Here is a 70,996-nt window from a genome sequence, read left to right on the forward strand (position 1 = left end):
GCTTGTTGACTCAGTTGTCTCCCGTCCCTTCTCTGGGAGACTGCACGTCACCAGTTATCCCCCCATTGCTGGTCGTGAGGTGCCGTTGTTGGGGTCAGTGGGATTGATGTCGGTTATGGATAATCTGACTGGTTTGTACCCCCAGCGCTCACCCATGTGCTGACCCTTGTGTATCAAATACAATTTGGTTTTTGGTTCATCTTTATCCTGGCCATGTCCTTCATGCTAGGCCTGATAATTGGCAAAACAGGGTGTCAGTGGCTCCCCCCTCTCCCTGGAGCTCCTGAGGGGTCCGGCTTCCCTGCAGATGAGGGGACAAGAGCAGAGGCAGCACCACTCTGAAATTTCTTCCCCAGGGAGACTCATTTCCATTTCCAACTTTCCTGTGTACAGTGAAGCAACAACAACAAAAAAGTATTTGAGGATTTTTTTTCCAGTTCAGTTCTGAGCAATGAACCCCTCCTTCCCCCTTTGCCTCCCATGGTTAAAGGCAGAACTGGCCCGAATCTTCTACATTTGCAGAGGGAGACAGTGGTTAATATTTTTCTCTTAGACTGGAAAAATCTCATTAGTAGGTTCCATTTTCATCCACTTTCACATAAAATAAATGCCTAAGGATCTTTTGGTTTTCACTCGAGTGATTTAATAATTGACTTAATACGACCACAATACAAATATTTAATAAGGCTGTTGCTTGTCTTTGGAAAAGAATCAGTTTCAGAAAACAGTCAGATCTGCTCAAAATCCTGTCTTCCTTTAGCTAAAAGAACGCTCTTTCTTTTCATTCTGAATAATAAAACATCCTCAGTTCAGCTTTACAATTGAGCTTTTCCCTTCCAATCTTATTCCAAAGCAAAGTGCCATATGTTTTATACTCACGATTTCAAAATTTTCTCGTGCTTGAAAGCCATTTGGCATTTGAGCATCTGCAGTGGCCTGAATTTCATTTTTTCCAGAGTAAAGGAAAATAGTCTATTTTCTGGAAACTTACCGAAAAGCAGCAACCCCCTCCCAAAACCCCCAACCCCAACAATTTCAGTTAGAAATCAGCCTAGAGGGAAATGCAAATATTTTTCTTGCAGATTTAGCTGGAAGTGTCTCCTATGCTTTCTTGGAACATTAATGCAAAATCAGGCAGTCTGTTTGACTGATGGGTCCACTGAATCAAACAGCTTTAAAAAAAAAAAATAAATCCCAAGTTAACCAAAATGTCTGATCACTTCATCTATGGGCAGATGCGTTGCGTTGTGTGTCACCTAATCCTATGTGGTCTCACTGGAAATAGTTCTGTGAAATATTGTTATATGATATGATATTATATTCTTCTCATCAAAGCCATGGGAGGGGTCTAACCATGCGGCTCAGCTTGGAACTGGGTTTAAGAGCTTGGGATGACCAGGGGGAGAGTGATTAAGCCACCCTGACAGAGCTGTTTGCACCACACCTCTGTTTTAAGGCGCCTCCAGTAAAACCTCGCGGAGCTCATTACCTGGAGTCAAGGAGGTGGGCAGACGTTCAGCATCAGCAAAATTCAAACCTGATTTATCCCAAGCTGGAAGGAATAAGATGTGACACTTGGAATTAAGGAATGAGCTGGAAATTGGAAAATAGGGCTGGTGACTAACAGCTAGAAGCTACACACCAAACCCAGACCGAACCCCTGCGAGCCCTGGTTCCCACAGCGGCACATCAATGCCTCCCGCCTTCCCCTGGCTGTCAGGAAATCTTCCAATTATTCGAAACAGCAATAAGCCTCAGCTACAGCCTGTCCTCATGGAGTAATTGTACAGGTCACTAGAGTTACCCTTCTGTCCTAGATTTGTAGAATTTTACACCAAGAATTATTTTGCCTCTGCAGCTAGTCCTACCCTGAAATCATTAGGTGCGAGGGATGGTGCTGGTCCCTGTGAGCACGGGGGCCAGGATCTGGCCCTGGGGATTTCACATAGTGCAAATCCACGCTGGATCCAGCCCTGGGACTTAGTGGAGATTCATGACCAGGCTGTTTCTCATCCTGTTCTTTTGCCGAGGTGGTTGCAATCAGTATTGAATACAGACGCTGAAATAATCGTGGTGATACAATCAACAAACAAAAGCCCTAAAGCCATGAAACACTCACTCTGCACTGTCACTACAACTTTTCCGGTGGCTACAGGAGGATGAGTGCTGTCCAGACCAGCCTGAAACACAGCAAAAACACCTCGGTGCATTGTGCCCCATGGGTGCAGACATGAAAAAATATAGGATAACCTAGCACGCTTTGAAAAGCGATGGGGAATGATTTAAGAGAGAGAACATGGCTGGTTATTATAGCAGGGTAGAACATGGGGTTGTGATGAGATTTGGAGAAGGGCGAACAAGATCCTACTCATGGTTGAGTGCTCCTGGGGCTAAGGCTCTGACTTTATGCTGCCTGTTGACAGCTCCTGTCCGGTGAGATCCTGGAACTTACCTGAGAAGCCCAGGTCTTGCTGCAATAAATGTACTAAGTGATGAAATGATTATTCAACCTGGAGAGAGGGATTTAAAAAAACAAGGTAAAAGCAGAGAAATTTCATAGCCTGTCAGGAAATGAAACCAAACCTGAAAGCAAGGCTTGATGAATCTAGGGTTGGACTAGTTACAAGGTCAGAGCCAGGAGACTGTTCCTGTGAAGGACCTGGTGTGGTGGCTGGCTCTGAGAACCAGAACAGAACAGCTTATACAGACACATCTTGAACTCGGAGGTGAGGGACGCAGTCAAAAAAAAGAGAACATATAACCTTGGCTACGCAAGGACTCCGGCAGTGTTGTCTACCGCCTTCAAAAGGGTGAGGACCTCCTTTGGGTGACATCTTCTGCCTGCGCAGCCTGTGCTTCTTGTGGTGACAAGGCTCTGCAGCCACCCGCTGCATGGCGCTGGCAGGGGACAGGGCTGCCGTCTGCCTCCTGGAGCCACGGGGTTCACCTCTGAGCCTGGGGAGCACCCGGCGGTGGAGCGGGGGTTAGAGCAATGCGGAGGCTGCTCTGCCCTACACGGGGGTGCAGGGCTGTTCCATGCCTGCTCGGGAAGGCAGGTGAAGGTGAACGTTACCTTCCCGCCCTTCCCAGGGGAGGCCGCAAGCTCCTGTGCAGCTGGGCTGTGGCAGTGCCCAGGGCGGGTGCCACCCCCCCCCCCCGGCGGTCACCCCACACTGGGCTTCAGTGGGGGGGAAGGAGGGGTGGAGGTGCTTCAGGTCCAGGTCGCGGTGTTAGCTTCACCAGCTGGTCACAGCCCTTGACTAACTCCTGTGAATCTTTGTTGGGTGCTGCCAACAAACCACCAGAGACGACGGAAAGAAACCCCCCCCGTGCCAGTTCCTGCGGCCCCTCCTGCAGCTCCTCAACCCTGCTGCTGCTTTGGCTCCGGCTCCCGGGTGCCGTTATCCTGACACGTGGCTCCTGGAAACAGTCCCCCCTCCCTTGTCTCTGTCTTCCTAGCTCAAGGTCCCCCTGCCTGATGTCCTTGCCGGCAGGGAGATGGAGGCAGGCCAAGGGACAATCTGTTCCTCATTGAGGTCATCCTGCAGTTTGCTGCTGATGTGGCGTTTGGGGGATGAAGCGAAGGAAAAAAAAAAAAAAAAAAAAAATCTCTTCCTCGCCTGGTCTCAGTTCCAGCGCTGCTGGAGGACTGATAAAACGTGAGGAGCACAAGGCCAGCAAAGGAAACCAAACTCTTCCAGGTGACCCTTTACACGCCCCATCCTGCTCCCAGTCCAGTGGCTAAAAAACACGGCAACTCACTGGCTTGGCACTGTACCAGGACTTTAGAGGAATATTTTCTCTGTCCCTTGTCAATCTTTTGGTTTTGTCTCTCCTCCAGTTATTTCAGAGAAGGGGCTTCCCCCACCCCTGCTCCCCAAGGCCCCCGTGCTGGGACGCTCTCCTTCCCCACAGCCCAGCCGAGCTGCTGTCTCATCTGAATGACCCGGCTCTGAGTGCAGCAGCAGAGCTCAGACAGTTTCTCAGAATCTGGTGAAAAATCACAGCTGCCTGAGAGCTTCCTGTTTCTTTGCCTCCCCCCGTTCAGGAGGTGGGGAAAGCAGGAATGCAAAATCTGAGAAGCATTCAGAGCTGGGAAGTTTTTTCTTCCCTCCAGTGCATCAAAGGCAAGATGCTTCTGCCTTCCCTTTCTGTGGCATGTGGGAGAAAGCAGCAGCATCTTTTGAGAAGCTACCTGCTCCCAAATCCCAGAGCTCCCAACCCTCCCTCATGAAAGAACTGGGCTCTGCATTTCAAAATACCCCAAAGTCTGAAGAGTTTTGGCTCAGGCTGTTACTCTGGAGCTCAGGACGTGTCTTTCAGTCATGCTGTGGAGTAAAACCAGAGTCCACTATCAGATAGCGATCCATGGAAGCAGAGAAGCGTGAAAGAAAACAGAAAGGGGGCACGAGAGCTGGAGTAAGAGCTGCTGCTGGGCAGCCTGGGAAGTCCCCTTTGTGTGCCCAAAGCACTGTGGCATGAAGCTCAGATCTTGGCTAAGGACAAAACAAGATGCTCCTGCTTGCAGCTGCCCTGCCAACCACCTCCAGGCTGGGCAGCCCGCGAGCCACCGAGTGCCAGGCCTGGGAGCGCACATCCCGCCGGCTGTGGGGCACCGCTGCGAGGACGTCTGCAGCCCACAGTTAACCGAGCAGCTCGGCGCTGCAGGAGAAATCACCTTATATTCCCTTCGCAGCTCATGGGGCAGGATTGCAAGAGAACAAGAATCCCTGGCTGGGATGGAGCCACAAAAGGGTCAGGGCACTTTCGTCTGTATTAGGGAGAAAAGAGAGAGCTTTTGCTTGAGATGAAGCACTAATTAGAGCAGGAGGGGGCAGAGCCCGGCGCTTTCACGCTGTTGAGAGCAGAAAGTCATGAAGCCCGTGTTGTACCCTGACAGGAGGCACAGAGGGGACCCGCTCCCGGCAAGCGTGCTCAGAAAACGCTTTGGCAATGGGGCAGGGGGGGCGGGATTAGTGGGGAAAGCTGCACCCCTGGTAGCGCCAAGCAGGTTTGTGGCACTACTGGCAGCAAAGCCCAGGTTGTGGAAAAGAAACCTCCCCTCCCTTCTCAGGGACTAGCTGGGGGTCTGCCGCAGCTGACCGACACTGGGGGTTTCCCTGGCCCTGACCAGAAACTGGTCCCGTGGGAGAAGAGGCCAGTCCAGCTGTACCAGGGGGTGAGGGGTGACCCCTTCTCCCCAGCTCCAAGAAACTGTCCCACTGGTTTATGATTCACGGTTACAGGAGTGTGGAGGCTGGTACGTGCATGTAGCCTCTTGCGTGCTAATCACAGCTGAGGATGGAGGTGGGGGAGGTGGGAAGTGTAGGGGGATGAATTCCCATCCCCTGGTATGAAGAGATCCAGACAGCCCGCTGAGTCAGCGTGGGGTCAGCAGGGTGAGGCCGAACAGGCTCCGATTCCCCCAGCAACTGGCTTTCAGCTGATGCCTTCCCAGCCCAGCCCTGGCATACAAACCACACGTACAAGGACAGCTAGCTTATCCCTTCGCCTCTCTTCCTCGCTGTAACCTTAGCTGGAGCCCTTCCCCGCAATCACGTGGCGAACATGGCTCTGTTTCAAGGGACAAAGTGCAGGAGTTTCTCATTAACGGAGAACGAAAAACTGCCTGCTGTGATCCAGCTGCAGGAACTCTGTTGGAGGAGGGAGAAAAAGCGCTGTGGGGGAAGGAGGAGGTAGAAAAGGAAATCAAACAAGCACCACTGCCTCGCAAAACCAAGAGCTCTGAGCCTTGCAGTGCTGTCCCTGCACTCCTTTCCTCATGCACCCCGCTGAAGCCCCACTGACCCCAGCACGTCACGCTGGAGAGGACCTTGTTCTGCTCCCTGAGCCTCTTGGGGGATCACAGCGGCAATGACCTTGGCTTCAGTGTAACACCCAGCAAAGCCTGTCTGGGCACACAACATCCATCAGGGGCTTTCCTGTCTTGCCCAGACACCTGCAGCCCATCCCGGGATGTCGGGAGCAGGGAGAGCATGGCCTTCCCAGGATATTTAGGAGCGGGGAACTGAACAGAGGAGGAGCAAGAGAAGGGGAAGTGGTCGCTGCAGTGTTTACATCTCCCCTTGTTCTGTCCCCCAAAACAAACTGAGATTTGATTTCCCTGAGGCAGCTCCCAAAGAATTTACCCGGCATTCAAAGGAAAAGGCCTCTTTTTTTTTTCCCACCTACAGACTTGGCTGCAAAACCAGCCTCTCATTCTACAAGAGGAAAAAAACCCATATTGTTAGTGAGAGCCCACTACTGCCAAACAGACCGACCCACGTGGGCCAGGGCTGGGAGTAGGAGTGAGACAGGGAGGGAATAAAGTGGCCTTTTATCTGGTGCCTGGGTTGGGGGTGATACATAGTTAGCATAACTGGAAAGGTCAAGTTTCATAACAGCCTGAAGAGGGGGATCTTTCTTCTAGGAGAACGAGGGGAGGAATAAGGAGAAGTGTCCGATGAGCGAAGAGCCAGATAGTCGTTGACTTGCATGTGGCTATTTCATACTCCAGGGGCAAGGAGGCGTTGTGGTAGGAAGCGCTACGTGCACCGCGTAACCTGGCGAGAGGATGGGGGAGAGACCCAGCCGACCTCCCTTGGCAGCAGCGGATGCCCAAGCCGTGGAGATGAAGGCGCAGACAGGGCAGAGATGGAGGTGGGCAGCCGGGTGGCTGTGGGAGAGGTGGGGTGCCAGCAAGGGGCAGAAGGGAAAACGCTGAGTTTGGATGAAGTGGGAGTGCTGTTTTCCTTTCACTGCATTGGCTCGGCACCAGAGAAATCCAGTCCCAGGGGAACTGTGTTTGTTTGTGAGTGTTTATGGTGAAATGAAACAAGCTGCTTCCCTTTTACCCCCAACACACACATTCACTTGCTGGCACTTTATGCAGCAAGCTAATCTCAACTGAGCGAGGACCTGCCAGCATCTGCTGCAGCTTTCCCGATCCTCCCCTCCCCAAGGGAAGTTACAAACAGTAGAATCATCCTTGTGTTGTCCTCCCAGCGAACGCCTCTGCTTTTCTCCAGGAAGAGGTGGTGGCATTGGCCCGGGTGGCACGCTGTTCCCTTCCCACCTCCCGCTAGAACCTCTTGTTGAGGGTGAAGGGCAGGTTGCAAGAGACAAAGCCCTGATCCTATTGCCATGACGATGTTAATTCAAGCTGAGTTCAAAGGAAATTGTTCCTGCTAAAGCTAACAAGCCTGGCAGGAAAGCCTTGCTGTCAGTTGAAAGAGGCCAGCTTCTCGTAAAAGGGGAAAGGAGGTGGGGTCAGAAAGAGGGGCCCCCGTTCAGAACACAAGCTCCAAGCAGAGCTATTCCCTGCCTTTGAGCAAAGCCTCCCCCTGCTCAAAGCCACCAGCTGTGAAGCAAGACAGCAGAAGATGCCAGGCACTCTTCCCATGCCCGGACCCTTCCAGGACAGTGCAGGGGATGGAGGAGCTAGGGGAGCTGCCTCTCCCACCCTGGGCAGTCGTGGCGGGCACATGCTCGCCGCTCTGCCACCAGCCCTCCTCGCTCAGGTCCATAAAAAGCCCAGGTGCCAAGCGAGCCCAGCTGCCTCCTGCCACACACCAGCAAACACAGGAGGGGGGGGGCAGAAGGAACCCCTGAGACCCACGGCGGAGCGCCCGCCTTGCTGCCACGCCAGCACCCTTCTCGTGAGGCTGCGAGGGACTGCTTGAGGGCAGGACAGGGAAGGGCACGACAGCTCTTGCTTAGCTTGCCACTGAAGTCACTCATATAGCCAAGGCACTTTCGGGTTTTAGGGAAGTACATTCGGTGTAATGATTAATCCCGGCAGGTGAGACTTGTCGGCCGGTATAATACCTTGTGTTTGTGCCTGGTGTTTAGGGAAAGCTTTGTCTCAGAGCTGGGGGTGAATATTCACAGCCCCTCTGAGGGAGAGCAGGACTGACCTGGTCATTACTGGCCACTGCCGGAGGGTGTAAGGGTCCATACAGGGCGAGGAGGCAGCGGTGCTCTCCCACACAAAACAGGCTTAAACTGACACTGAGGAAGCAGCTCATGGGGGGGCAAGAAAGGCAGAGGCCATAGTCTGGGGTGCACAGAGAGCGCAGAGCTGCAAGGTCAATAAACAGCTTTGAAAGAGATGATGAAGTAACCGGCTGCCAAACCCCCTCCCCTGCCCTGCAGGAGCACTTTGAACATCTCCTGCCCTGAGCTGGAGCAGGAGCAGGCCTGCTTAGTGCAGGATTTGGAGGAGAATTATGAGCAGCCCAGCTTAGTATTAGAGACATTAACTGTGGTTTAGAAAAAAAAGAAAAAAAAAAAGAAAAAAGAACAAAACCCCCAAACTCAGAACAGACTTTTACAACTGAGCTAGAATATCTTCCCATCTGCTCCTCCAGTGCCAAGAGACGAAGTAGGCACCGGAGTCAAGCTGCTCCCTGCCAGCCAGGGCAGCAAGAAAAGGAGAGGAAGCTTTTATCTGTACCGGGCAGCCCTGGAGAAACTCCCGACTGGGGAAGACAGGTCCTGAGGGAGTCCTCTACAGTCCCTGGTCACTGCTGGACCCTGAGGTACCTGCAGGAAGCTGCTCGGAGCACAGTTGCCCTCCCATGCCCCCAATCTCCCTTGCCCTCTTTGCTGCTTCTCTGCGGCCCCTTCCTTCTCCCGCAAGCTCACCCTGCTGCTGGGCTCAGAACTGCTGCCAGGAAAGTGGCAGGGAGCAGTAAGAAAGCGCTGACAGCCAGTTAGTACTGCGGGTTTCACATCCCGCTGGTTTAGCAAGACTTGGGCCCTCTCCCACCTCTTCCTTTCTTTCATCTTCCCCTGCTTCCAGGCTGTAGCTTGAGGCTGCAGCTGCTACAAAACCAGGAGAAATTTGCTAATGGACAGCAGAGAGACTTCCCACAAATCACAGCAAGAAATGTTTTCTCTTCTCTTCTTAACTTTTTCTCTCCTCCTCTCATCATGCCTTCTCCCTTCTCCTGCCACCTCCCCGTCTCTGGGGCTCCTTTCCTTGCCAGCTGGCTCCTCTGTGCCCGTGTCACTGCTGAGAGCACACGGGGCTCCCTCCTAAAGTAACATTGACTTTTGGCCGGCTCAGCAACGTGCCTGAGCAAGAGGAGAGAAAGTAAGGAAAAGGGGAAGGACAGACTCAGGTTACTGCGAGCTATTAGGGCAGCAAGAGAGAGAATGTGTGTGCATGTGCAGTGAAACGGAGGAGGAGACCTGAATATGCTACAGTCGGAAATAACAACAGCGATACTTGGCATCGCTCTAGCCTTGCCTGTCTCTGCACCGTAATCTCAGGGCCCGGGTCACAGCACCCAGTGAGGGGAGAGCCAAGAGGAGGACCCAGACGCCGGACTCGGGTCTGCCCTGCCTCCTCGCTGTGCGGTTCGGAAATCTCCAGCCACCGAAGGGCATTGCTGCCTCTGGTGAGCCCGAGCCCCCCACCCTGCCGGGGCACCGCGGAAGGAACCGGCAGCGCAACGAATTCCCCAGGAACTCAGCTGGGAACCCGCACAATTAAACTGGAGGGTAGAGCACCTCTGTGGCTGCTGCCCCCAGCACAGGCCTATGTGCAAGCTGACCAGCAGCAGTGCTTCTCAGAAGCCCCGTCTCCTCCTTCAGGAACGGGCAAGGATCTACTGGATTAGTATGAGGAGAAACCGTATCACACACTCCCTTCCTTGAAATAGCTCAAGCTTCACCCTAAAGCAAGCTGGAGAGGTGTTTTCCCCAGGCTCTATCTACAAATGGAATTATTTTAGAAAAGAAAACCAACTAGTCCCTCCTAGGGGGCCACAATTAATTTCATTTTCCGTTTATACGTAGCCTTAACGCTTCTCTCCTGCAAAATTTGCACTGACATCCTGCTGAGAAGCGAGGCAGTGTTTTTGTAATCGTCTACAACAACCTCTCCCAACCCCATCCCCTTTTTAATAGTGGGTGTTAAATGGGGTGCTCTGGCCCTGTGATAATGCTTAGATGACACAAAAAAACTTGTTAAAAACCCCAGGGAAGGATCTGTGATTTACCAGAAAGAAAAACTAAATTTTGTTTCTAGCAGGAACTTGGCAATTTCCCTTTGGATACCTTTGCCTTCACTTGCCCCACATTTAGCCCTTTTTTCCCCACTGATGATTAAGTCCCTCTGAGGCAATATTTAGACCCGCCTTAATCTCTACCCGATGCTGATTGCAGAGCATCACCATTTCTGCCTCCCTTCCTTGCTCTTTTTGTTCTGCACCCAAAGAACTTAAGGCTGGTTATTTGAACGCCCGCTGCAAGGTTAGTCAGCTGGGCTTTTGACAGATCTCATCGATTCCTACACATGTGGACCTTTAAGCTGCTGATTCGGCCTCTTTTTGAGGCTTTCTGAGGCTTTCTGAGGCTTTCTGACCCTTTCTGCATTCCTTGCAGGCATTCTGATTACCGTTAGCATCCTTTTGAGGTGGTTATTTCATCTGGCTAGAACTGGAAACCTCCCTTGGAAGGTGTCCCCACCCCCCCCCCAAACATTTTGAACTTTGTTTTTTTGACTTAGAAAAATCACAAGCGTCCTCTGAGCCCCGGAGGCAAATTTTCATTCCTGTGGATTTCTCTTAGCCAACAAGGATTTGCCTATTTGAAATCAAGAACCTTGTTTGCAGGCTTTGTCTGTCTTTCCATTTTAATCAAATCGGCAGTTAATCTCTGAATCCGAGGTTAGTTTCTCAGTTCGGCGCCCTCATCACTTACCAAAACCCAGGGCAACACCTTTCCTCACTGGTTCAGTGAACGCAGGTGAAGGAAATTTCACCCCCTATCACACGGGTAGGGGTGCAACCCCTCCTCTCTTGGGCTGCTCAGTGCAACTCCCCGCCCCGGGCCACCTGTCAGCCCAAGATGGATTGGGAAGGGCAGTGGACCGGAGCACTAAGGCACCCCCGTAGCACACCTGGTTTCTGCCTCCCCCCCTCTCTTATTGCTTAAGAACAATAATGACAGCCAGCACCTCCTGACAGCCCAGTGCATCTGTACTTGGGTTGTGGCCCAAAGTGGGGTGATAACCACATCTGCAAGACCTAGCACGTTCTGGGCCTGCACAATTGGTAGAAAGTACCAAAATATTCCATCATCTGAGTTGGGCTGAAATGGAAAAGTACCTGACGGAAGTCAATTATCTCAGACCCTACAACCAGCGGGACCCTTTGAGCTCTCCCGGGTTGCGCGGGCTGTGACCAGCATCTCCCCTGAGCTGGGATGTCTCTCAGGCTCAGACTCCTCAAAGTTTGAGGATTGTCTGCCCACAAAGCCAACGGAAGGCCAGGGTGAAGTCGGACTTCTCAAGGCTCAGTTAGAGCCCACTGAGGAATGCTGATGCACTGTATTTGCTCCAAACTGGAGAAGAGGGAAATTTTAACTCTGGCCAGTCTCTTCCATCCACCTCTCTACCTATCTGTGTGCTTGAACATGCATGTTTGCCTTCACGAATGTGGACGTCTACACATTCCACCGGATATCCAAATACTTCTCTGTGTGTATGTTTCGTGTACACATATATATATACATCCACTTCGATATGAAATACCTTGTAGTAAGTTAGTGTGAATCTCATCACTCTCAAATCTGTAATTAAATTGCTGTTTTAATTATAACATATTCTGCCAAATCACTTTGTTAATCTTTAAACTGGTCGATCATTAAGTGCTGCTAATATTTAACCTTTTGATCTACCTCACACGATTAATAAACCTTAAAACTCTTATTTTTCAGTTTCAAGTGGCAAGTATTTTCATCTGCACCACACGTGCCAGAGTATATTCCCTACTGTTATTAGCGACATTGATTTTTCATGCTAAATAAGAGACTTTCACTTCCTGAAATAAGAACACACTTTCTCAGCCTGTATCAGGTGAATAATTATGCAGGACTCTGCCCATGTCCTTGCCTGACCCTGGAAATCTGCGCAGCCCCCTCACAATGCCAGGACCAGCCCATCTTTCTTTCCCCACCGATCTTAAATCTAATAGATTCCGTTTATGGCATGTCAAGACTTGGAGGTTTCTCACTATAAAGCTCTGTATTGCCCCTTGTACCATATATACCCTCGGGGAATTGGCGATTGTTTCAGATCTCATCTCTAGCCTGCTGTTTCTGCACCTCATCAGACAGATGTTGCCTTGCGTGGTGCAATACATCCTCTGCCTGGAAAGCAGGGCACGCTGCAAACGGCGATGAAATGCAGCTTCTGATCTAGGGATCCACTGGAACTGGGATGCAGCACACAACGGGCGAGGCTTTACCTTCTCTCTCTTTTCTAATCCCCCCAGCTCTGAAAAGGCAAGCTGAAAACCAAGGGTCTGTGCTTAGGTCTTAGTTTCTGTTAAATTTTCTCAGTCACCGTAACGGCAGCTGCTAGATACGTAAGTGCAAAGAGCTAATGCGGGCACGGGGCAATAGCGTGAGGCATGCTGTGCACCAGCACCTTGCTCCAACACGTGCCAGGAGTGGTGAAGTGGGACAGAAATTTGCTTCAGTGTCATTCTTATTACATGACTGCAAGAAACAAACCAAAGCGATCAATGCGGAATGCCAAGGGGATGTTCTTTTTTCTCTCTTTAATCCGTATTTGAGTTCCTCTCTAAAAAAAATCTTCCCTTTTACCTCCCGATGTTTCTGCCCCCTCCCTGATCTTTAAAGCATTACTTCAGCCTGCTGAGGTGGGCATCAGGCCAGGCTGCTGAAGGATACTGTTTGCTTAGTTTTAGCACTGGCTCCCGTCAGGAGGAGCCCTGCTGGCTGAATACGCTGTTTGTGGCCATATGTGGTGTTATTTACATGGGGAAAGGAAGAAAAAAAATAAATCTTTGTGAAATATGAGTTGAGAGAAAAGACAGACCCGAGGCAGAGCGGGGTGGGAATGTACCCATCTGAGAAAGCCAGCCCAGCCCAGTCCAGGGGAGGAATTAGCACATTGGTCACGGAGAGGAGCGCTGCTCTTAAAGCAAGCTGCGAGGGTCTGCAACAAAGCCTCGTCATGGGAGAAGTAATTGGACAGACTTCTGGAATCGCTGCACGGAAGCTCTGCTACCAGCTGGGAGACTAATTTAGTTTCTGTTTTTCTTCCCCTTCTCCCCATCCTCCCTCTTTCTCTCTTTGAATAGGAGAGCGACGCGGCCAAGGGCTCAGCTCCAGCCAGATTGTACGGGGCTCTGATGGGGCAGGCCGGGTCATTCAGTGGAGGAATAAACACCAGGGAAAGCTGAAAGGGCTTTCTTAGGCTGTGCTCGAGCTAAAATGCTGCAGAAGAGCACAGGGAGCACTTGAAATCCCCAACAGGTCCCAGCCTGTCTGCATCCAGCTGCACTACCTGTTGCGAAGCAGAGCACTGCCGAGGACTGCTCCCACTCCCCCAGCAGCCGGGGAAGGGGATGAAAGCAGAAACAGGCAGGGGCTGAAGGTGCCAAGTGCTCTGTCGTCTTCCTGCCGCTTAGCACAGCAGCACTCCGCGCTCTGACTGGTGCCCAGCGGCAGCTCTGCAGTTTTGTCATCCCCAGTACAACCAATCTCTCCCAGTGTCGGCACCCTGACGCACCCGATGAGAGATGCTGTGCCAGCGGCGGTGCCATCGTTTGGAATAAGATGTAAAACCAACTGTCTGACAACCTGGACTATAAAAGTTCCCTTGGCAGCTTCTGCCTGTGTTATCTTCCTCCCTCAGCCAAATTCCAGGTTAGAAACTGAACAAAGCAGTGGGGATGAGCTGCCAGTATTTTAATGAGCAGTTCCCACAGACACCTTCCCACCTCTGCCTGTGATGAACCTCTGCAGAGCAGGTGCACGTGTGTGCTCCCACAAAGGGAGCTGTATTTACTTCGCACTTGTTCAAACAGCAGCAGTTAACAAAAAAAAAAATCTTCTCTCATAACCATCACTCAAGCAGGGAAGTGGCTTATTTGGCAAGGAAATTGTCATCAAGAGCAGTTTGCTGGAGATGTTTACACTGTTTCTGAGGGTATAATGAGTGTGCCGATAAGATAGTGCAGGAACTAGCTGACTCGAGTGAGGTGGGAATATGCTGATGGAGAAGCTGCTAGCTGTATTCGGCAAGGTGTTTGGGAAATACCCTGCTGGCACCCTACAGAGGTAATGGCATTTAACTCTTGAGCATTTATTTCAGGCCGCTTAGGGTCTTTCTTTTAAGGTCCTTCTAGGATAGAAAAGCAGGACTGGGAGAGCTGGGATTTCCAGGATCATGTTTTTCTCCCCCGGGAAGGAATCTAGGGTGTTTTCCTTGCTGTAGACCCAATTATCCCTTCCCAGCATCTGGGGCATTCCAGCAGGGAGGAGGTGGGGAAGAGGTACTATCAACACCCCAAGGAGCCCCTGGTACCTGCTGAGAATTAATCCTGAAGGCACTCGCCCTGCTAGGGACCGCGCGGGACAGGCATGGACCGGGGAGCAGTGCACGGCAGGGCTGGCTCCAACAAGGCAGGTTGGCATTGCTGCTTCTGCACGGCTCTCGTCCTCCCCAGTGTTTCAGTGGCAGCGGATTTACCTTTCTGGCAGAGTGCAGAAAAGCCAGGAAGATTATACCTAGAAAAGCTCCAGTCCTGTCCTCTGCCCCCTGACCTCAGCATGGGCACAGGGAAGGCCCTTCCTCCTCCCTCCCACCAACACCTCCCGGGACACCGGTGATGATGGCAGGTCCAGGCATCCACCTTATCACCAAAGACTTGAGCTAACACCCACCACCCCTCGCTCCAGGCCCTACTGGGAATGTGTTGTGCCAGGACAGGCAGGTGGAGGGGGCCTGGCCCCTACTCTCCTGAAGAGATTCTTTTCCAGCATGCCCAAGTTTTTGGAGGCCCCTTTCCCCACTGGGTTCCTGATACCCGTGTGTGGGCCACGGAGGACACCTAGTGGTTAGTAAGCTGTGCCTGGGTGCCCTCACCCCACAGCACCCCACAGCACCCCACAGCACCCCAACTCCTGGGAACGGGGTGGGCAGGCTGCCCTAAAGATGCTCGCCCCGCCGCTCGCCCAGGGTGGGAGCAGCAGGGCAGAGAGCTGCTGGGAGCTTCTCTCTCCCACATCTCTCCCTGAACTCCCCTCCTCATCTTCAGCGCTCGCACACAAGCCCCGGGCCCAGGGAAATCACACAGACCCATAGCATGGTGGGGGAAAGTGGGGCTCGGCACCTCTGGCATCCTCCCAGCCCGCGTCCTCGTATGGGCAGGCTGCGCGGGAGGTTTTTGACTGCTGCACGGTGTGAGTATGTGGGTGCAGATCAGTGAGGAGGAATAAGCATCTCTAAGCTGGGCTTCCATGTCTCCCCAGTGTGGTGCAGGGCACAGGGCTGGGCAGGATAAGGGGAGCTGAGATGGGCCAGAGGATGCTGCGGGAGGACTGCAGATGTGGCATAGGGGAGGGGGGATTTGGGTGGCCAGTACAGCTGCATTAGCTAGCCTGGGGGTCTTCCCCCTGCCCTGCGGGATGCTCTGAGAGCCCTGCTCTATAAAAAAGTCACTAAAGCTGCACAGGGAGGGACCTCTCTGGTCACTGTTTCAGTTTCCCTTGCTGCAGGGGCAAGATCACAGAATGGTTTGTGTTGGAAGGCACCTTAAAGATCACCCAGTTCACCCCCCTGCCACGGGCAGGGCCACCTTCCACCAGCCCGGGTTGCCCAAAGCCCCGTCCAACCTGGCCTTGAACCCTTCCAGGGAGGGGGCAAACAAAACTGCTCTGGGCAGCCTGTGCCAGGGCCTCACCACCCTCACAGTAAATATTTTCTTCCTAATATCTAATCTGAATCTACTCTTTGTCAGTTTAAACCTGTCACCCCTCATCGTATCCCCACCCCCCCTGATCCAGAGCCCCTTTCCTGCAGCCCCTTTCAGCCCTGGGGGGCCGCTCTAAGGTCTCCCCGGAGCCTTCTCTCCTCCAGCTGAACCCCCCAACTCTCCCAGCCTGCCCTCACAGGGGGGGCTCCAGCCCCCCGAGTATCCTCGTGGCCTCCTCTGGCCCCGCTCGAGCAGGTCCGTGTCTTTCTGCTGTTGGTGCCCCCAGAGCTGGACCCAGCCCTGCAGGGGGGTCTCACAGAGCGGAGCAGAGGGGGACAATCCCCCCCTCGCCCTGCTGCCCACCCTGCTCTGGGTGCAGCCCAGCACACGGGGGGCTTTCTGCGCTGTGAGTGCACATTGCTGGCTCACAGTCAGTTTTCCATCCGCCAACACCCCCAAGTCCTTCTCCTCGGGGCTGCTCTCCATCCCCTCCTCGCCCAGCCTGTGTCTGTGCTGGGATTGCCCCGACCCACGGGCAGGACCTTGCCCTTGGCCTTGCTGAACTCCATGAGGTTTGCCCAGTCCCACCTCTCCAGCCTGTCCAGGTCCCTGAGGATGGCCCATCCCTCCCCTCGGCGTGTCGGCCCCACCACACAGCTCGGTGTCGCTGGTGAACTTGCAGATGTAAACACTGAGTCCAGGAAAGGCTGAGCAGTATAGCCCACCAGGTGAGATGTGGGAACCTTCCAGAAACGACCAACAGACCTTCATCCATCAGAAATGCCCTTTTACAGATCAGCTGCTCTCGATCTGGGTGTGGCGTGGCGTGAGGTGTGTGCTCTCCTCAGAGTGAAGGTGTCCGCGTGTGTCCCTCTCCCCTTCCTGCGGCCACGGGGCCAGGAGCTCCACAAGTACGAGTAGGTGGGCGAGGGCAGCCCCCTGATGCCCCCTCCCTCTCCTGTAGCGGCAGAGGGGGCTCTGGCTGGCAATGTGTCCCCCTGACATGGGGAGCTCTCCCCGAAAGGCTGTCCCAGCCAGCCCGCAGGGTCATTGCTGCCAGGGCCCAGGGAGGCAGGCAGGGAGCGTGAGGCAAGGGCAAGCGCGCCCTTCCCTGCACCAGAGGAGAGCTGCAGCTCCCCCAGGCCTGCAGCTTTCTCACCCCATCTTCCTCCACCCCCTTGGCTTTCCTTCCTGGGTGCCAGCCAGCCCCATGACGCTACGTTAGGCTGCGTTTGGACTTGATGGAGCCTCAAACTGAAATGCAATTAATGTAATAAAGGCCAGCAGCTAATGCATGCGGGGAGCCAACCGAAGCAGCAGGGACGGCTCCCTGAGTTGCCCAAGCTCCAGGTGTTCCCTGCCCGTGCACAACAAGCAACATCCCTTCTCCAGTCCCTGGCACTCCAGCGGCCCATGCAGCTGCCGTGCCTGCACACAGCTCAGAGCTGCCTGGGAATCTTCCCCATTATTTTACCCTCTTTCACAACTATACCACCAACGAGGAGGCCAAATCCTGCCTCGCTGCCAGAAGCTTGCTGCTGCAGAAGCAGGCTCTGCCAGGAGGTAGCGAGGTGGGGAGGCAGGAACACATGAGCTTTTGGGCCCTCTGGGTGCTGGGCACTTTCCAAAGCTGACATGCAGCTGTAAGAGAGTCCTTCATCCGACCGGCCATCCTGCTCTGCGGGGCCATCAGGCAGTCGTAGTGACAGTGCTGGCTGGCATGCAGGAGTGTGGCAAATGCCTGGCCTAAGGCTCTGCCCCTTGCTGCCGCTGCTGCCAGTGTCCAGTCTACTACCCTGCACCTTATTATGGGCACTTAAATCACCACACGCAGCAGCTACCACAGTGACAGAGATGCCACCAAGTCCGGAGGAGAGCTACACATGCTAGCCACGCAGAAAGCCCAGGGGAGGTAGAGGAGAGGATGGGATGGACAGGCGGACATCCATGGGCAGGGATGCAGCGGGTGGCCATGCCTGTGCCACCGAGAAGCCCATTATCTCCCCTGACTTTGACTTAAGTCCTGCTGCAGGCGTTTTGTGAGCTGGAGGAACCTTCAGAGATCTGTTTTGATGGGTGGGGATGGAGAGGGGAACAGCTTTTTCTACCACCAGACCACGTAGGAGTGAAGCAAAGAGGCCCCAGTGCAGTTGGTTGGAAGATGGAGGCTGGTTACAGGGGGGCTGGGAGGGGGATTCCGGGTGCAGGTGACCCTCTGGGCTCTCCAAAGCAGTGAGGATGCATCTGGGAAGAGGCAGGAGCCAGGACAGAGAGCTGGGATAGCAGGATGAGAGGTGAAGTTTGAGCTCCTGCCACTTAACAGTGGGGCTTGGAAGAAGGTATAAACAGGTGCTGAAGGACTGTGAGCTCAGTGCCAGTGACGTAAGCGCTACCATGATCAGCCTGTCCCCAGATCCTTTCCAAGGCAAACATCACACATTTTCCATCAGACGCTGCTCTCCTTGGATGCCAAATTTCACTCCCATTTGTGCAAGCCCGGGCCAGTGTCCACATGCTCCCAGCGAATCGCAGATCCTTTCCCAAGCCCCAAACGCTGAGCAGCCCCTGACGGGAGCAGAGAAGGGACCTGGGAAGACAAGATGGCATCAGGGACTGCCTGCCCCCTGCTCCCATCCCGACGGTCTCTGCGCTGCTGCCTGGAGAAGAGCAGCCTTGCTGGCCTTGCCTGCAGCTTGCTGATCCTGCTGTTTTCACTTGGAGAAGGGGATGGCATGACACAGTTGTTTCCCAGGCAGTTGCCACCACCCTAAAACCAGAGGGTGGGATTCGGCTGCAGAGGGATAATGCTGACCAAGGACAAGCAAGTCCAGGCAAGGCACGCAGCACGGCGCAGCTCCTGATGAGTAAGAGTGGTGGATGCTAACTCTCCTCGAGGTCTGGTCCTCACCCTCACCCCGCTAGGCTTCTATCAACTTATCCTGTATTTATGGCAGTGAGTAAGGGAGGCTCAGGCCCCGAGTTCACTCTCTTATCTAAGGTTTATATTTCTCTTCCAGAATCGTTCTGGTTTTCTTCTCCTGCCCCCTTATTTTTCCAGTGTTTTCCCTCTTCTTTGTCTCTCCCCTTTCACCTCTGTCTCATTTTTCTTTTGCTGTCCTACTTTTTACTTCTGTATTTATAGAGGAAGGAAAGAGGGGAGTAAATCAAGAGACACATGCACGCACACACGCTGGATATTTGTCTTGCTCAGTCACAGAGTGAATAAGCGTCCTTGTTTCAACATGTTTTCCCATTTAACTTCCCAGGGGCTTTTCAAAATGAGAATTCCTCTGAACAACAAGACACCAGGGCTGAGCTCACAGTCATTTGCTGTGTGTGGTGGCCTCATTCCTCAGGCTTCGCCCCCCCCATCCTGTGCTCCCGATTTCCAGGAACCCAACAATGACACAGAACGGGGCCCACCCACCGCCTCCCCTAAAGCCTTCCCGGTGGGCAGGGAAGCCCAGCAAGGTCAGGCTGCAGCTCCCCAGGTGCTGAGCTGTCTCCTGGCAGAGCAGAGGAGCTGCAGCCCTTGCACAGGCAAAGGATGGAGGTTTCTGCGCAGGGCACAAGCCACGGGCAGCTGGCACCCTGCTGGGGGGGCACCAGTGGGACCGCTCAGAGCCGCCCTGCTGCCATCCTGCGTGGGTGATGGCTCACTGTCCCTCTAAGCAACTCACCTGTGGGGGGGCCCATCTCAGGAGGCTGAGCCCCCTGCAGAGATCTGACTCCAGACACTGAGGCTCTTGCAAGGGGCGAAGAAAGATTTGGGGGCAATGGCACTTGCTCGTAACCAGGAAAAGCGGGGCTAAAGGTGATCCCACAAGCCCGTGAGCTTGCCGTCACCCCCAGCCCCCCACCACCACCTGGACCGTGGACAAGCACAGCCTAAGGGGAGGAAGCAGCTACCCCCTCCTCAGCCCCCCCGCAGCGCTCTCTCGGGGCAGAGGTTGCCCTGTCCTGCTCCCCCTCCCACCACGCTGGGCTGCTCGGTGGCCACAGGGCTTGGATGCTCGGGAGGGACAGAGCCACAGTTTCTGTCTCCAGGGTAGGCCAGGGCAAGGACAGCTTCTCCATGCACAGCTCTCCGTGCTACCCTTGCTGGAAACAGCTGCTGCCTGGAGGGAAGCTTGGCTTGCTATTGCCAAATACAGAGGATTTCAGAGTAGTTTGTGTCTAAGGGAGACTCTATTAATAGCTCTCTGTCCTTTTGCTTCTTTCCCTGCTTGTCCTGGTTCTGCTCTTCTTTATCCATTTCCCCTCTTTCTGTCCACTTGCAGAGAATCTGCTCCGAGAGGGAAGCTGGGGAACAGCTGCTGGCTTGGGACAGCACAGATGCTTGGAGATGAGGAATGGGGAGCCACGGGATTACAGAGAAGGGGACGACCTTTAGAAAAAGACGAAGGACGAGCAAGTAGTGATGTTCCTTATAACCACTTTTTATCACCCATCACCAGTGAAGAGCTTCTTCCAGCTCCGTTAGCGCAGAGCCTCTGACTATCTAAAGCCTGCCCACAGCACATGATGGGGACTTGTCAAGTCTCTCCCATCACAAATAAAACTCTCACCTGTGGTACCCTCAACCCTTTCCCAGCCTGGGCTCCACCCCACAGCACCTCTCTCCCAGTCTAGGACCCCAGATATAGCTGTATGAGATGCTTAATCAGCACAACTCTTCAGAGCAAAAACTGTCCCTCTGCTCAGGGAGGAAAGGACCAGACAGGAGCTCTGCCCCACATATGCCCTGGTAGCCTTTCCCGTCTGCTGACACACTGTACCAGAAACGTCTTCAGTGATTCAGTAAAATAAGCTCTAGAAAGTAAAAAAAAAAAAGTTTTTAAGCAGTGGGAAAAGAACAAAAAGGTCTCCGTTTGAGGGTTTTCCAGTCTCTGGCTTGCTGGAAAACCAATGTTTTTCAACTTTAGCAGGCCTGAATTTTCCTGAGGCATGAGGTGGAGATGGCATTCCCTTGCTTTGCAGAGTTTGATGCAGGGCATATTTTTTGCTGACATGCAAACTCCTAGGTAACTAGACCTAACAAAGTAATTCCTGCTGCTGGGAACAACAGCAAATTGTGCTAAAAGTTATCATTTCCAAGCATCAGAGAAAAAAGAGCATCCTCACAGAAGACTACACAAAGATGGGGGCTATAGACCCATGCCAGTGCCTATATCTCAGGGCCAAATCTTTTTCTGGAAGCAATAAAACCTGTTGCAGTTGTCCAGATATCAAAAAATTCCAGTTCTGCCAGCTGCAAATCAGGGAATGGTTTATTACCTCGGCAGCCCCCAAACCCATAAGATTAGATAAACTGTCAATTTTACATGAATAATATCTATCTCTTGTCGTATGCTTTTCTCCCAAATATCCCAGAGCACTTTAGAAGATTATAAACAGAATCACTGTCTCCCAAGTTCACATGAAATCCCATCTGCATGGCCACTGAGGCTGGCTTGAAGACTGACCGTGACCGTGCTCCCAAGAAGCCAGAAGAGACTAAGCCATCTTACAGCAGAAGGTAAAAAAGCTCCCGTGGTCCTTGCTAATACAGCGAAGGAATATTCCCTTCCTGATCCCAAATTTGGAGATTGTGCTTTAGTGCTGAGCAGACACCTAAGAGGTGCAACCAGCTCCACCCAACTTCCTCACCTCAGGTGGTGCCAATCTCCAGTGCATGAAAAGGAGGTGGAAAAGAAAACAAAAACTGAAAACCAATGACACAGAAACCAAGTTAATCATCAAAGACGGGGGAAAAAAAAAAACCTCCTTCCTGGCCTCTACAGGCAACCAGCAGAAGCCTTGAAACACAGGTTTAATTAATTAATTAAAAACAATATGAACATGGTGCAACAAGTCTTGTAAGTACACTGAAGGCATGCAGTATCATCCATACAGTTATGCAATGTGCTGGTGACTGTAGCAAGCTCATCTTGAATCCAGTTCGGATCCTGGTGCCCAAGACTCTCTTTCAAAGGCCACCCCTGAACTCTGCTCCTGTGATGTCTAGAAATGGTCTTCTAATTTCTAGCCTATATTGTTTTTAATGAACAAATTTACCTTATTTGATCTTACACTAGCACTGTCCTTTAATTCAAATAGACTTCCTTCTTCAGCCGGTATTCCCTTTCCTGTCCTCCGCATGAATTTAATGCTGACTAGTCATTTTTCCCCTTCAGCCTTTTCAAAGTTGAAGACTCAGCATAACCACTAGAAAGGGGTCCTCCCCCAGGCAGCACATATCCTCCAGTTAATGCCCTTGTCCCGTCACACACCCTCTCACTCCTTCAGTGAATCACCCTCCTTCTGCACGCTCGCCGAGTATCGTTGTTACACAACGGGCGTTTTTATCCTGCCTGCAACTTGTTCCAATAATTAAGATTCCCCATGGTCCAGCTCATAGCCTGCAGGCCTGATTTAAGCCCTGGGAAGTTTGTGTTTGGCCTGCCATGGTACCCTGGAGGAGCTGTTCTGATGCTCACACTACCCTAAAAATCCTTGTATCTGAAGCCAGGTCCTGACCATCTCCACTGAGCTCTCAATTCAGTGTGCTCCCCGACACGAAAATGCATCCCCCAAGTAGCTGGATCCTCCTGGTTCAGTTTTACCTCCCTTCATCACCTACTCCGAGACACACGGCTGATCATCACATGGAGGCGGTGAGGCCAAATTGCCACAAATAATCTGAACTCGTTTATGCCGTATAAATTGAGTCTATCTTCTCTAAATCACAGCTCTGAGAGTATCTGTAGATCTACTTCAAGCACACCTGCAGCACTGTTGTTTTGTTTTTTTTTTTTTCCCCATGTGTTCCACACCAGGCTAGCTCCGCCGATCCATCTGCATGCATTGCTGACTGAATCTGATACGTGTGAAAGCAACATGAAGCCCTGAACTCGTTCTGCCTGCTCTGCTGTCACACTGGGAGCTGGTTAATGCCTGGTCATTGCTCAATGATGTCTACATACTTGATGGATTGATTTCCTCGTGCTTTCTTGTAGCAGGAGCAGCCTGCACGCGTTTCAGCGTATCATTTTCTGCGCCGCGGATTTGTTTTCGATGAAGGTGTAAGAAATGAGAAAGGACTGTAAATATGTAGGATGTGAAAGGGAGTGTGGATTAGTGGGTAGAGCACAGAGTAGGCAATTAGCAGACAGGTTCCCCGCTCCTAGTTTGGTTGGAGTTGTTGTGAGAACCGGGGCCAGTGAATCATGGGCTGGTTGATCTAATTCTCTATGACTCTCCATGACTTCATCAATCATTGGTGTTTGAAACTTTGCTCCGGAGCCTGTCTAAAGGAGTGCCCCGGGGTTGGCTTAACTGTTTCTATTCTATTTAGTTTGAAATGGACCCAATTTTTCCACTTTTTCCATCCTGGGGAAATCGTTCTTCTTTAGGTATCTACCCATGGAGATTTTTGTGCAGCACGTTGCACAGTGGAAACACTTTCTTACAAGCAAATAAACTACTCAAACTTACTGGTGCATATACAATGAAAAGATGATGTTCAAAACAAGAGCAAAAGCATCATGGGATATTTAGAAAAAGTCAAGGATTTAGAGGGGTCACAATCATGGAAAGTAAGAGAATGAGCAAGCAAAAAGGCTGCATAGCAAATTCAGAAAAGAAAAAAAATATTTCATTTTTGCTGAAAAATTTAACTCAGTTCCAGGGTACATGCCTCAGTTTCTCTAATTGCTACATGGGGTTAGCAACCCAGACCTATTTTGCAAAGGTGTTGTCAAGTTTAATTTGTGAACCTTTGAAAAACGCTCCGAGTTTTTCAGATGAAAGGCGCTGCAGATGCCAAACGTGGGTGTATCCTCTGAGTCAGAGGCATAGACATGGGCATATTGTGTGATGGGCTTGACGCAGTGCACTAGATAGGAGACAGTTGTCCTCTGCAGAAAGTGTAGGGATAGCTGGTGCAAAAATCACAGATGATGCTTACACAAGTGTGAACTCATGCTACAGAAATCAGGAGCCACCCTCTGGGAGGCACAAAGATAAAACCTGCAATAGAGAGACGTCCGGTCTGTACTTTATTTTGGCTTCTAAATTGCCTGAAATACGTGTGTGCGCACAAGCCTTTTAAACATGGCGAGGAACCGAAGCACCAATTGTCTGATAAACTACCCTTTAACTCCAGTTAGTCCTCCTGTGATTCCCAGGCAGGATCCGCCAGCATTGGCCGTGGTTATGAGCACCAGTAAGACCACGCGGGCAGAATCACAGAATCATCTAGGTTGGAAAAGACCTTGAGGATCACCCAGTCCAACCGTTACCACGCACCTCAAGTTTCAGACAGGTATGAACAGTAGATTTCCCAGGAAAGGCCAGAAATAACAAGAGAGAGTTTTTCCCTGTCTGCAAACAATTTTTTTGGCATAAAAAAGACACGACGAGGTGTGATAAGGTGCAGAGAGGTAATGGGGAAAAGAGTGGGCTTGGCCTTTGGTTACGAAGCAAAGCCGCAGTCCCAGGATGTGTGGCAGCAGGGGTGATGCATTTAGCTCTCGCTGGTCACCCGTGGGCCTGCCACAGTTCCACAGGAATGTGCAAGCAGGACGCGCCCGAGGTGCGAGTGCTGGGCATGTGAGATGCTACGAGAGGGAGCTTGAAAGGGAACCGGTGAAAGTGGCCCCGTGCAGAGGTGACTGGCCACAGCAGGGAATGTTCCTTATGCACACGAGTGACATCCTTCCTTTCCGCAGTCTCAAGGGAGGTTCAGCCCAGATTACTGGCAAACCTATTCTTCTTCAAGAAGTCCAGTTTGCCCTTGGCTCCGTGATATACGCACGTGACCTCCTCTTTCTGTCTGACAGGGTATTTAAGCTGAGGATTCTCCGAAATGAAGCAGCAAGGACAAATGTCACCCAAGCTGATCAGAAGCCAAATCAGAACCTGCAGCTTTACGTAACATACCGGCCGTCATGAGGGCTGACAACAGCCCAGCTGAGTCTTACTGGAGCTGCAGTAGATGATAGACGTGGCCATGTCATATCTCAAGTATGGCCACACTCCACCAGTACTGCAACAAACGGAGGAGCTAAAGCCATGCTCGGCATCAGGGTAGGTCAGGCAAAGCACACCCGTAACCTGACTTACCGGAGGGACAGAAGAATCACTAATAAACTAAATAATCACTAATAAAACTCCTCCTGAGCCCAGTTCCTCTCAAATCTGCCTGGAGTAACTGGATTAAACCCATACACTCTGGATTTGCGACGATAAAACCAAGATGAAAAAATTCACTCCTTAATCTTTTGATTGCCTTACCGACCCCAAAATCTTAACAGTGTCAGGAAAACAAGAGAAACCAAGGCCACCATCTTCCGAGTGAGACCTCTTCACATAAATGTTTTTTGTTTCTTAAGTATCAATGCTAGCTTGGAAAAACTCTGCTGAGTCTTTTCTGTACACATGAGAACAGGCGCCTCCACCCTCCAGTATTTTTAATTACTTGGAGTTCTATAGGACTGTTGATGTTATAAAGATCAGGAAGCCGGGGGAAAGAAATACATATATGTCAGCCAATCTCTTTCTTTTATGAAATTTGTTTTTAAAAAATAGCATTGCCCTTTCCTATGCCAGAGAATGACTTCTGACTCATGAAAGACTATGGTCCTATTAAAAAAAAAAAAACATGTCCATTAGAAATGACTGCAAAAGGCACAGCCTTTCCCAACAACTATTATAAAAAAAAAAAAAACAACAAAACCAACCCTCTATACTGAATGATTTCTCATATATAGAGAGCCAAAACAACATACAAGCAGTAAGAGGGATTGGATCTATGAGCCAGGGGTCCCAACTACATTTCAGTTGAAGAGAAAAAAAAAAAAAAAAAAAAAAAAAAAAAATTCTCTTTCCTTTTCTCTCATTTTGCACAGACAAAGCCCTTCGTAAGACAGGCTCTTCCTGGCTATCTCATTCTCATATCAGATCCAAATGTATGCTGTTCCTGTTTTGGGCTGCACTTGTATTTCCTCCACACCTAAAAAAGGGCTGGAAAATGCAGACTTGGATTTTTTCCTCCACTACTTAAGACACTTCCAACTGGGGGGTTGTTACAGATTTCTGATGAGGTATTATTACAGGCTAAAAATCCCATTCTCCACCAACACCACCGTTGCATTCTGCAGAAATGAAATTAGGCACAGATTTTAGGCATCGTTAATTTACACCCTAGGTGTTAATCTGAGGGTAATCTCACTGAAATTCAGGGCATAACCTACGCTTATTGATACGATATTGATACGATACGAGTGGAAGATCGACCTTTTGAAGCTGATGAAATTCACCAGGGCTTAATGCAAAGCCTTTTTCTTCTGAAATTGTCTGTGATTCCAACAAGTTGAACATTTCCCCGGAATACAGCTAGCGGAGACAGATCTATTTTTAAAACTCTTTGTTTTCTTTTTTCTCGCAAGAAATATTTTGGCCATCGAGCTGTAAAATATTTCCTCTTCTAGGTATGTCACCGATGTGTGTCCCAGTTTATTGGACATTTATGGGAAGAGCTACATAAGATACACTTGAATCCTTATCTTAAGTGAGAACATGCAAGGAAATAGGCAAGGGGGGGGTTTGATTCTAGTAGTCACATTAGTGAAGATTGCATGGCCTGTAGGAAAAACAGGACTAGCCAAGTTTTAGTTCAGGTCAGCTGTGTTCTTCTGGTACATGGTTGGGCTACTTCCAGGTCTAGATGGATGGAACTTCCACAAACCCAACATCAAAATCAAAATAAAGATAAAAGGGTCTTTTAAACCCAGTATTATCCATACGTTTCCCCTCCCTGTCCTTCTGAATACAGTAAGCCCTCAGGGCAACCCAGTTTAAGAATGCTTTATTCTAGGCGTTCATTTTAATTACAACCATAATTATTTTTGTGCATGTGTATGACCCAGTTAACAAACCCATCTTCAGCATCTCATGGTCTCTCCAACCCTGCCCATCTCTGCAAGGAGGTAACCTCAGCTCCTGGCAACAACGAGGAAAATTATTTTTGAAACAAGCAGTCGAACTGGTTGCTACATCTTAATGAAAATTATTTAAAAAAAAAAAAAAACAACCAACCAACAACATTTCTATGTATATAAACAGCCCTTCCTCCCAAACCTGGTTAGACAAGAATGTTCCTGGGTGTGGACTGCCTTGTATAATTAACTGCACAGCTGTAGCTTCTGATCCCTGGTAACGTCTGTTTCTTTTCTTTCTCCCTGCATCTACCCAGCATAATCCAGGCGTTCTCCTCCTCCTTGCAGGAGCGCCAGGTGCGTCACTTGGGCAGAACTTTCCTGCATTCCAGCGTCATTCCTTGCTGAGACAACAACCGGGCAGACGTACCCGCTTTGTAGAGGGTTGGGAGACAGGAACTGGACAAAAGACTGAGCAGCGAAGCCGATTCGCCCTGTTCAGACGATGGAAACGGGGAGTGCAGCAAGGACGAACGGTACCACTGGGAAGCCAGAGGATGTGAAGAGTCCATCTGCCCCCAAAAAAGAAGAAGAAGTGAAGAAGACCACAAACCCTGGTGGAGGTGAGAAGGAAGCCATGAAGGGCACTGGCAGTGCTTCTTTGGAGACAGGGCAAATCAAAAGCTCCCTCTTCTCTGGGAGCGACTGGAAGAGGCCCATCATTCAGTTTGTGGAGTCGTCTGATGAGAAGAGATCCTATTTCAGCATGGATTCGGCTGATTCAAAGAAGATGCAATATGCCAGCGGACAGATAGGAGACATGAGGAGACCCCCCCTCTCCTTTGCAGAGAAAGGCGATCTCAGGAAGCCCCTCTTCTCCTTGGATTCCAAAAAGAGCTTCCTGCCTAGTGAAGGGGAAGCGAGGAAGTCGTTATTCTCTGGGGGGCAGATGGGGGACCTGAAGAAATCTTCCCTTCCTCTGGTGGAGACAGGGGACCTGAGAAGATCCACCTTCAATAAGCCTGACAGAGCAGCTGGGTCACGGCCCAGAGTGAAGCTCGAGGATGTTCTGTGTGATTCCTGCATCGATAACAAGCAGAAGGCTGTGAAGTCCTGCTTGGTGTGCCAGGCTTCCTTCTGTGAGCTGCACCTCAAACCCCATCTGGAGGGAGCAGCTTTCCGGGACCACCAACTCCTGGACCCCATCAGGGACTTTGAAGCAAGAAAATGCCCTGTGCACGGGAAGACCATGGAGCTGTTCTGTCAGACGGACCAGATGTGCATCTGCTACCTCTGCATGTTCCAAGAGCACAAGAACCACAGCACAGTGACAGTGGAGATTGAGAAAGCGGGAAAAGAGGTAATGCTCTTTTTATTACACGTTCCCATCAGTCCTTCCAACGGATCTCGATATTACACCACAGCTTTCGCTCTCCTCGAACCGTGTCTGCAGTGTAATTCTGGGATGCAGGGGTGGTGGATGGGAGGTATGTAGTAGGGAACTGGGTTCTGCTGCAACGGGACTGTCGTTCTCCTTGTGGCTGGTTACAGCAGCAGAGAGAGCACTCGGTGTCGTGTAGCAGACTGCATTGGGGCGGGTGGAGAACCTGGTTTCCACCCCTGATTGCACCACAGACTTTCTGAATCAAAGCCCTACATGTTAAGTTTTTGTTTTTTGTTTTTTGGTTTTTTGTTTTTTTTTTTAAAAAAAAGGCTCAAAATTTGACGGTGTTTGTGCAGCGCTACCCACAGCCAGAAAGGTGAGGCAGTGCTCAGGCTCAGGACCTCCAGAACAGAGGGAGTCAGATCAGTGGTTGCTCAAGCTGCTAGTGGCTGCCAGGTTACCATTGAAAATTGCCATCTCAGCTCCTTAAGAGATTATGGCTTTTTGTTTTTCTTTTCTATCCTGGTTATAATAGTGTCAAGCCACACCTATGGGAAGAGTATTTTGAAGGTTTTAGACGAAGAAAAAAAACCCTGGTGTAAACACAAAGCTACGATTTCCCCTGAAGTGTTACTACAGGAGGTTTAGAGAATGGACATCTAAGGAGATGAGGCTGGTAGGGGCAACAGTGCTCACTAGTGAAAAGTCTTTCATCTTTGCTTCAAGTCCTGCTGTTTGCTTTCTGGGTGGGTGTATGGTTATTCCACTAGCTCTGGTAAAGACCAGGGTTTCACGTATTTGGTGCTGTACATCCCCACTGTCAAAGCACGTTCTGGATTAGAGACCTTCAGATCTAAGCAGACGGGACAGGAGAGATTACAGAAGGGAGATCCATGAAACAATAATGAAAAAAAATAAATTTGCCTCGAGTCACACAGCCAGTCCAGTGCAGAAACTGGAAGGGCGCTGAGATCCTCTTAGGCACAGCCCAAGCCGGCGCTCTGATGGGGTGAACAGGCAAATACCAAGTACCTGTTGCTGGAAATTCTTGAGTTACCCTTAACCTGGAAGAACACTTTAACTCTTTCTAAGGTGCTATGAAAATTTCCCTCACGAGGCTGAGAGAGCATCTTACCTAGAGCTTATCTCCATCTTCCTGCGCAAGTTTTCGGTCTTTTCTTGCAATGTCATCTCCGACTGGCAGCCTTGCTGAAACCAGACAAAGTTTCTTCCATGTCTCAGCCGGTCTTTCTTAAAGAAACTCCCGCAAGGATTGCCAGCCTGCTGTTTGGTCCATAATTGCTTGTTCTTGTGGTTTTGATGTCAGCTCCGCAGCATATGCCTAACTCCCTGAGGAACCAAAGCGAGTCAGAGCTTTCTCCCTATGGCTGGACAGACCTAGAACACCTTAAAGAGGTGACCATAGCTGGGCAGAGAAGACTGTATGTAAGATTTAAGTGATGCTTGATTTCTTTCTCAGAGTCCATGTCCCACTCTTGTTAGCTTCCATGCTTTAGTTCCTGCACTGTCCTGTGCTGTTTCTGCTGCTGCTAAGCCTAAAGAATTCAGGGCTTTATCAATATGAATCATACACATGTGCAAGTTTCTCCTGACAACGAGTTTTGATCATGCTGTAACTTGAGCGAGTATTCACTCAGACAAAAACAATTAACAGGATAGCTGTTGCTTACAAATGTTTATTCCTAGCCCTGATTTATTCACCATAGGTGGAGCCTTAGCAAGAACCACAAAGAGGAATGAACATTTCCAAGTCCCTTGTGTGCACCACCTATTCTTTTCAAGTCTTGCAAATGAGCCGAGCCGGAATGTGACCACAAATTGAAAGAATGGCAAAGTGTGGCCGGTGCTGCTGGCCTCTGTGGAAAGACTAAGCAAAAAACCCACATCAGGTCATCCCAATCCCTGCCCCGTTTTCACGGCTTGGCATCCAAGCAGCTCCAGGGTAGCTTTACTCCCCTCCAGATTTGCTAACTATGCCACTGGAGTAGCGACCAGAATACAGCTGTGTCCAGACGGTGTCGGCTGTCAAGGAACAGTTGGTTTATCCACAAGGATTTCCCAGTCCCTGGCTGTACTGCGGCTCCAAGTGAGGAGAGGATTCCAGCAGGATTAGGCGGGGTTCTATGCTGTCATGCAGTTAAGCCTGACTGTTACTCTAGGTGCTCAGCACTTTAGGTGGCACAGAACTGTCACATAATAAGGTGGAATACACTTGTTTTAGGTACATCTGTTCCTTTCGTGTTTCAGAATTCTTGCAGGTTATAGTCCTTTCCTGAGTTTCTCTTTGCTGTAGGCCTGGCAGGGGAGAGAGGTGCTGTACTTGAGTGTTGGGAAAGCAAGGGATAGCTTAAGATGCTTCTGCAGAATTAGGTAACTCTGCTTGCTCCACAGTGCAGACAGAGACTGTACAACTCAAGAGGAGAGGAATGCAAACAAGCCAGTATACAGACACCCACTGGTTAGAGCATTTAGGCGAGCAGTGAAAAGCCTGTTATCTCTCTGTCTGCGAGACCGAGGGAGAACACAGCGGCATCCTCCACTTCTCAGGAGCCTGGGGTGAGAGTCACTCATCCCCCCTTTCCTGGTGTGCTGCTGAGCAGACAAGAAAGGCACAGGGGGTCAGAGACAACTTGGCAGGGAAGACAGAGACATTTTTTTTCTGAGTTTCCACCCAGCAGTATTTGCATGTTTTACCCAACCAACCTTTAATGCCTTCCCCAGATCCACTTTGCCTTGGTTTCCTGTTACGGATTTAAAGGAAAAGTAACACCCCCACACGAATCTGTACAAGAAACAACCAAGAGGAAGGCTGTGAGTCTGGGTAACAACCACACACAGTTGAAAAGTGAGAATTGTCAACGGGAGCTTGTACACTCAAATAAAACCCTCCGGCCAGCTTGATTTATCAGCAGGACTAGAGCCCCCCTTTCAGAGAGCATCCTTCATTTTGAAAGGGGATCCTTCATTCAAAACCTGTTTTACAGGCCTGTTCTCAAAACGAGACGACTTCACATATGCCTGCCAGTCACAGAGCTGTAAATAACCTGGTGTTACCATCCAGCGCCAGCCTTAGTACTCAGCACGTCAGGTCAGTTCTAGTGGAAAGCACTTTGATTTTTTTATTTTTTTTTTCCCCCTTTAATTCTTTACCTTTAAAGAAAAGTTCACATTGGTTCACGCAGGTTTAAAGAGGCAGCAGAGAAGCGCAGAAAGGGGAGATGGGTGTTCCTTGCTTCAACAAAGCAACTTTTAAAAGGGGAGACTTCACAGAGCCCGAACTCGGCTTTGAAGTCAACCGTTCACAGAGATGGATCCAGAGGGATTTCCGTCTCTCTATGTGCTTTCGCTGTCTGAATAGAGAGCAAACACGGGTGTATCGATACGGCGGTGGAAGGATTTTCGGCCTTTCTCACTGGCGCAAGGTTGGGGCACGATGTGGCTGGAAGAGCTTATCTACACCAGTTGTGGTTGCTCTGTGGACGCGGCTTAAAATAGATGCTCTTTCCACAGAGACGGTGAAGTTCCCTGCAGGATGTTCTTCCTAGCCAGAAGGCTGGGGAAGCCGACCTGCTGCAAATCGCGATTTAGAGGAGATTTGCCCGTTTGCCTGCATTCTGCATTAATGCTTCTAAGTAAGGGCAGAACCCAGGGGAAATCCACCCGTTGGCAAGTAAGGAATTCTCTTCAAACTGTGCAAAACAGGGAGACTTTTCTGGCCGCACAGTGCCTTAGTGGCATTTTTGCAGGATTCTGGCAGAGTCTCCGGGGATTGCAGCCCACTGACACCCACCTCTGCTTAACAAAAGCTTAGACAGAAAATATAATGGTAAAACCAGGAGAAATAACGTCTCAATTTACTGATTTCTCAGCCACGTCATTTCCAATACAGGACAAGTAGTTTGAACACTTCTTCTCCAGGTTCATTACTGCATTTGGTTGTTGCTGTCGGGTAATTAGCATAGCTCTCCCAGGCGGGTGACACAGGGGTGTTCCCTGATTCAGGGACTGGGTTCCCAGAGCATTAAGACATGATGATGCTTGCATTGCTGCCTTGCAAAAATGAGTTGCATCATGATGCAAGACTCATAATCTGACATCTCCAGGTCCTTTACAGCTCAAGGGCTGGGCTCAGCTGTGGATGTTTAGGTGTACACTCTGAACTTTCACTTGGGCCTCTTGACTGCCCTAATTAACTCTAACGCAGGATCCTCTCTTAGCTCAAAGACTCTCGGTGCCATTATTCCTCAACTGGCTATGGTCAAACCGAATGGTCTGAACTTATATTTCCTAGATCTTCTTCACTGTTATTGTTATTTCTGCACTGCGGGGACTCCCCCCACAACGGGTGGAGCTGCTCTATGATCTTTCACCAGCACCTTCTAAACTCCCAAGTCTCACCCAATGGGTTTGTTCTGGGTGGTCCATCGCATACAGAGATCAGGGATTGCTGACCTTGGAAAAACCTGAGAAATACGAAGAGAGGTAGGAGAGAAGTTTCATCACAGGGAATGAAGCTGAGGAGTTGGCTGTCCCTAGTACCTGTAAACACCCTGCTCTAAGTGTAACACAGGATGGATGTGGACAGCTAAAGAAATCTTCCAGCCAATCCCAGATTGATTTTCTATGGGAAGACTAGTTTTAATGTTTGTACTATCACGCAATGAAGCACCTCCCTTCACCTCCCTTGCCCTTGCTGGTGCCTGTGCTAGTGTTTCCCTTTGCCCTCAGTATGGGTGCTTTAACCCAAGCCAAACCTGGATGACTGTGGTATTTGCTTTCTGGCTATTCAGACTATCTCTGTAATTTCCATTTGCAAATCATAATTCTCATTCTAAATTGTAGTGTGAGTCCGCTCTTAAATAGTTGTTACATCCCATCCCAGAGGCACCCAAACTACCTTTCTGGGTGAAGAGATATTATAACTGCAACAAGTTGGTAAGAGTTAGCTATCACTTTTGAGCAAGTAGTAGTTTTCAAAATTCCTTTGAGACTTAATTAAAAAGCCCTATAAAAGTATAATATTGTTATCACCACCTTCCAGCCATCACCTGACATTTTTTCCTGTTACCTTTCTTTTCATATCCCTTGTGTCTGGGAATGTCTACGTGGCTGTGGTAGGTCTGCTCTTCTCGGAGAAATCCCTCCAGTCTTTCTCTGTGTGATTTCACTCGCATTCTTGTCCTAAGAATGTTCTGATACTTAGGGATGAGGAAGGAAACAAGACCTCCCATTACTCAGATGTGCTTTTTACTTTGCTAACAACTAATGCCATCTGGATGTAGCTCTGTGACTCAAGGAAGCGACTTGCTCTGTAGTGTAATTTCTCACACTGGTTACTGCTGTGCGATGGATATCTGGTCCTCAAATGCTTTTACCTCATTGCACTTCCCCGCTATGCAAAGGTGGTTTGTGTCTTGATGAAGAGGACATCTCATGATGCACATGAGAATGGAAAAAAAGTATGCATTCCTCCAAGTCAGTGTCTTGAAAATGTGAAAACTATAGGAACAAGCTCGTGCCTTTAGTGTCTTGATCAGTAGTAGAGCAAATTTTCTCATCTTGATTCCTATATGTTTCCCTGGTGACCCTGAGGGCAAAGCCCTTCCAAGCCCCCAGAATATGAGCTTTAGCTCATGACAGCATTCAGCTCAGCCGACTATTGAAGGTTGTCAGGGTGTATGAATAATATTTAGAGGGCCAGTGCTCTCCTAACTCTCAACAGAAAAGGACAATTACAGTGACAATGTGAGGATGGAGCTCATCTGGCACTGAGATATCTTTGAGTACATTTGCCTTTTTTGTTCCATCTTTCTTCTGTTTTATAAGAACTATCAGATTGCTTTCCCTCTATAAATTGAGATTTTCTAAATTGAACAGCTAGAGTCAATGGCTCTCAGATGCAGCCGTGCTTGATTCGAAGCTCAAGAAGGTGTTCAGCCACGACGGTGACTGTCACTAAGACAAGAGCCCTGATGGGCTGATTTCCTTAGTCTGAGCTGGTTGACAGCTTGCTGCCTGCTCTTCATCATGTCATGCTGTTTCCTGCTCCTTGAATGGAGAGTTGAAAACTTTGAAACTCCCACCCTGAGGGCAACCATGATCACAAGAGAAGTCCCAGGTTTTCATGTTGTGTCGTGTTCTTGGATGGGCAGTAAAGCAGGGGGAGCTACACCTCATATTTTAACAGCAGGGAGACCTCACGGCGTTAGCTGCTGTGGAAGTGGATTTATCCATCCCTCAGCTCCTCCGCCTCTAACTGTTGGCCTAAATGTAGGAGCTGTTGGGTAACACAACTATTTGCCAAAGGATTCCACACGAACAGTGGGTTTCCAGAACCTTTCTAGCGCGACATAGCTTGTGGAATACAGGTAATTTCTGCCAACTGAGTAGTTCTTAAAGAGCTCTGGGGATCAGTGTCCCATAGAGAGATTGCTGGTAGTTATAGCCGTCCTGTGACCAACCTGTACACACATGAAACACCCAAAGATCTTGAAATGCGTCAACAAAGGTTTTGTCATGATCTGTCGGGCAGGGACGTGGTGAATACGAACGACCGAGGGAGGGGTTGCCCAGAGTTAACGGCGCAGGGCATTGCTAAACAGCCAGGTCCTGGTCTGGTCCAGAGACACGGTGTGCACACCAACTGGTGCGTTACACCAGTGCATGGCTGCCCGGCCCTCCGCCGGCTCCAGTTCTATGCAATTGTCTGGTCTGAGATTCTCTGGGAAGCCAGTGCAAAACGAAATGCAAATGAATCCCAGTGAAGTTGCTGATCTAAGCCAAGCACGGTTGACTACACCTCCTGCCTCCTCCTTTTGTGTTTTTTCTTTTTATTTTTTTATTTTTTTCCAATCATTCCCCAGCTTCATCATAACATGAAAGCTCTCAATTCAGAGCAAATTAATCCACGATCCTGTCTAAACAGAATTCCTGCCGGAGGCATCGTCCTCTTGTTGCAACACTCGTCAAACGTCATTCCGTAATTACATGAAAACTGTTATTGCTGCAGAGGCACACCCTGGGATGGGCCCTGCACTGCATACACAGCTGAATTTTGAAACAGGCCTCTTCCCCCTCCAGCTAATGACTCTAATGTGATTAAAAGCGGCACCATGACGGTAGCCTAGTAGGTGGGTGCTGCTGCTGCTGTCTTTGCTGAGGGAGTTGAATCTCTTGACCCAGCCAGAAGCTCTGGGATCTTGTCCAGTGTCAGCACATGTTCTCCATTTCAAGCAGTGCCAGGAACCTGTACCTCCCAGCTATCGTTGTTCAGGGCCAAATGCATAAGTGGAAGCACAGCACCTCTTTGAAGTAGGCCACCCTCAGCCCCAGTTGATGAGACTCCCCTCTTCTCACAGGCCGAGCTGTCACTGCAGAAGGAGCAGCTGCAGCTGAAGATCATTGAGGTAGAAGATGAAATGGATAAGTGGCAGAAGGAGAGGGACCGTATCAAGGTGCGTATGGGATATTCTTTTCAGTCCACTTCTCTGTTTCTCCTGTACTTGTCCCTTTCTTTTCCATTCTCTCAAATCCCTCTCCTCCTTTCCTCAATTTCCCCGATATATCCAGCTCTTACTCACTCCATCCCTTAGCCAGTCTCCATCTCATCACTCTCCAAAACTCACTCATGCCAGGTCTTGGAAACAACAACTCCTCCTGAAGTCATCTTGCAACATACCCTGCAGGAGATCAAGAAGAGGCAGCACAGCCTTGTTACAAAACGATCCAAGGCACCTCCCTGCTTTGGATCCCTTAGAGTCCTTCAGCCACCAGTAGCCGGGTTGATTTGGAAACAAAGGTGTGATGGTTTTTTTCCTGCTAGACCACACACAAAAATGAACTCCAGGAGGGCTCTGGATTGCCCAAACAGAGATAAAGCAACAGGAACAGATGGAGTTCCACCAACAAACATCTTATTTACAGTGGAACAGCTTATTTCCACACTGATACAGGGCTCCTTTATAATTCTTTCACCATGCTAAGGGTTGGAGTATAGTAATGGTGTTAATTGTTTTCATTTATACCCTAACTGAATAGAGCAGTGAAAACACTATTTGGAGACACCCCAGAAAATTTGAATAATATTAATAGGCAAAGCCATTCTTCTCCCTTTTATGTGGTACACGCACATTGGCTTGCCAGTTCTGCTTTTTGTCTGCTTTATTATTACTATTATTATTATTATTATTATTACTATTATTGAAAATCTGACCTAGAAATTTTAACTCTGAATATGGTTACATCCACAGTCCTTTTGAGGAGTATTTCAGAAGGGCCTAGAGGTCGGGTTTGTAAAAAGTTTTTCAGCACCTTTCATCCTCTGAAATGGTGGGAATTTGGACCTCAAATTCTTGAGGAGCCACAACCATGATTTAGAAGGTTAAAGAGGGTTTTTAAATATCACCTAAGAGTGCAGCTCATGAACTGAGATAAAAGATATGCTCTTATAATCAGGGAGACGGTATGCCCTTTAGATTACAGGCACGTAATTATTGCAAGAACAAGTATTACTTCTCTTGGCACAACTTCTCTGCTGCTAAGACTTATGTACCTAGAGTCTCCATAGTCACAGTCTGAATGCTTGGACGTATCCCCCTCTATATCCCTCTATTAGCAAATGAATTCCTGAGAAGTTTAATATTTTATTTCTCCTGCCTCCTTTCCTGCTGCCTCCTTTCTCTGCCCCTCCCCTCCGCAGAACTACACCACCAACGAGAAAGCCACGGTGGACCAGCATTTCAAAGAGCTGATCCGTGACCTGGAGAGGCAGAGGGATGAAGTGAAGGCTGCCCTGGACCAGAGGGAAAAGATTGCATCAGAGAACGTGAAAGAAATCGTGGATGAACTGGAAGAGAGGGCAAAGCTTCTGCGGGAGGACAAGGAGAACAGGGAGCAGATCCACCAGATCAGTGATTCTGTGCTCTTCCTGCAGGTTACTGAGATCCCATTTTCCTTTTATCTTTCCCAATAAGGAAGGATTTGTCCCAGAGACAAATCCTAAGTTGGTGTAAGATGCTTTAATCTTCCCCAGTTCGGTGCATATATATGACAGGAGCAGACCCTGACATTTGAAGCTGTCTCTGCTCCGGTAGGTGAAGAATTAACTTAGGTGTGCCAACGCCTGCTTTTTCTGTAGGTGGCTACAGCTCACAGGCAGAACATTTGTCTGCCCCTTCCATCTTCACCGTTCTCCTTTATGCTTCATACTATTTGGAGTCTAACATTAGACAGTTCCTTAGGATCTAGCCTGTCACTTATTTTTCTCTTGGTAACCTCTCCTCCCTTCTTTTTGGCAGGAGTTTGGGGCTTTGATGCGGAATTATGTCCCCCCTCCATCTCTCCCAACATACAGTGTGCTGCTTGAAGGGGAGAGCATGAGCCCGTCCATGGGACTCCTCAGAGATGACCTCCTAAATGTCTGCATGAGGCACGTGGAGAAGATCTGCAAGGCAGACCTTGGCCGCAACTTCATAGAGAGGAACCACATGGAGAATGGTAGAGTATCTGAGACCTGCCCCTTCCCTCTCTTCCTCCCTCCCTCCCTCCCTCAGCAAAGCCTAGCACGAAGTCGGAGGAGATGAAGTGTGATGTGTGTGCTCTCACAGAGAAGAGAGTAAGCAAGGACCTAGGGGAAAGTGGGAGAAACACTGCCTGTAGCTGGAATTCATTCTGGAATATCAGAGCTATCCTGCCAGACCTGTGTGGGGATAGAGCCGGGGATTTAAAGTATTTCATGTGTAGGGGACCCAGGGGTCCAAACCAGCCCTGCTTTCCTGAGTGCTGCTTCACGTTATGGCTTCACAGTGTTTAACTGGTTCAGCCACCTCCACCTGGGACTACAGAGCGACGCTCCTCTTTGGGGGCGAGAATGTTGCCCCTTCTCTCCTGCAAGAGCCCAACAGGGACCCTCTGCCTTGCGCCAGGCTCCACGGAGCCCCTGCAAGTTTAGCACGACAGTTTTCTATGCGGAAGACTGCACAGATCTACTAAGGCAGCTGAGTGGCTCACTAGGTAAATTGAGGACGCAGTGGCAGAAATATGAATGTAGTCACCCCGGTATGGCAATTCTGAAATCCTGTCATTAGCCTATTTGTACAGCTTGGTTAGCACATGCGCTGGGCTGGTATGACATGCCGTTTTACAACAGCCTCTTTCAGCCACTACTTGCCTGGCTGGAACATGAAATACCCTGCAAGCACCTGTCACTGAAAAATCTAATAACAGATTTTCCAAGTAAAAAGGTCTCTGTTTTGGTGTTCGGGTTAAGCTACAACTTGAACCGGCATAACTCTCTCTATTTGTACTTCTCTGCTTGTTCTGCTAGGGAGAGCTTTGTTTTCCTGCCTGCTCTCAGCCAGGGTGTTCAAGGGACCTGCAGTGCCAAATGGTCCTCACCCTTCAGAGGGGTTCGTGATCCTTCTTCTGTGAATAGAGAGATCATGGCCAATACAAGTTTTAGAACCCACTTACTTTCTGTGTCTCCCAATTAGTTCCGCAGAAAGGACTTGTCTTGCATCAAGCTCACACGTAAGATTAGGAGGATGAGGCACTAGAATGGGTCTCCACAAGTGAGGTTCGCTTTCCAACTCTCCCACAAACAGCCTTTGTAACCTTAGGCAAGTTGCTTAATCCCGTGGAATGACCTCTTGCATGAAGAATAATAAGGATCGGAATTAATAGTTATCTCACTAGGCTGCTAGAAAGTTATAATCTATAAATAATTGTGGAACCTTAGATACCAGAGCAATAAAGGTCAAGAGGCTGGATAGGTAACGTGAGGATAAATTGCACTCTGCTGTTCAGGAGAACGTGTGACTTGATAAGATGCAGGAGTAATCTCAAGTCCAGTTCATACAACACAAGCAGGTGAGGAACTCTGCTGCAAATCTGCAAGATCACTGTTATTTCATTCAAATTCCTAGTATTCACTAGATACTTCTCCCATGTTAATAGACCACCTTTTTCCTGGGCAACAGACATGCAAATCACTCCAACCTCCTTACAGAAAAGACTCATCCACATTACAAGATGATATGAAAAATGAAGAGGGGAAGAAACAACCAAAAAAACCCCACCAACCCCAAAAATCCAGACAAAAAAGCAGCCCACTGAAAAGATCCATAGAGGTCAGAACAACATGGGTTCAGTTATTGGTCAACACAGAAATGTTTTTCAGAGCCTGGGTTTTGTGAATCAGCCTGTCTGGCATTCACAATCCAGAGCACTAAGGCTGAGGGTGACATGGGACCGGAGAACATTCAGATCTGCAATGATGATCACTAGTGATTCTCAAGTGAATCATCAAGCCTGCTAAGTCCCTGGCCCCAAGGAGTCTGCGCTGCAAACAGTCTGTTAATATTTATCCAGCACCATCATTCTCCACTAGACATGAATGAGATGGACCAGATACTTCTGGTCCAGAGAACCAACCCTTCAGAGAAGTCAAGAATCGCATTCAGCGTGCTCACGATGCTCAGCTAGAGCCATACGCTCTTCAAAGTAGCACCAGAAATGGGACAAGTCTTCCAACATTTAACACTGCAACGTACCCGGTCAGGTTCTCATTTGCTGAGAAATTTGGCCAGACCTTTTAATACAAGTTGACGACAGGCAGCTCAGATATAAAAATCACTTTTGTCCATTTTTTTTTTTTTCTTTCTTTTTCTTTGCTCACCTGGAGAATTGCAGAATCTGCAAACTGGATGGCATAACGCCAAAGGGGTTTTGGACGCCCAACTACTCACAGCGCTTCTGAAAACTAGATGAGTAGCATAAAAGCACTTTGCATTCAAATTACCATAGCTTAGGAAGTTACCTTCCATCTGCTGAGCTGGTTTTTTTTTGCCAATCCTGAAGCAAATACATTTCACTTGGCCGTTTGTACAACCCAACAGGAGAACGCGTATGTTCAGTTCTAGTAGCTCTGGATAAAGACCGACTACTCTTGATCGCTGAGCACTTTTATTTAGGGTGCCCTCCGTGTTACTGATGCCAGAAATCCTCAGTGGTATTTGAAATCCATGCGATTCGAGTGCCAAAACATTTCTGAGCAGGGTAACAATTAACTACTGCCAGAAACCTGGGCACTTTCAGCAACTTTACCGAGGACTTAATGGACGCAGCTTGGAGTCTGCCTAATGAGAAGAACAGTGGTATCCACTCAGTTGGGAAATGTTATTTAAGGAGAGTCTCAGAAACTTCAGAGCTCTCCGTTTTTCAAACCCCAGTTACACTTGAAAGAGGACAGCACTCTGCATCTAGTGACTGCAAGGAAATAACTCCGCAATTACTTAATGGATTTAATTAACTCAGACTCCCCCTGAGTCATTGCAACAAATTCATTTGCAACCGGCTTGATCTTCTAGTGTAAAAAACTTCCCAGGAAGAAATATTATATTAATGGAATGAAATCGGCTTAATAGCAGACTCCAAAGGGAATCCACTTTTTTTTGTTGTTGTTGTAACAGGTACCTACTTAGCAGTGTGGCAATAAGGCAAATAATCAGAGAGCATCCAGGGAGTTTAAATAACCCAGAAATAAATTTGAGAAATAAAAGTTTGTTCAGTGACTTAAGAATCAATGAATGGAACTATTCAAACACGGGAACCAAATTTACCCCCTTGCAGAGAACAATAGGTTTATATAACACTTGAGGCCTTAAAATATTTTATTGAGCAGGTGTACTGATAGAGCATCCTTTCCCGTGGATCAATGTCAGAAAAACTAAACCAAGCTGCGTAATACCTGGCATAAGGGTAGTTTCATCTACTTTGCATGAAACCTGAGCCAAACACCCTTGCCCAAGAGCCCAGGAAGAGCTGATTGCAACTCAGGTTTAGCATCTTCCTCTAAAAATTGAAGAAACCAACCCACGGAGCCCCCTCCCCAGCACTGATTTTCTTGAGCTTGGCAATACTTCAGTTCGAGGTCCGTGAGCGGGTTAAACACACAAAAGAAGCCAAACCCAAACCACTACTTCTGAAGTGGGATTCGTTTTTAGCCACACTGCAGCGTTTTGGTGGGAAAACGCCTCAACCCTCAAGTGTCCCTATGGATTTTGAGGAGACGGCGTATCTCCTGAATGGCCAAACACCTCAGCTGTGCGATGCCTCCGAAGGAGCTTTCTCTTTTATCCCAGGCTGAACCTCTGGGTAGCTACAGCACTGCTTTACCTCCCAGCCAGAGAGTCCCACACAAGAATGAAAAAAAACAGAGGAACTGGTTTTCAAAGAGCAGAACCATTTTCCTGTGGCACTTGAGGAATCAGTTCCAATCTGTTATCTCCTTCCCCCTTCTCCCATCCCTCTCAAGGTCAGTAAACTGCCTTCTCCAGCTGACGCCCTGCTCTGCTTCTCCAGGTGATCACCGGTACATGATGAACAACTACGAGTGGAACCAGCCTGACAACTTGAAGAGATTTTCCATGTTCCTGTCTCCCAAAGGTATGTCACCCTAATGGTGGTCAGGCTTCCTTCAAACACACCGTAGGAAAGGAACTTTATTCATGACTTGTCCCCAGATTTGCTTTCCCTCGTATTTCCTGTTGTCCCCTGGACAAGATCCATCCCTCTCCGTTTGTTTATGCAGGGTCCTATCTCCAGCCTAGAGAGCTCTGGGAAGTTTTTGCCTTTTCATTTCAAACAAGGCAGCAAAGGTTCTCAACTCTGTGGGGGAGAGCTGGAGTAACCGAACTCTTTCAAAGAGTAGAGTTTGTGAATATAGGGGAGTTTTAGCATGTGTTACTGGGTTGAACTCAAGCGTCACTCTCCACCAGAAGCTCATCCCACTGTGCCATCAAGTGTGAAAGCTACACTAGACTTGCTTTGCGTTAGGATTTGACTTACACCAGAAAACATACTTTCTCCCTACAGCGAAAGGATAGAAGTGAGGAGGTGTCCTAAAAAAGCAGGAGTCTGGCCTTTCTGAGCTCTGACACAACAAGAGCCTTGGTGATTTGCTTATGTCCCAATTGTTAGGTGAACACTACAGGATGAGTCTTTGAAGTGAATGACTGTTTTCAACACACCGGGCTGTAAAATGAGAGTTGTCTGGAGTGTCAGGACCTCCCGTAGGAGAGGCAGAGAGTGCTAAAAGCCTAGGCAAGGCAATGCCTGTAGAAACAAAAGGAGAAGTACAAGAGAAGCAACAGAATTTCCTCCGGTCCCTAGAGAGCAAAGCCCTGCCTGGATTTGCCAGGTGTTTACAGCTGCTGTGCTGCAAAGGCAGATGGTGGGCAGGGCGAAGGGATATGCCAGCAATTAGCAGCAGCACTCCCCTGCAGGCATATTTGAAGTGTGATGCTGCCTGCTCTGTCATTAGGGATTCAGGGGGATCCCCCAGATCCCAAACACTGGGCCCTTTGTCTGGATTTCCACTTTGCCCATCTCCTCTGCCCTCAGCCCACGCCTGGCAGCTGGCTGGCAGCCCTGCCCGGTGCCGTGGGGGTGAGGATGCTGCTCAGAGCAGATACCAGAGGCAGAGGCGGCATTCCCAGTTCAGCCTCCGCAAGCCTTCAGCATGAGGGTTTCCTGCAGCCCCCCAAGATTTCGTCAGAGGCTGCAGAGGGCCACCGTGCCAGCGGTGGGTTCTCTCTGCACGGAGCCTGTCTCCAGACCCCACCGGGATGGTTATAGCTGCTGTTCTGCCCCAGCTGCTTCAGGGCTTTGCCAGGCCTGTGCCGTCAGGGAAACACACGTTCTGCTAAGCAAAGCTGCCAGTGCTGGGGCGAGACCCCAGGCTCAGCCCCGTGTCCAGTCCAAACCCATTCCCAATGTTAAGGGATGGTTGCAAGTTCGGAAAGTGCATGAGCTGAACCCATCTCTACCCAAACCTGGGCTTTGGGTTCAAGGTGAAAATGGCCCAACACGCATTTGAAGAGCGTGGCAGCCATAAAGCCAGACAACACCGTTCTGCCATCACCCCGGGACAGGGCTGAAACCTGACGTGGCAAAAGGAAGGAGCAGCCGCTGGCGTTGGCACAGCCCGGCTGCTCACTGCTCAGTGCCTGGACCCCCGCTGCTCCTCTCCAGAGGATCCTGGGAGCTGTGGCTCCCTGGCTCCCAGCTAGGATCCAGGTTCCCAATCTCCTGAAGGACGTGTCAAGAGACAGGAGGGATGAACAGGGACCGCTCGGTACAGGGTTTCTTATTTAGTGCGGTTTACTGGAGCCAGGGGGGGGTGGTTGCTGGATGCAGTCAGCTAGAGTAGAGCGAGGGTTGTACCACGGCTTGCAGTTCAGTGGCCACTGCTTCCTGCAATGGGCTTTGAATATACAAATACCGGGGGAGCACTTGTTCCACCTACACATCTACGTTTTCCTGAGAGCACAGACGTGTTGCCTTCCAAAACTACTCATTCTGTATTTTCCACCAACAAAGTTACTTTGTCAAAAAAAAAAAACCACCAACAAACATTAAGCACACGATTGCACACAGAGTCTCTGCTGAAATAGGGACTGAACAGCGCTGGATTCTCCACCAGGGTGAGGGCTCAAACATGACAGAAAGGAACCAGCTGCTGAAACCACACTGATGGGGACTTGGGGAACAGAATGAATCAGTAGGCAAAACAGGAGACATGACCCACTTAGCTTGCATGCTGGCTAGCAAAGGATTATCCGATGAATAATGCAATGTACCCATAATCGTTTGACTCTCTAGAGCTTTCTGTGCTCTATCCCTGTGCCATATAGAAGTCCAGCACTGCCTCCGATTGCACCTTTTCTAAGGAATTCCATAAAATGGGGGAAAAAAAAAAAAAAAAAAAAAAAAAAGAGGACTGCCCGTTGCATTGCATAATATGTCCAGAATCCTTGAATATGTCACGATAAGTTTTGTAACCCACCCTTTTCCTCGCTAGGTTGGATGACTGCAGATTCTGCCTGAGTCCACAGCTGCACTGAGGAATGCTACCCAAGCAGTGCTTGGCAGTAGTTGCAGTGGCCCATACTAAGAAAGTGCTTAGATTTGAGCTAAACCTATAGGGTTTTTTAAGCCCTGCTTAAATTCAAGGAGCCTTCCACTGCTCTTGTCATTAAAGACAGTATCACAGAGCATCTGTCTGCAGGGATGACATAATGAGGCAGAGGGGAGACATAAAGGGCTTCAAATGCTGCCTAAAAGATAGAGGAACAATCTGTTCAACTACTCAACACTCCTTTCTCTCCTCTTCCACTGAGCTTTCTTCTCCTGATGTTGCAAACAGTTTGGCCAAAGCCAGGAGGAGGTTGGAAAGATCATCTTGTGCCTTTGGAAGTCTTTGAATGAAGAGTAGAAGGGGCTCAGGCACAGAGAGAGAACTGCTTAAATAGGAACACTGCTGAAATAGAAAGGCAGTCCACAGGATGGCAGCATAACAGCTCCAAGTGTTCATCTGTTTTTCGCCCTTCTCGAGCCCAATGTCTCACAAAAGGGGTACAACAGCAGGAGCCCATCACAGCATGATGTCCTAGTGAAACTCTGGAGTACATCCCCGTCACAGTGACCGAGACAGTGTGTGCTTGAGCAAGAAATATTCCTTTACTTGTGTCTCTTGAGCTCTAAATCCAAGCCTCTGCCTGCAGGTCTCTGCAGAACAGTCGTGTTAAGTAGGCAAACCTGAGTTGGCAATTTAATGCAGCTAAAGACAGCTCTGTGGCAGTGAGAGCACTTTATTCTCCAAATGAGAAGTCTGTTCACCGTTCCGTAGAACCCCGAGAAAAAAAAAGACCAGGCTTTCCTCTACTCCCTGGACCCAGATTTCTGGTTTGGGGCTGCTTCCAAATTGGTGGGGACTGTTCCATAGAGCAATGCCAGGCACAGGCCTTTGAGCCAGCTCATCAGGAGCCGACTGCTGAACTGGATGCTCTTGTTTTACAGCCAGTTTCAACCCACGATCATGGGAATTTTCCTCCTTCCAGGCGACTGAGGAAACACTTGGTACGGGTAATTCCGACTTCAGTTTGAAAGGATCTAACCCCCCGTGCCACAGCTTTCTAGCTGGCTAACCAACCTCTTCTGCTTCCCCTCTCAGCTGTCCTGTCACCTGTCAATCCCTGTCTCACAGAATCATCTCTTAGCTGGCTTATCAGCGCCATCTGCATTCACCCAGGGTCTCAGTGGTTTAGGTGCTGTGTTTAGAGGAGGGAAAGGCACCCCTGGTCCTCACTGTTCAGACAGTGAAAGAAGACGATGGAAAATATAGGTGCCAATTTGCAAAGATCCTGAGATACCCAACCAACTGCCATCGACGGGAGTGCCAGCACCATCCAAGGCAATCTGTGGGGGTTGTGGCAGAACCGGGAGCCGACTCCAAATGCCCTCAGGCAGTCTCACAAGCACAAGGCTGCTCTTCTCCATCACATGTACACCTTTTACTTAGCTCATAAGTTCTCAGAGACGGAGCCTGCCCTATGTTCACTGTCTGCCCAGCACCCAGCGCAATGGGGACGGGGTGCTTTGAGCCGGCGTACCCAGAACCAGCCGGGGCGAGTCATGCCTTTTCTTCCCAGCTCCCCACCGTCCTTTTTCTCACCTATATTTTCTTTGCTTCCTTCGTGCTCAGAGGGTCTTGCTTTTCCTTTCATTCAGAGGCAGCCTACCAGCATCCACGGCCACTCTACCTGGGGGAGCTCTGGTGACTCACAGCCACACCTAAGTCATTCCTGCTTTTCAGGCCACAGGCAGGGCTGTCTCCCTCTCATCATCTCTGCTCTCAGATTCATTCTGGCAGCCCGGGCCTGACCCCAAGGAGGCCAGGAGGGGAAGCCTTGCTTTAATTTCAATGGGCTTTGAATAAAGTCTCAACTGCTTGAAGGCAAGGGAGCTTTGGCAGTTAAGTAGTTTTGCCTCATTAGTCCAGTCTCTGGAGATGCAGTTTACCTGTGAGGAAGCTGCTGCTCTTCGGTCACACCTGCACTCTGGGTCCCTCAAAAGAAAGGTTCTTCCCTGCCTGCCTGGAGCTTTGGGATCTCGTCACACTCGCACACTGTGTACACTAGGACCCCAGAACTGACTGCACTCATCCGCCTTTTTTTTTACTAAGAGAAAAGGGACAAAGCTATTGGTTCCCATTTTCCCCCAAGCTAGTTGAAGGTAGTTTTACAGGGTGTGTTTTGAAATGCTTAGGCTTCCCCACTGCAGCATGCAACACCGTGGAATAACACCACCTCTTCTATCTTCCAGTAGGCAATGGTACTAAGCTGCCTTTTCAGTTCTCCTCGGTGGGACAGAATCCGCCTGGTGACTTCAGCAAACAGTCTGATGGAAGCCTCTTCACTAAGACCGGTACTAGGCATTTAGTTTTTTCCCCTTCCTTCTACCTCTTGTTTAGGTGATAAGACATTTAATCCTGTACTTGCTTCCCCAGAGAAGGCCTGGAGCAGTCCTACACGTGGCTCCGATCTCCTGCCCTGACTGTCAATCTCTTAGATAACGTGCACATGTTTACATGAGCAACTTGCTCTGTTGAACCAGGGCAGCAGGATTGCATTAGACAGTGTTTAAAAGCGTTAAAAAGTTTTATCTAGTGAATAGTTGAAGGGGTTTTAAATTTTGTTTGTAACAGGTAGAGGTAAGAATTTTAGAGGCGTAGGGACCAGAGAGAGCAAGATGCTCAGCAATGATGTTCCCAGCCGTTTACCACTCTGGCTTGATCAGTGTTTTAAAACGGCTATCATCATGAAAGAATAATAACTGAGCACAAACTTTTTAAAAAATATGCAGTATCCACCTGTCCTCCTTCATCCGAACCAGAATCCCCCATTCACTGTCTCATAATCCTCTTTTCACTACCACTTAGTTCAGTTCAAGGGCACCAGAGGTGGAATCCAAAAGCATCAGCCCCTGCCAAGCGGAGTCAGGTTGGATTAATTTGCGAATGGGAGATGGTGGGGAAAGGCCATTCCCTGATAGCGCTGAAACTGGTTGTGATTCAGCAGGGCTGGTGTTGGTTTTCAATCAGAATGGAGCTGGTGTGGTAGAAGGGGGTTAGAGCTTATCGTGCTGCCAGAGGTACTGTCATTAATTTCTGACAAGAAATCCAAGCCTCGGCTCCTTGCTCTAATTAAATAGCCTATAGTGTTCTTTGCAAGAGTCAGGATGCTTCGTTCAGGACTTGGCCTAAATTTAATTGGACTGATTGCATTCCACCTCTCTGCCTCCCTCAGACATTTTAATTAGACAGACCTTCTTTACTCCCTTTTCCTCACTGGTTGGGCGGTGGAATACGCATCTGTCTGACCGACGGCTGCTACGTCCCACCCCAGAAATGGCTGCATTTCAGTGTTAAGCTATATGCAATACTAATTATGTGGCACTCCCAGTCCAGCTACTCATCTCGAGGCTTGCAAGGGGAGAGGGGGATGGTGGCAGGGACTGATCTGTAACAGGCTGTTTTATGTTGTCACAGCTTATCCTTCAATAGTGAGACATCAGTCTGCAAAGGTGACGCCACAGACATGGAAATCCTCTAAGCAGTCTGTATTGGTAAGAAATATACCCTCGGTGTGAAAGCATGTGCACAGCTTCAGCAAAAGAACTATCTGTCCTAGGGATACCTGAGACTTCAGAAAGTAGGGCTTGGCTTCTTTGGAGATGGGAAAGTGAAAGCTTCAAGTCAACAGCTTCTATTATTTTGTTTTTCTTTTTCCCTGTGGTTAACTGCATGCACAGAGGGATGCAGATTAACACACACACCCCCCTCCTGCCTCCACAGCTCTGGGTTGCAGGAATAATCAATAGTTCCAAATGACATTTTGAAAAGATTTTGCCCTGGCCTAAAATTTGATCCAGGCTTCTAGAAGCTATACAAATGCTATAGCACACATACTGCTATTTGTAGTACTTTTCCTCCCTGCAGAGATATCAGACTTTTAGTAGTCTGTGACATCTAGAAAGCACAGATTGTGTAAATGACACCAAAGACAACCATATGAAAGGATCTTGCTAATTATGTCCTACAGTGGGCAGATGCAATATCCAAGATGAGGGGTCAAACTACGATCACTAGAACATCTGTAGGTCACTCATTTTGCACAAAACAGGTAACATTAAAGGGGCAGAGGAAAATGTTATTTTAGGTCTTGTAATCTTAAATATACAAGGTTACCAAACAGTTAGTGCATAACCACGAAACACTAAGTTCATGTATTTTTTTCTAAACATCCATTCGCACCGTGCTGCATTAAGATCTCGCATGATCCGCATTAAGATTGTCAAGTTTTTGCCCCCATCTCCACAGATGAAATCTATTTTTTGAGTTCTGGTTATACGTTTGTGAAAGATTATTTACTGTTCCCTGGAAATAAGACTTGTAGGCAGCAGAGGGTCAAGAAGCAAGAGCATTCCCACACTTGTAGGAAAAAAAATGGAGGAAATGCACAACAGGTAGAAAGTGGCTGTCTAAGGACTGCAGCTGTACGTCTGCTAAATTTTCAAGGCCCCACCAGGAGATGAATGCCTGGGAAAGGGATGTTTCTTGGTAGACCGTATCACTTCCAGAAAATCCAGCTTTGAGTCTCTGACTGTACTACCAAAAAAAAAAAAAAAAGTCTCCTAGGAACGGCAAAGTTTTGCAATATCTTTTCTCACGTGTTTGGTCACCCCCTTTCTAAAAGATCATCCGCTTCACCCTGTGTGTGTGTGAGCGCTCAGATGGAGACTCTTCCCATCAGTAGGGTTGTTTTAGCAGTAAGCACCCCACCGCGCACCAGTCAGCGTGCTGTGCTCCGTGAGCACAAGCCATGCTTTCCCTATAATCCCCCCCAGAGAAAGCCTGGGTAACTTCTCCCACGTGAACTCCCCAGCCTTTTTCTCCCTCTCTTTCTCTCCCATGTATACGCTTAGAGCGGCTATTTTATTTTTATAGCCTATATTCACCAGATAGCCCTGAACCGAACAATTGAGTTGATAAATATAAGCATTAAGAAGTCCCAAAAATAGAAGAGTACATGCTCCGGACTGCGGTAGCTCTGCAGGAGCTTTTATGGTCTATTGGGCCAATAATCTAGCTTTTAAAACAGTCTTAAATATGTATTTAAGTAATACGCATTCTAAAAGTTCTGTAAATATGAATTTTCACAAAGGACTACGCTGTTTAAGGAGGAATGTCTTTTTAACCCACGGGGAGTTCTTTAAAATGAAGCCCCCTTCTTCCATCTCTTAATTATATTGGAAATTAAAGCCATAAAATGAAAAGAATTTTAACAAAAGGGAGCGTTGAGGGGGAGGTTTTGGGAGCCAGCACTGAGCGGCAAGGTGGGTTGGGTTTGCTCTGCCCATGCTTCCCTGCTGTGTCTAATATTAACAAGTGCACTGCACAAAACCACCAGCACGTTCCTGGGAGGGCTCCCTCACCTTCTGCAAGTGCGATCTGGGCACGGGATCAAACCTAGGACAGATCAGGGATTACAAACCCACAGTTCTCCCGATTGCCTGGGTCACTGCTTCCTTGGTGTAACCGTATTCTCATCCAGGCTAGAGGTTTTGCCTCCAACGGTGCCACCAGCTATCACAATCAGCGATTCGGCTTTTGCGTTTTGCAGTCACCCCAAGCCAGCATCAGGCTGCACAACACAGTTTTGCCACGTGTTGCTTGTTTTCAAAGGTGCAGATAAGAATGAAATTCCAGGGGTAGGTCCTGATGGGAAGAGAGATACAATTAGGGAGTGCGGTAACGGGCTGGACAGACAGAAAACAGAAATTCCTGTAGGCTCTGCCCCTGTCTCTCCACTTACTCTTCTGTTTACACAAACATTTAGTACTAGGCTCTGCAACATACGGAGGTGTGAATAAACAATACACCATTGTGTGAAAATTTCCATGCACAAGAGTTTTTGGCTTGCCAGCCAGAGAGCACAAATAAATGCCACGTGACTTAGCCGATCGCTCGCATCACTGTGCATGGCTTTAAGTGTGAAAACTCCCATGAGCATTCAAGTTAGCGAGTGATTAAAAGACACTGGCAGTAGCATAAAAATAAAGGTGACATTCCTCTTCTCCCAGAAATCCCTCATCAAACCATGAGTCATAGTCTGCGATTTTATAGGATGCACAGACTCATTTGGCTCAGGAATGAGGTCCACGCAAAGCATCCCTACAAATCAAAAAGCAACACCATTTGCATTTGATCACTCCAGCACCTCCAGCAGTGAAATGAGGTGGCGTTGCTCTGCAAGAGGAAAGACTGAAGGTGTTAAGAGAGGAGCATGTTAATGCGTGCATGGTTGGGCTACCTAGGAGGGTAGAGTATAGGTGGTCAGAACAAGAAGGTAGGTCAAACTCACATGCCCCAAATTCTCCATTGCAGTCACATTACCGCCCCTTTTACGTCAACAAAGGCAATGGAGCCACTTCCAACGAGGCACCTTGATTCCTGAAGATTTAGGGAAGAGCTGGCAGCACTTGAAGTGAAGACTCAGCTGCGGATTTTCATGGATGTACCTGCTACTGTATTAACCTTACTGCTCTAATCTCTGCCAGGGAGAGGGAAGGTGCAGAAGGGAATAACCTTTCCTAGAGGAAACAAGGACTTTTTCCAAATCACCTTGAAAGCTCTGCAGGCCTTAACAATGTAACCCCGTCCTCTGCTGTCACCTCCTTATCCCCTCTCTGTCAGTGCCCTTCCCTTTGCTTCTGCGGAGCGAGCTGCTCTGCTTCTCATGGGAAGCATGCATGCTTGGGTAGCACCCCCCTCCCTGACTTTCCTATACCAGTTTCCCCACTGTCCCGAGTGTGTTTATATGATCACACCTGTGAACTCCTAGTGAAGGTCCCAAGCTGGGTCTACCTAAAGGTCTTCCGAGAATGGAAAGGCCCCAGCCAGCCACTGGACCAGTGACAGGCTGAAGTTCTTCCCTGTCACCTGGCCCTGCCTGGGATGGGGACACACAGCTCGCACTGGGGTCAGGTCCCACGCTGCCACCTCCCTGCGGTCCCTGCAGATCCCCCAGCCCATGCCCGTGGCAGCACGCTTCCTCAGAGCCCGTGGTCAGCTCAGCTCTGCTCCTGCTGCCTTCCAAAAAGCCATCCAACAGGACCTATCTGGAGCTGCTACAGCCTGGGGCCAGCTGCTGGTGGAGGGCAGAGAGGCTTTCTATCCCATTAAAGTACCCCTCCAGCCACCTTTTCAAATTAAGAAATAAAAAGAAAAATCCATCCTCCTAAAATAAGATTGATTAGATGCCATAGGTGCTAGGTGCTTTTCTGTTTTGTTTTGTGGTGGTTTGTGGTTTTTTTTTTTTAATCCCCCCTAAACCAAAATTGATTTATATATTGTGGTTCAGGTACTTTTTTTTTCTGCAACGGGCAATGAGAATTAGTACCACAGCTTTTTACTCAGGATAATATTTTTTTTAATTTGTCCCCTGGATAGACGAATCACGTCACCACCCAGTCTGCAAACCAGCCAGGGCTGACTAACCTTTCCATGATCTCACTGAGATTATTCTCCTTTCCCTTGGATAAAGCTGAGGAGGTTTGGTCCATGCTATGAAAACATGTCCCCAGCCAGTCAATGGGAGGAGATGGCCCCTTGCAGGGTCAGAGCCCTCAAACGCTGGTAAGCAGCTGCAGAGCAGAAGAACCAAGACCTCGTAGCTGCTTTTCATGGTTTGCTCTGTTCGAGCGGGTTTTGGAATGGCTTCCCCCTACCTTTCCTACCTGCAAATGCTTGCAACACCTTGTTGAGAGAGGTCACACCTATGACTCTCTGAAGATTACTTTCTTGCTAATCCCTGTGCAAAGATACTCGCTGCTTTTTAATCCGACACCTCGGACAAAACTCCTGAGGCTGAAACGTGGTTGCTCTAGATTATGTGAAATGGCACTTATTTTATAATTTTTTTTTTTTTTCCTTAATGACTGGAGGGGAAGAGAGCACGGTAGGGAAGGATGTGGAGAAAGGGGAAGTGGGATAGAGTTGCCAGGAAATAAACTGAAGGATCTGAGTATGTGTGTGAAAGGATAAAATAAGCCCCCTCCAGATCTCATTGTTTTGCCCGGAGCGGCATCCAAGCAACCACTTGGGTCCCTTATGTTCCAGTGCAAGCTTCCACCGCCTCCTTTCTGTTTTCCAAGATGTGGGCGTGATCCCTCCCTCTTCGTCCTCTGAAAAGTGGATTATTAAAATCCCGCCCTTCTTTCCTGCCCTAAGGAGGGCCCGCTGGGGTGCCAGCCGGGATCTGCACTGCCCCTCGCCCAGCGCACCAACGGCCACCCTGAGGGAGGAGTGACCCCTTCCTTCCACTGTCCCCTCCCCCCCCCGCCCGCCCTGCCCTTCCCCACCTCTGCAGCCCCCACGGCCTGTTTGCTTCCCTTCCTCTCCTCACTTCAAGGGCCTCACTCAGACCTCGCACACGCGACTACTCACACCAGCGAGGGGAACAGAGCAGCTCCCCGTTTGCGTTAGCCTGGGAGGATGCCAGGGCTCCCCTCCCAAGGCTTTTCCTCGCTGGAGGAGTGTGGGGCAGGGCACAGCTCCCGCCCCGCTCTACCTCTCAGCCCTGGGGAACTAGCTTTGAGGTGTATTGTGCATGAACTGTTTTTGTCGTGTTTGTCTTGATCAGCAAAGCAAGAGGAATTCCACCTCCTCAGACAGGACACGACTGCGCTGATGTAAGTGAGGCCCTTCACGTGTGCAACACATACTGCAGAAATAAAGGAGAAAGCTCCATGTCTGACCAAAAACCCTGGGGTTGAAGTCTCTCTCTGTCTTTGGTGTTTGTATGCATTTAAGAGTCTCAGTGATGTCAAGTCTCATCGAAATATCCTTGATACGTGCCAAGGGTTTGGGGATCCCATTTTCCCAGCTTCTAGAGGCGCCGTTTTTGCTGCTTTCTGGATATTTTGAGTCAGGGTCATGTCAGCTCAGAGGACTCCCACATCCTTGAAGATCAAAGCCAGACTGATGGACTCACTTCTAGTACAACACTTTAAGACTCAGGGTACTCAGATACACCCGACTAGGTCCGTTCCCCAACAGCAGTGCCATGCAAGTCCTTCCCTGCAAGGGTGTTTCTAGAAACCCCTCAGCCTGCAGTTGTTCATGATCTCAGTGCCCCTGCCCTGTCAGAGTTAAACCTCACCAGTTCCCACTGGAGGAAAGAGCTTGCTCACATACACACAGGCCAAAATCAGCCTGGGATAGACCATGCTGAGAGGAGACTAGCTGAGCTGAGGCCTGGACCCATGTCGCCCTGGGAGGTTGGTTCTGGGCACCTTTGGGACCCTCCTCCACCCACTTGAACTCTTCTGGGGATACAAGCTTCCAGTTCTGCACAGCTCAAATTTCTTGTCTATATCACATCTTCTATTGTCTCTGAGAGAACAAATCCCTTTGTGGGAGAGAATAAATGCCCTTGTGGGCTTCTAAAGATGAAGATTCAAGGCCAGACACCCATAGAGGTAGCCCTGACAGCCGCTTAAAAGAGCAACTGTACGTATGAATCTGTGGGGATAAGAACAGAGGCAGGCAAGGTTTGTTCATTTGCCCCAGATAAGCGAAGGCAGGGAGCTTTCCAGAGAACTCCCGGCGTATTTCTTCTCCCAGGTACTGGATACCAGCTATTTTTCCCCAGACAGCCATTCCTGAAGAGCAAGGATACTACCAGTTCACTTGGGAAGCCAGTAAATCCTCCTTGTTTACCCCACATGGGAGTTACCAGAGAACAGAGCTCAGCTCTTTCCCATCAATTCCACTCACTGCCTCCATTACTGTTATTACTGTGATTAAAAAGCAATCAAAGAGAAATCTTCTTTCTGTCCTGAAATTGCTGCAAACATCTCAGTTCCACCATTTAAGCATGAGAAGAGCAAGTGATGAGCGCGCTCTGCACTCTTGGACTCTGTGACACTAGAAAAAAAAAAAAAATGGAGCTCATTGCTGAAGCAATCTGAGGCAGGACTGGCCGCACCAGCAGCACGGGGATGGAGTACTGAACCTTGCAGCTGCAGGGCTGCATCATGCTGGCTTAGGGGACCTGTTCAGAGCTACCCCAGGCGCACCACAATGAACCTGGCTCAGCACTGCTGCACCCTCAGCTCGGAGACCAAGGCCAGCCAGCCCAGCTGGAGGGGACAGGACTGCTCCCTCCCTCTACTCAGGCAGAGCGGAGGAGTTAGGTCTGGGCTTAGGCAGCTGGTCTCCATCCCAAGGAGATCCCAGGGAGAAGGGATGGGGGTGATGGGTCTCCCTGATCCAGCCAGCAGCTGCAGAAGGGCAGTGGACACTTAAACACCCGAAGCCGGGTGTCAGAGTAAGGCCCAGTGACAAAATTTACAATCGGGGGACTGAGAGGGAAGCAAACTCCTCTTTGGGGGGCCTGGATGCCAATGAAATCAAGAGCGATCTTCTCCCTCTGTCACCCCCAGCAATTTGCAGTTTTCTTAATGTTTGGGCTTCTGGCTCTAGTTTCTGGGCCCAGAGGAGGCTGTTTCTCAGCACAAACTTATTTATAAACCCCCACTGGCCACCAGAGCAACTCCAGCCTCTCCCCTGCAGCTCTTTAGACCCAGCCTGCCACCAGCCCAAAGCACCCTCAGTGCGGGTCAAGACACGGTGGGGGCCAGGCAGGGCAGGGGCTGGGCCTGATGCAGCCATACATATATTATATAAATGTAATTCTGGGCTCCTGAGCTAGGATGATGCATCATCTGTGGTAGGACGAGGGAATTGTACATAACATAGGGGCAGATCTTCTTCTTGGGTGTAAACTGGCTGCAACGGTCAGCTAAGAATCAAAGCAAGTAGCTCTAAAACCTGATCATCTCTAATAAGTCATTCAGCTCACTCCATCACTTGACTTCTGTTACCAGAGCAAGACAGGCCACGTATTAACTATAAAGTTTTAAAATGAACAATTCTTCTGGGGCGAAAACAAGAATACTAAAATCTAATTGCTTGTGAACCTTTAAATTTTTGCAATATTTTAATGACGTAAATTTGACACTCTTGCACACAGATAACAGAAATAAAGTGTTCGGATTTGCTAATTAGCAAGCATAAAATACAGGAAAGTGTTCTTAATAAAACTGTTGGGATGTTCAGTCACAGACTGTGATAGCTTCTGGATTTTCATTGCCAAGAACGGGATCTTTAGACTCTCAGCTCTTTGGACTACAGACCTTGAAATGATGCAGCGTAACAGAGGATTTCCTCCTCCAGGCCGTGCTGGAGCCAAGGGGCAGACGCAGACCCTTGGTCAAGGCCAAATTCTACCTTGAATATCTCATCATCTTGGGGGGCTGGCTTAGGACCTGCCTTCACGAGCTCACCTACTACACACGAAGTTAAGTACATGGATCTGTCACACATCGAACTGGGGCTGGAAACAGATAGAAAATACTTTGCATCTACACATATGGTGCAACCAGTAATTCTGCTACCCCAACGTGTGACAAGAAAAAGCTTTTTCATCTTGTTTAGCTCTCACAGACAGACAAGTGGAAAACACTCTATTGCCTGGTACAAGTGAGGCCCATGTCTCACAGCACAGTCATCCAGACAGTAACCCAAAAAAAAACCCCCAACAATAAGAAACACAAAACTGGTTCAATATGTTCTTTTTACCCCGTCTTTTTCCTCTACTTAAATACTTAAACAAATCTCAGTTAACTCAATAGAAATAATTGTTGAAGTAATTCTTCTGAATAGAAAGAATTGTAAGGAAACTTACAATTAATATTTCGCTTAACCTGGGGAAAAAAATAGATAAAACATCCATGGTTAGTTCTGGTAATTAATTTGCACATTTTAGCGCGCTTAACCTAGCAATCTTACACACTTCCATCAATCATACGTCTGGTCCTGAAATAGTTGCCATGCACTGACAAAGCTTCCTGCATATTAGTGTAATGAAGGATGAACTTGCCCTTTCCGTCGTTTGTTATGACAAGATCTTCAGGTTTTTGTAAATACAAGTTTTCAACGCTTTCTCCCCGAGGAGGTAGGCAGGCATGGCCTGCAGCTCCCTCGTCAGAGGCACAGACCAAAGGGAGAAGCTTCCTCGGCATTGCTGATGCTGCTCCCTGTGCTCTTGGATGCTTCAGGAAGGGCTCAGAGCAGATTCTGTCAAACTACCCGGACTGTTTGTTGACTCTGATAAGGCCTGATAGCAGAGGCTTTACAATAGTGTTAGAGAGTTTCCCTTGTGTTGAAGTGTTGGACAATCTTCCTACAGCTGGCACCCTAAACCTGGTTAGCCCGACTTTGACAAGCTCTAGAAAGAACCTGATGGGTCCCAGGTGCCCCTGAGTCCTGCTGAAGTTGGAGTGGGCCAAATGGACCAACCGACCCCAAGGAAGAGTCCGCTCTGCTGCTGTCAGGAACTGCACATCATCCCCTGCATCAGCAGCATCGGCTTACCCCGACTTTATTAAACAGCCCAGCACCAGAGTCGCTGGTGAACCGCTTTAGGGTCCCTGCAGCTCCGGCGCCACAGGACGGCTGTCGTGGTTTTACAGGGACATGCACAGAAAGTCTTTTTGCGGGACCCTTGAGAGACCTGTCTCAAAGCCCACAGCAGCAGCATTAGCGCTCAGGAGCCCAGCCTTGCATTTCCCTGCTCCAGCAGTTTGACAGACCCCATTACCTTTTCACATGCCATTTGCCTGCTGTCAAGAGCAAGAAAGCTTCTTAACAGGGAAACCTTTAAAGGCCACAGCCTGCATGCGTGTGCTCTTTACATGCAGCCTCTTTCAAAGAAAAGATTTGCTTCACGTTTTCTCTTCCCACTCGGGACCTCCAGGGGACGATAGCTCCATAGCCATCCTCTCCTGCCTACTTACGGATTCTGTGAGTACTTTCCCATTGCAAATCCTGGAGGAATTAATATCCACTCTGTAATCTGCTGGCACCAACAGGCATTATCTAACTAAACCTTAAATTGAAAATGCTAGTCTCTCCATTTTCCCCAAGCTGTTGTGAAAAAGTCGGGTTCGCATAGTCCGATATAATTTACTCTCAACTCTAATTAAAATACACCAGTCAGCTCTTCCTGGTGAGATACTCGGTTGGCTGATGCTGTGAGTGTCGAAGGCACGTCAGGACCTGTGTGGAGCTGGCGGGTGGGACAGCAGTGCCCCAGGTCTCCCAGCCTCGCTCTGCTTTATCAGACCTGCCTCTATTCTGTCTCCTCACACAGCAGCAGGAGCAGCATATGCCGGATTTGCCACTCCTCTGTGGGTCAGTCAAGTTTTGGCTCAACTGGGGCCAAGGATTGTCACTGAGGGCATCCAGCTCCTTGGCCCAACCCATTACCAAACCTCGGCAGCAGTGGTCAGCAAGGCAACTGTGCAGTGTTGTGTTTGGTTCTGTGAGCGGTGGGGACTGAGCAGCGTCCCCCAGAAACACCCTCCACCCACCTCACTTCCCAGGCGTCTGATGGCTACCTGGCTGGGCTAGCAAACACGCATGGCTGGGCTTGCAGTGGTGACTCGGCGGGAAGGAGAACAAGCAAGAGGGACCTGAGACGCACATTTAATGCAGGTAGATATAGGTCAGTGATACAGATTTGTGAACTTGACCTTTCTGTACGGCCACACGCTTCCAAGACAAAGAAACAAATTTTCTGTAGTTCCTCCCTCTCATTCATCCTACTCCATTCTGGCTAAATCACCGGAGCCTAAACACCAACCAGCAATATTGATTTATGATTTCCAATTTTATTAGGAAAAAACAGAAACTTTCAGTCCTAGTCAGGCCTGCTGTATGTATCAGGTTTCCACATGGATAAGGTATAGATTCTGCTCTGTAGTAATCAATCCCCACTGACACACAGCAAATAAAAAATGGAAACTTTTAGGGGGAAATCAGTCAGGAGATGCAACAACAAAGACGGTGTTAGAGTGAATTGCAGAGCAAGTCCATCTGGTTCAGTAACCCATCTGACAGTACCAGATGCTGCCATAGAAGATGCCAGTAGACAGATGTGGGATAAACTGTGTTTAGGGAGAACTTTCCTCATGACCCCATCAGTTAGTACTTAGCTTATGTCCTTAATTAATACCACTTTTAGTATTTTTAAATCCTATTAACTACATCTGGTGTGGCTCCCTATTATCATAAAGCTGAGCATCAGCATCAGGATCTCTGGTGCATTTATTTTCCCAACACAACGAATGTGAATTCCCATTTTATGACCACAGGGGACGGAGGCACGAAGAAGGTGAGATTTGCTTAAGGTCAAAAAAAAGGAGTTTGTAGCAAGGCAGGAACTTGAGGTCTAATCTCCATCCAGGAGAGGATTATTTTCCTCAAACATACCTAATCCCATTTTGAATCCACTTGTCCCTTAGCTCAGAAGCATGTGGCAGCAAAGAATTCTATCGTCTAGTCTCACAAAAAATACTTCCCTGAGAACAACGGTCGTGCAGACATCTTAGCACATTTGAAAACCACTTGGCAGATTAAAAGTGGTTTTAGTGCAGGGAACACAGGGTTACAGCACAGCTCCACCTTCTATCTGAAGAGACTGAGGGCACCACTGGCAACCTTGGCTTTGTCAGCGAAAGCAGACATGATGCATGTAGGGATTTCCTCCACCCTTTTTTGCTCCAGTGTAGCACATTTATTGGGACAAGAATCATAGAGGCTGAAAGGTCACCTCTTGATGAAAATGAAGGGGTGGGCAAGAGAGGACTGGGGGGGTAGGTGGGCAGCTGGGTATCTGCAGCATGCGTTTGGAATTGATATTATATAAGCTCACCATGGGAAAACAGTGCAGAACAGAAAATGGTTAATAAGGCTAATAGTTTGGGTACAATGCTTAGGAGATGATGGAAAGATGGGATAATACACATGATCAAAGAAGTAGAGGAACCTAAACTGAATAATGTATTTTCGGGAAAAAAAAAAAAAAAAAAAAAATTTGATACATTTTTATTTCAGGGAGATGTAAGGACAGAATATTCCCAAATCCATTAGATTCTGCTAAAAGAACAGCTGCACAGGAAGTAGAGGGAAATAATCGAGAACAAAAATCTCATCCCAGCATACTCTCGTGCTCAGTAGACATCAGGGACTTTTGCCCTTCATAACTAACATCATAACTTTGTGTTTTCATTGCCCATAGAAATGATTAATCCCCATTTGAACCCCTCTAGACGCTCCACTTCCATCACATCTCATGCAGCAAATTTCACTGAAACACGTAGAATTAAAAAAAAAGGTTGAGGACAGACTTGGATGCATGAAATACGCGATCGAGGTCACAAACCTCTTTGAGCACAAATAAAAATGCAGAGCTCATCTCTCCGACCTAGGATGGCAATTCTGGGCACCCATCTCCGTTACGACAGGATCAGACTCCTCAGTTTGCAGGAAGACTTGCCGAGATACTCCGTGCTGAACCAGCCGTGCAGGAGTTCAAAGGCGTGAGCTCTATCATGAGATATTAGTAGGGCCGTTAGAAACACAGGGCATCGCTTTTTATCATATAGAGAGTTATGGCCAGTCAGCTCAGTTATGCTAATCACTACGAGTTGTTGTGGGGTTTGTTTTTTTTTTTTAAGGCTAGTATCTTTTAATTTCATAGATAAGACAGGCCAAGAGTGTGCACATAGTCACAGCGGCTTGGCTAATGAGCGGTGATTTGTTAGAGGAGCAATTAATTTCAATAAGGAGTCCACACCTTCCCTGACAAAGGCAGGGGTTCCGAGACACTCCTAATTTCACTGTTTCTGCTCGTTGCAAGCCTCTTAAACACAACGCAGAGAAGCTGCGGCGCCGGCCAGGCGGTGGCACAAACCGATGAGAGTCAGCTGGCCAGTTTCTGCTCTGGCCAAACGCGGTCGGCACACGTCGGTGCCCTCCGCCTGTTTTCCCTCCTGTTTCAGGCGCTCCCAGGGAAGGCAGCGGCCTGCCCTCAGCACCTCTCCCTTCCGACTCTCAAGACAGGTCTGTCTACAAGAGCCCAGCCACAGCAAGGAGGGAGGCTGCAAAGTTCCTCTCCAAGACAACTGCATATCAAGTAGAAATCACACAAGCACTCTTGATAAACAGCAGGCAGCCCTGCTCCTGCCAGCTAACAGGATTAATCTAAATGCACACAGACACAGCTGGGCAAAATCAAAACATCGAGCAGTGACTAAATTACACCACTTAATGGCAAAATGTCTTCCAGGCTCCCACTCCACCCACTGCCTTTCCCCGTGCCGCTGCAGCCGCATTCCTGTCCCTCCAGCCCTCGGGTTCAAATGCCCGGCAGACCTCAGAGGCGAAACCCAGCCGCCCAGCTCTCAGAAGAGCAGTGGGCAGGAGAGAGACAGGTCTTCATGGACCTGGCCCAGAGCTGCCGAGGGTCAAGAGATTAGATTTTGAAGCAGTAGCAATGTCAAGGTCTTTTACAAAGGGAGAGGTCATGGCTCCATGGTTAACGCTACAAAAGGCTCAGGTTCTTCTGGCTCTGCTGCCAACCAGTTAACGTGGGAGAGAGTTACCCAGTGCAGCGCTGGGGCTGAGGTTCGCCCAAACCATAGGAAGCAGTCTTTGAACACCAAAGAGAAAAACCTCCACACATGGCAGCAACAGAGTCGAGGTGAAAGGAGGATAGTGAGCATATGGTGAAAAGGCCAGCGGAATTTTTACAGGGTTGAAAGCAAAAGACACTGAGGCAGCGCCACGCAAGGGGGGGGTCTGTGGTTGTCCTCCTCTCCCCTATAAAAAACAGGGGATCTTGAGACTGGAAAGTTCTATCACAGTTTACCCATGTTCAGGTCCTTGCCTAAACAGTGGAAGGGCGATAGGAAGGGATACAGCTGCAATCACCACTGTGTTTTGAAAATTAAATTCAGGCACACCTCGATTTCATCCTGTGCACATCTCATTCATCTTGGTTCTCACAAACTTCTGTGTGGAATTAAAGGAAAATGTAGCTGTCATGGATAATGCCCCAGCATCAGTTCCCCAATATTTACAGTGCTGTGGGCCAGGAGATGCAGAAAGTGTTGCAGCAAGCACCAGCTGGATGTGTCTAAGCGGACAAACTTGTCATTGCTGGAAATGGTTTGGGCCGGCTCTGCCCCATAGCCCAGTCTCATTTAGAACCAGTAAGCGAGGCTTTGCCTGGGCTGGCTCCGTTCATGCTCTGCTTACTAGAAACAAGAGTACCAGTCACCTGGGAAGTTATGGCCTGACTCACCTCATGGGAATCTTCCTAGCAAGCAGAGGCTGAATCTCCAGTCCCTAAGAGCAGAGAGACCTCAAGATGACCAAGAAAATGTCGTATCAAGCTGTGGCAAGCTGCCCTCCTATCGGCTGTTAGTCCAGGACACGAACTCTGCGTGAACTCCAGATGTGAGCGACTTTCAAGTGTTTCCACCGATACCGGTGTGTTCAAAGGGAACATCCTTCATTCTCCAGAGACAATTATAATGTCTAGTATGACAATACGAGAACCTTTCTGGTTTCAAATCAAAGAAATCCAGAAACACTCCTAAATTGCAGTAGCACATTACAGAGGCCTTAGTGGGAGATGGGTTTCCCCCAGCAGAAAAGACAAACAAGACTCTCCTCTGAGCAGCCCTCAGAGAGCTCCAAGTAGTTGTAGAGCGGTGACGGGAGGTTAGATGAGAGAAGCAACAACCAGATTTTGCGTGACTTTGTGAAGAACACAGAACCCCCAAACGGATAGCTGCTTACCAGCTTTCCTGCACCAAACTAGCAACAGAAGGGAAGCTTCTGCATTTCGGATTGTTATGGGTTGCCAGGACTATGTGCCTGCTGTTAAAGTTGATCAAACTAAGCTCAGCAAGAAAAAGCTAACATCGCTAAATACTGGTCAACATGATTATGGCTAGTTTGTGGCTTCCGGATGGAATCCCCTTTTTAATTTCATGAATATTAATTGCCTCAGAGAAAACACGGTCATGGGGCAAATCAAGTTTCCAGCTCAGAGGGTGTTATTGTCTTTTCCTTTCAGAGCATTTTTAATTTTGTTTGTGGGATGCAGTTCAGCTGCTGAGCGTTTTCCTGTCTGGAAGCAGGTCCCTGGTGGGCTGAAAAGACAGAGCTGGGGCTCAAGCAGTGTAGAAACCCACCTTTGCGCAAGTGGCTGTTTCCTCTTCAAGGATAACTGTAAGTCTCTATTTCACAGCAGAAAGGAAAGATGTTTTCTATTTAAAGCAGATGGGTTAAAAGTTCAGGAAAGGAGGATGAAAAGAGATCATGGGAGGAAAGGTTCTTGGAGATGTAGGGATTTGAGAGTGGAGATAGGCTGGCACTTGGCAGACAAGAAATTACACAGGGCAATTTGTGCTAAGAACTATTCTGACCCATCTTAAATCAGTTCTTTAGAGTCTCCCCTGAGGTACCACAGTAATTTCCTTCAGCTTTTACTCAAAGGCCAGACTCTCCTCTAGGCAATTTCTTTTTCACAGGTTGTTTGGATGATCTTAAATGGCAATTGCATTACCAGTAAGACCAGTTTCCTTTATTTCCCCCCATCAGCATGTTACAAACTCTGTTACCTGCCACAGAACACAAGTTCCTGCCTGGGGCTGTTGTTTTAGCAGCTTTTAAAGTCCCAAGTCCCATGTAAACTTGATGCAATGGCCAGATCCCCAGCTGGGCTGAGGCTACCACCCCTCACCCCAGCCTCCTGCAGCAATGCAAAGAGGAGCCTGTTTGGCCTTCGCTCAGGGCTGCAGAGCAGGTTGCTCTTTGTCCTGGGTCACCCTGAGCACATCACAGTCCAAAAAGTGCCGAAGTACCTTCGTGGATTTAGCCTGTAAGTCTTGCCAGGTGCCATGCCTCCACCAGAAACCGCTGGGCATTTCTGTGACATCCTGAGGATGTCTGCGCGTCCGGACTAGGGCCCAGACAAAGTCCTTAGGGATGCAGAATGGCCATGCATCCTTCTTGTCTATTATTCCTTGCTCCATTTTTTTAAGCAGCACTCATTAAACTGTTCTTACCAGGCACTTCTATTTCTATCTTTTAAAAAAAAAAAAAAAAAAGCGTGTCTCATTGCTCGGTTTCTGTAGCAGAGGGTTAGGGAGCACCCTCGTTGGATCTATTTGTGTTGTGTATTTTTCAGACTTTAACTAGTCACACCATGCTTTATATCCAGGCGCACGGTGTTCAGAGAGATCAGACTGCCCATCATCCTTGAGACCTTTTCTTTCCTTTCCCTCATAGTCCTATTGATGTTCACCTGCCCTTCCCCTCTTCAGCATATTTGAAAAACAAAACCAGACAACCACTGGTTTGCTTTGCATGTAATTTTTTTTTCTTTCTTTCCTGAGAGACCACAGAGGTAAACCTCACAGTCCCAGCAGCAAATCAAGAAATCCTGCAGTACAAATATCTAAAAACACTTTTTTTTACAATAGTCATCTTGGTATTTACATATTTGCTCCCAGTCTCCCCATCTAATTAGACTCTGAATCCCAAATTCACTTATGCTGGCAGATAGCTCCATTGTTTTCACGTTTTGGGTCTGTGACTATCTGGAGAGCTAGGGTATAATCCCATTTCTGCCTGAAGGATGAGGCAAAACCAAAGAGAACGGAATACTCAAGTGAGGAGGAGCCTGTTTGCAAAGGCTGGGGATGGCCAAAGCAATACTAATGCAACTGATGCTGTGGAGCCTCTGTGCAGGGCTCAGATGTGGGGCAAAGACTGACCGTTGAATTCACAGATCTGCTTGAAGATCGTTCCCATGAGCCAGGGACTAGGCAGTTACAATGCAGTCCAAAGAGAAGTTACTGGGCACCGAAAGGAAAAGTACTTTTGGTGAAATCTGAGATGCAAGTAGAAACATCAGTGATAAACGACAAGGACAACGGAAGCAGCAGGAGTTTCCAGCAGGTTGTGCAGGGACTTGGATTATCCATGTACTGAGAACTACAGCGAGCTGCTGTCTCCATGTGTGGGACAAAGCCAAGGGGAAGAGGATCAGTTTATATATGAGCTATCTCCTATATTTGTGCAACACGAAGCGATCAACCTTGAAGCAAAACCAGAGCGAATGTGGCTGTTGCTTCCCAGCTCAGATAAATGATGGGCTTGCAGAGAAGCCAAGACATTCTCGGGAGGAGCAGTCTTTGAGATGCAGCCACAGACAGCAGTTCAGTAATCGATGCGAGGCATTTGGCATGACAGCTTCTCAGCTGGATTTGCGAGCTGGGTGTTGGCCAATCGTTAGAGCTTCCAGCCCGTTAGCAGGGGTGAGGGCATAAATCAGTAAGTGCCCAACCCAGCGGCAGGTTGAGTCGCAAGGACCACGCCAACTGACACCAAGGCTCAGCAAAGAGCGTTGGGGAATTTCCCCCCAAAGCATAACATAAGCATAAGGAATAAGAGAGAGAAAAAAGCCTGAACAAGCCCTTGGAATAAACCTGAGTTCTCCTCTCCATAATGTTGAGAACCTTCCTGGCAGCTGAATATCTGTCCCAGTATTAGGGTCAGGCTTATTGCTGTTGCATTTTCTGAGATTGAAAAGTGAAACCATAATTTTTCAAGTTAGATGACTTGTTTTTGATTAAGGGCAAAAGGGAAAGGGAGGGGAAGAAGTGAGGGAAGAAGCCGTGAGAAGGCAGAGCAAAAAATGAAATGATCTGAAAAGATGCGAATTGGGAAAACCTTATTCTAAATCATTGCCTGTGTTTCCCTGCCATGGGAAAGGATGATAACATCTACATCTGAGGGATAGAAACAAGCTCGCTTCAACAGTCTGTGCAAAACCCATTTGCCATTCTTGCATGAAAGGGGCATTGAACAAACCGAGCCTTTATCTGATACCCTGCCAACTTGTTTGAAAGTCTCTTTTTTACCCACAGCAGGGTCAACAGCCACTAGTGTGGCTGAGGGAGGGCTGTGCTGCTGGCACAAAGATCCCATCCTGGTATTTAGTCTGGTACAGAAATAAACTTCTAAGCTTAGGATTTCTCTCCTATTGGTTAATGCATTAAGGCAGAAAAGCAGCCAAGAAAGAACCCTGATGTGCCGTAGGCTGGCCCGAGTGGAGCTAATGGCTGAAGACATTAGCTAGAAGCGAAAGAAATTCTGTCTCCCTAGTCCTGACCTATTTGTTTTCTAAAATGCAGAATCCAAATCACTTGGAGTTTTAAGTAAGGGATGCTCCAGGGATGTGCAGTGGCTCAAGCAGCAGACAGAAGACCATAAAGCCTTTCCAGCTCTAGGCTAGAAGCAAACCTGCCCTGCTTTGTTAGCAGCGGGATGTCACAGGGGTCTGACAACCCCGTCATCGCCAACAGCATGTGAGTTTTAGGCTGCACGGTACCAAACCAGTGACCTCTGCAAAAAGATTGTGGAGGCTTGGTCAGAAAATGCTAAGCAGTAGGGAGATGGTTGTTAGCAGAGAAACTCTCTCTGTTACTGCTTGTGCTATCGACTTAAAGCTGACTTTCTGCCCAACAAGTCTCTTTATTATGTTGAGCAAAGAGACCCTTGCTCAATGCATTCGCTGCATTTTCTCTCTGATGGGAATTATATGCCCAATTATATACCTTGCCAGTCTACTTAAATTGGGATCTTGCTGACCCTAAACAAGGAAAGGAATTTCGCAGTGTAAGAACCCTTATATACTTTGGGACCACAGGGGTTTTCAAAGAACGCAAAGCTCTTCTAACAGTAAAGCTATGAAACACTACCCTGCCTCCATGTTCCGCTCGCACTGAGGGGAATTGTAAAGGAGGCAGCAGCATTAATTATTGATCCCAAATAGAATTAATAAAGAAAGAACATTTACTACAGCTGATAAAATGTTCCATGTAAGATCTTTATCCTCGGGTTAGTAGCAGAAACAACAGAATAGCACGAAGCCTCCTCCTTCGTGCCAAACAAGACGTGGTATTTTGTTTCTCACAAGGCAGAGAGACTACAGAGCTGCTCAGGACACAGAGCGAGTTTCCATCACGGAATCAAACTTGAGCCACGCTACTACCTGGTGCAAGTGTGGGGCCTCAGCGCGTGCTAGTGCAGCTAGCCCATCGCCCTTACAGCTCTCGGGAGGTGACCTGCTGCCCTACCCCTCGCAAGCCAGCTCCAGACCTGCAGACAGACCTCGCAGCACGCAGCTACACCACCACAACTGGCCAGATGCTCTCTACAGAGCAAGAAGCCTCTGCTGGGGTGGGGTTGAATAAAGCTGCCGAACCTGAAAGCCTGTGCAGGGTTGTTACTGGTTGGACGAGCGTGACCGTGTCCCCCCGGAGGAGATGGAGTGGTACCCGGGGTTTGGTGCTCTGCTTTGCTCAGCTTGCAGGAGAAGCTGTCTTTCCCCTTGGCAGATAATTTCAACAGCAAACCTCTCTGGGTATTATTGAGTTTCAAGGCTGCACTGTGTTCAGGAACAGTATTTCTCCTTTTGGAGGTTAAGATGATTTCTTATTTAAGCTTGGACAGAGAGCTGCTTCCCAAGGCAAAGCCCCTCCAGAGACCACAGCCTCTACCCACTGTGGACATCTCTGACAATAGTACGATCTTTTTGGTGTGCATGCACTAGCACCTACATAAATATTGTCAGTGCACATAAATCTACATAAATTTGTCCCCCCCTCAACTCCTAGTAAAACACTAATCAGCAGAAAATATCAGTTTAAAGATAAAGGACTAGATCATCGGATTGCATTAAGTCTGGGCAATTCTTTGAGTTCTGTGGAAGTTGCTCTGGTTTGCACCACCTGACGGCATAATGCAAGATTCTCCCATTGCCTTGAGTCAGGATGTTTTATGACCTGGTTCTATTTATTTGTACCCACAAACTTAACTAACCTGCGTTATAAATTATAGCAAAGGGAGGGGATATTTTTCTCCGTCTTCCAGAAAGCTTTACATTCATCAAACTTAATTGTTATCAGCCTTTAGCTCCCATAAATAATCAGATATATTGCTGAGACACGGAATAAATCCACCCGAATTATGCTAACGAGCAGGATTTGGAAAAAGTTTAATCAAAGTTTTGATGTGGAATCGCAATCAGCAGAAAACTGCCAGTTCTTAAAGCTCCCCCGTCTGCAGTCATCACAAAACCCCTAAAACTAGGAAATAGTGGAAGCTTCAGGGGCTGGGTGTTGGAAATCAAATCAGCAAGGCACCCGTACGTATCTTCAGGTCTATATTTATATTGCCATCAGCAGCATGACAGCGGTACCATATGTCTTGCTGCTGCCTAAACAGGACTCTAGGAATGAGGGATTTAAGTACAGCCTAACAAGGTTCTGGGCACCTGTTCTAGACATGGTTTTATACTGCCCTCCTCCTAAAAACCTTCCTCTTGCACAGTAAAGAACAGCAGGAGTCACACTGCTTGGGCTTTTCCCCCTTAGCCTGCAGCTCCAACCACCAGCTCAGGTTCAATCCTTCGCTCCTGCTAGGAGCTTCAATTTTTTCAGGTCAGCTCCCGTTGTCTCTTACAGAGTTTTTAAATTAACATGGGTGTCCCACACAGCCAGGGTGGTCTCCTCCCCGCTACGTTTCGAGGGGCAGACATGGGGTATATTTCTGGACTCTGAGTGCCAGATCAAAGCCCATATTCCTCCAGTCCTTGCTGTCTGGGTGATAAATCAAAACCTACTGGTGCATCCTCCTGCTGCCAGTGCTGCTACAGCTGTAGTAGCAGGGAATTACCCGGGTAGACAACACTCTCAAACAATTTCCTTGAAGTAGGTGATGAGACTGTAATTTCATGTCCTATGTTGTCAGGGAGTCACAGCAAACTCAATTAAAAGTTGAGACCAGAAGAAAGAGTTGGGGGGAGAAAAGAAAAAGAGGGGGATGTGTGTACACATGTATATGTGTGTGCATTTGTGTGCGTCTGGGTCAAAAATGATGATTGAAGTGTCCCTGCGCCCCGGCAATAGGAAGTGTCTGGTTTTGATGAAAAATGGGGGATTCAGAATGTGCTGAGAAAAACCAGGAGTACAACCGGGAAGGAATCCAGCTGACAAATTACACTGAGAAAAAAAATCCTTCCAGGCACAGGAGGCAAGGAGTTGCAGTTCTGATTGAATAGACTTGTTAATAAAAATACATTGAACAAAAAATGAAATAGAGAGCAAATCCTTTCAAATAAGATTTCAGTCCTGACTTAAATCCATGGCTTTATTTATGAATTCCTCTGTCCTTGCTCGCTCAGCAGGACAGGAGAAGAAAAGAAGAGAGAGGTGAAAACAGACTGGAGCATGTCATCTCCCTCCCCGGGTCTGACGCACAGCTGGGGGGCAGAGGTGGGGGGGGAGTAAAGCTGCAACAGTTTTAACACATCTTTCCCCTCCAGTTGCTTTAAAGTTACAGCTTATTTCTCTGGAAGCGGAGACAACCATAAGCAGCCAACCCTGGGCGCCGTACTCTGTCCCACAGCAGGCCAAGGTTGCGCCTTTACATCAGCAGCATCGGTTTTGGCCCTTCGTTTCTTCTGCTTTTGTGGTTTCCCCTACACCAGCACCCTCGAGGTGGGCGGCAGGTCCTCGCTGTCGGATGCGATGGTTGGAGAGCTCCGGAGCCAGGAACAGGAGCTGCATCCACTGGTGTGGGGATGGAAAGAGAGTTCTCCCTGTCCTGACTCTTTCTGAGGGACTTTCTGGGGACTCTTTCTACGGAGCACCCGGACTAAGTATTTTGCAGGCGTCGAGGGCTGCGCTTTTGCATTTCACGGGTTTGTGTTGGGTTTTTTTTGTTGTTGTTGTTTTTTTTCAGTTGCCAGACTTACACCAGCTTCTCGGCTGTGTAATGAACAGGCTGAGCCTCATTAGCACCCATTTCAGGTGCCTGATTTAATTGGCAGCTTTAGAAAACACCTTTAGTGTCGTGTGGGGAGCATTAGAATTAGGTCATGAGATGAGGCGAGGGAAGTGCAAAGACACTGCAAGGAGGCATGAGAAAGGGTGTAAATCATGCAGGGCTGAAACGGGTTTAAGGCATTCACCCCTGCTGTCTGCTGCTCCCGACGATCAGGGATGCGAGTCCCACTGATTCACCAGTCTTAGGGCCTCAGGTCTGTCGGGGTTTCTCTCTGCCCTCTCCCTTTTGTCCGTCCCCTCCCCTAGTGTGACTCGAAGGGAGTTTCGGCAGCAAATGTCAGTGACCACAGCCCATAGGATGCTAAAAGCAACAGAAATCCAAGTGCATTTCCAAGTTACTCCCCTATTCCCTTGCTGACAAAGCCTTGTACTCTGTGGGGCCATGTTTCTGCCCCCTTACACCCTGGCCAGCTCCTGCTTCTCCAGGGCCCGTTAGCTATCCAAGGCTCCTTTGCACGTTGCTCCTGAGAGAGCGTAACGGAGCAGAGATGGTGTGCACAGGAGCAGGGTGAGGGAGGAAAAAGCTAGAGGGTTTCGGTGTTTCAGAGCACTCTCCTTGCATCCCTGGAGGAAAAGTTTTGCTTCCTGCAATCCTTCATCCACCGGGGAGCAATACTTGTAAGGCAGTCCTGTGCCAGCTCCCAGTACTCCCATCTCACTGGACCCCCTTACAGAAATCCCCGGCTCTCCTGCCCAAACTGGCACCATTAACTCTCGTCTCAGACCATGGAGACTCACGGTGTACAAAAGCTGCCCGGGCTGTATCTGTCCTTGCAGCCCGTTGCTGCTTGGGCGGCTTTGCTTTGGTGCAGAAACACGGCGAGCACCACTGGAGGGCCCACAAGTTGTTTGAAGGAGTCTATCCTTATATTTGCCACCCCCTGGAGTTAAAATATAATGAGATCTATAAATAATAAATAAATCAGCAATTCTTTTTCATGTCTTTAGAAAGGCTATTCTCTAAGGCTACATAGCTTTTAGAATTTTTAATGGAAGTGCAAAGGGGGGAGCTAGAGAGTTTTTCGTCTTGATTTTAAAGATAAACACAAGATTCATGGAGGTGAAGCTGTAAGAAAAAAAAAAAAAAAATCAAAGGAATTAAATCTGATGAAATCATCTCTTTCAGTCCAGTACAGAGGAAAGAGAGGAGGAGAAAAGTGGACTATGTTTTGCTTGGAGCCTCCCGAGAGAAACATTTACTCCCACCAGACAAACAGACCAAGCCTTTTAAATGCATCGATATGTGGCAATTTGAGCAACTCCTTTACATGCAACAGAGTTTTTTGAAAGTATGAGCTCAGTGTCTGACAGATGTACAAAGAGAGACACTAAATGTGGGAGAGGAAACTCATATGCACTTCGTAGCCTGGATTTTACGAGTCTGTCTGTGTGTGGGAGAAACAGGACAGACCGCCTTTAGGATCACTCAGTTCAACGTGCAGGGCAAAGGGTATTAATAATACAAATCCCCCCCAGATCTAAAAGATGAACGTACCGGGGCAATTCAAGCAAAACCTCACTGATGAAACTAGCACATCTGGGTCGAGGGAGAGCAAAAGAAAAGCCGATATCACCCTCCCCTTAGGTTCTGTCTCAGCAAAGCCTGCTCTGCCTGCTCCCTTCCTAATGAGGCATTTCACAATGTGGATGAGAAAATTCCCGGTGGAATAGAAGCCCCAGGGTGGGGAACAGGGATACACTGGAATTTATATACAGTAAGATGAAGGCAGGCACGCAGCAAGGGGAGCAAAGGTGGAGGAGTAGAAGGGAATCAAGTTGACTTGCTCTACTGCACAGACCTCAACATTTGCAGCATCTCTTTACTCCCATCAGCCCCCTGCTCCCCCCCCTAGAGAACAAGTGGTTTTTTATTTATGAGAACCTTCTGTTCAGTTACCTCCAGTCCGGCAGAGCTTTTTTTTTTTTTTTTTGCCTTTGTTTTCCCAAGCATCACAACACTGCTAATCCTACAGAATAATATTAATGTAATCAATATGATTATGCCCATGAGAGAATGTCAGCCACTGTAAAACAACACAGCCAAAGGGATCCAGTAACAGAACAAAAGCAAGGACGGGAGTTTATTTTTGGATTTGTTTTGTTCTTCTGTCGTTTTCTATCCGTTTTCCCCTGTACTACGTAAAGCAGAGATAGAGTTGAATTCTTGGGCATCGCCAAAGAGGAACCAGCCTTTTGTT

At 48.7% G+C, this 70,996-nt stretch overlaps 1 protein-coding gene across 1 annotated transcript; it reads left to right on the forward strand.

The window, feature by feature from the left end:
* Positions 1 to 26,954: 26,954 nt before the first annotated feature.
* TRIM29 (tripartite motif containing 29) lies at positions 26,955 to 52,710 on the forward strand. Its single transcript, XM_026863716.1, has 9 exons — positions 26,955 to 28,016; positions 35,420 to 35,515; positions 36,760 to 36,993; positions 37,358 to 37,556; positions 41,421 to 41,504; positions 44,919 to 44,978; positions 46,224 to 46,325; positions 47,449 to 47,525; positions 50,347 to 52,710. The coding sequence occupies exons 1-9, from the start codon at positions 27,162 to 27,164 to the stop codon at positions 50,407 to 50,409; spliced, it is 1,770 nt and encodes a 589-aa protein (XP_026719517.1). The 5' UTR covers positions 26,955 to 27,161; the 3' UTR covers positions 50,410 to 52,710.
* The last annotated feature ends 18,286 nt before the right edge of the window (positions 52,711 to 70,996 follow it).

The sequence above is a fragment of the Athene cunicularia genome, assembly GCF_003259725.1.
Source record: "Athene cunicularia isolate RWA chromosome 24 unlocalized genomic scaffold, athCun1 chr24_part1, whole genome shotgun sequence".
Lineage (NCBI taxonomy): Eukaryota > Metazoa > Chordata > Aves > Strigiformes > Strigidae > Athene > Athene cunicularia.

Excerpts from the sequence above, each read along its gene's own strand:
- TRIM29 (XM_026863716.1), top strand. The coding sequence starts at position 27,162 with ATGGAAACGGGGAGTGCAGCAAGGACGAACGGTACCACTGGGAAGCCA. Across the intron at positions 28,017-35,419 it reads TTGAGAAAGCGGGAAAAGAG|GCCGAGCTGTCACTGCAGAA; the intron begins GTAATGCTCTTT and ends CTCTTCTCACAG. Across the intron at positions 41,505-44,918 it reads CATGTTCCTGTCTCCCAAAG|CCAGTTTCAACCCACGATCA; the intron begins GTATGTCACCCT and ends CTTGTTTTACAG.